This window comes from Triturus cristatus, chromosome 5_1, assembly GCF_964204655.1.
Source record: "Triturus cristatus chromosome 5_1, aTriCri1.1, whole genome shotgun sequence".
NCBI classification, from domain to species: domain Eukaryota; kingdom Metazoa; phylum Chordata; class Amphibia; order Caudata; family Salamandridae; genus Triturus; species Triturus cristatus.
The window spans coordinates 524,415,776-524,487,864 of record NC_140587.1 but is presented as its reverse complement, the minus strand read 5'-3'; positions in this window follow the sequence as shown (position 1 = coordinate 524,487,864).

The following is a 72,089-nucleotide window of genomic DNA, read 5'->3' as shown; positions in this document are numbered from 1 at the left end:
TGTAGTTCCTGACACCAGGAGGTTCTGTCTCCTCATCTGTTGCTCTGATCCGTCTCTGGCCCTTTATAAACAAGATGCATGTGAACTGCATGGAAGCCCTGCCCGTTTGGCACCGCCCCACACACCAGTGATGTGCAACGTCTTCCTCGCCTTTCCCCCACTATGATGGACAGCTCACTCGAGGGACCACGGCGCCCGTTGACGCGGTGGCAACGTTACAGACACACATGGTTGCTGTAGACAACTCTTCTGGCCCTTTATGCAGCTGTAGTGTAGGAAAAGCACATACATTTATTTACCCAACGCGGTAGCACTTACTGATTAGCCAGTAGAAAGTACTGCAGTTGAGTAGAGGTATTGCACAAAACAGTGGCATCTTCTTGGGCGCCCATTGGCACGGTGGCAACGTTGCAGACACACATGGTCTCTGTAGACAACTCTTCTGGCCCTTTACGCAGCTGTAGTGTAGGAAAAGCACATACATTTACCCAACGAGGTAGCACTTACGAATTAGCCAGTAGAAAGTACTCCAGTTGAGTAGAGGTATTGCACAAAACGGTGGCATCTTCTTGGGTAAATATGCAGGGCAGGATTCATTCTGGCACGATGCTCCTGTCACAAAAATTAAACCCCAACAGGAAGCACTTTTATTTGACCTTCAACTCGGACACCTGCTTTATTTATATCTGTAAGTCTTACAGATATAATGATAAATAAAGCAGGTGCCCGAGTTGAAGGTCAAATTCGCATTAATCAGCTCACCAAAATCTCTGCGATCACGCAAAATTTCACGTGATCGCTGAGATTTTTTGCCATTTTGCGATATTTTGTGAAAGGCACTTTCACTAATTTCACCAACCCTTAGCGTAAACAGTGGATAGAAAGAAAAAGTGGTAAAAAATCTGAACAACAAAAGGTGAGACTGAGGCCCCATTTTCCATTACACAATGGTTACCGGCTGGTGAAAAACTGAATACAAATAAGGAGGTTGAAACCTAACTCAAAGAGACTGAGCTCCTATTTTGTTCTGTGTCCTTAGGAGAACCTGGCAAGTAATCTTAGTGGGTTTGAAACGTGTCGACTGGTTTATTTTTCACCAAATAGGTGCTCATGTGGATGAGATAACACTCCTGCTCACCAAACACCTGTGCTTATTTGGTTAAAAGCACAAAGTGAGCAGAGTAGGGTCACCATTTGGCCTTGATCTCTGAAATAATTTGAAAAACAATCAATATAGATATTTTCCAGAGGCATTGTGGGTTTATGTAATTGTGGATATAAAGAACTATACAGAACCAGAGCGAACAATGTGTTCTAGATGTTTTTTATGTGATGTGATTTGTTTGTATACTGACAATATTTTTTGTTATATAATGGTCTATGTTGTTGTGTTCACAGTGTATTTTTTATTTGTATTAAGATCCATGTTGGAAAATTCAAAAAAATAATCTCTCTTTTAAAAAACAAAACAATCTAAATAGAACAAAATTAACTAAAAGTAATCATAATAAAAAAGTTTTTTCAGATCAGATAAATTAGGCCTTTTGGATCTTGGGACGAAAGGATGAATGAATGAGTATCAGTATTGGCATTCCTTGTGGTACATTCTTGTATTATTGGTCCAGCCTTACTGATTAAGGGCCAAACCCTTTTTGTGATTAGCAGTTTTGTAGAAACAAGTTTCAGGATCGGTTTGTCCAACCCCCCAGTCCACGCAGCAGCAGATCTGCACATGATCAAAAAGTGATTGTTCCAGAATATTATAGTCTGCTATACATGCATTTAGTTGATGGAAGGTGAGGAAGTAGTCCAGCCTAGAATTGTGTGCCATGCACCAAGGATAGGTAAATATAATGGCAATGTGTGCATCTTGATCAATAAACAATTAGCATGAGGACCCATGTGCGTGATGGATGACAAGTGGAAAGCTGTCATGTTAAAGATTAATAGAACAAGACAGTTAATTTTACAAGACACTTCATTTACTATATTCATTCACTTACATCAGAAATTTGAATGGTGGCAATGATGCATTAAGTCTCCACACCATCACAAAAAACACGAGCGGGTTTCAGCAGTGATTTGAACTTATCTCGGCATGTGTCTTGTATGATAGCCTCTACAGTTTTTATAAGGTTCTCGCTCTCAAGCTGTTGCTTGTATAATTGGTCTTGGGATCTTCGAAGAGGGGCATGCAATTTCCTTTCTCTTTGATAAAGGGGGGCCACGATGGGTTGACCCAATGCAGTGTCCATCTCCAAACTCTCCAGATCTGTGGGGTTGTGAAAGTCCTTAGAATTCCCATCTTTCATTATTCGCATTGTAGTTTGATACTCCAAGACGGAGAAGTAGAGCTAAAAAGACTTTACGTTTACTATTGATTTCCCTGGAAAAATCCGCCAAGATGAGGGCTTTGAAAAGTTCAAAGTCAAAAGCTTCATTGTTCAGTGCCACCAGCAGGATTTGTCTAGTATGCTTATGATGGAGGAGGCAAGCTATAATCAGTCACGCCCGATCCCTGGTTGTCAGCTTGTAGGCTTGGATCCTGTGCGCCCATTGGAGCTCCAAGGGTGGTGTGAAAGTTAGGCCCATAAGACGTGGAATGAGTTCTGCCAAAAAACCCTTGACATAATTTTTCTGCAAAGACTCAGGGAGTCCATAGAGGTTGATTTTATCTCTCAGGGATCTATGCTCCAAGTCAATTACTTTGTTCCAGAGGTGCTAGATCTCCCTGTCCCAGGTCTGAGCATGTTCCAGCATTACGTTTGTGTTTCGGCACTCTCCAGAAAAAACGGTCCACCTTCTTATTGAAGGCTTCAAGTTTCACCAGAAAGAGTGCACTTCAGTTGTGAGATCCGACATTTTGGAATCCATTATGCCTAGAGTTGATCAAATTGCAGCTATCTCCCTAAGGATCGCCTCCTTGGCAGTCTCCTGTGATGCTTGGGCAGCTGGCACTGGTTTGCTCCCCCAACCACCTCCATCAAGAGTAGTTGTCTAGAGGTTTTACCAGGGGCCATCATGACGGTGGGGGTGGAGGCAGGTAGAATGTGCAGCTAGCAATAGCAAGGATGCGTTTATCTAAAACAGAAACATAGGGATATTGCTGGGCAGCTCTAGACTACCCCTGATATTTTTGTGTCTGAGGAATAGGGGTTGCACCGGGCACACCACAGGCAGACAAGGAATCCTCAACCTACTAAATTTGCGTTGGACACCGACGGCAGCACGTGGTGTGCAAATTCAGGCCCAGATGGGCTTCGATGTAGGTTGGCAGTCCAAGGAGGGTACTTGCCAAAGTGTAAGGAGGAGGAAGAATGAATTCTGAAGGGTCCAGCAAAGGCAGTTCCACTGGGATCGTGGATTACGCTCCTGACCACTGCCACACTACGCCATCCACATCTCCTTGGGTTGTTCTGCTCTCCAAAAGGCAGATGAAGTAGGCTTATGGAGGGGGGCCACACACCTTGCCCCCATCTGATTGTGAGGCACTCTCAGGGCCCAAGGTACCCCAGGGTCTACACAAAACCAGGGGTAGGAGGCAAAGTGTCAGACAGCAGGGCAGAAGGGGAGTGAACAGCCACAGCGGTATTGGGCAGCCAGGTAAGCAGGCCACATAAACAAAAAGGGGTGCGCCAGCCCAAGTTGGGCACATTTCATGGGCTCAGGTCTAAGGAAGGTGCAGGCTTACCAGACAGTTCTGTAGATGTGCACTGTCCCAGGGGTCCCCCATGAATGCGCGATTTTCCCAACTGCAGATGTGGTCTTTACATCGCCTATCCTGCTACAAGGCCACGTCCTTCCCCTTGTCCCACCAGAGCATCAAATTGAGGCAGTAATCGTGAACCATGAGCAGACTCCACCCCTCAAATTAGGTTATTAAAATATTTTATAATTAATTAATTAATATATACTGTATTTATATATTTTTTACATTAAATTATATTTAGTAATATAGTTATTAATTTTAAATAGCCTAATTTAATTTAACATTATTACCAATGGGGTTTTGTTTTAATTCCCTAGCTCTAATATTTTTAAAAGGGGGGTTTGCAGGTACCATTGAGTGGTCATGTGTGATGTGTGGTGCTGGATTACTACTGTTTTATTTTGTTGTTTTTCAGTCGTAACTCACACTCTGATTTTGAGAATAGCCAAAAGTAGTAAACTTACTCAAAAAGTGTATGTTAGGTCCATCATTTTCAAGTAAGCATTTTACCTTTTTCTGTTGGTGGAAATTATGTCAAGAATGGTCTTTTCTTTCAATAACTTGTACTCAATCGTATTTATCTATTTTTTCATTTCTCTGAAGCATTGTTGAAAGATGGTATACTAATGCTCTATTTTTACAGGAAGGCACCTTGAGGAAACAGCATCTTCTTTTCCAAATACAATAAAAATACCATGTGATTGATAGTCTCAACTACAGAACTAAAGCCTCACAATACATTTGGTTAAACCATCTTAAGTAAGCCTGGGCGGTTAACTACGCTCCGCTCGAGTGTGTGAAGTTTCGGTAACTTCGCGGTTCGCGTAGAGCGCGAAGTTGCCAAATACTACGCAATCTACAGCGTAGCGTAGTTGTTTTTCTTCCTCGCGCGCTCAATATGCGTTCTCGCGTGCGCTGTAACGTCTTACCATGATTCTGCATTTGCCGATTCGATTTTCTATCCGTTCGCATGCGCTACGAGATTTGTAATATGGCCGCCCGATCCTGCGAGAGTGTGTGAACACGTCATTTGGACACGCGAGCTGACTTCCGGCGGCAGTCTTGGTAAGATCGTGATCCCGAACATGCAAAAACTACAATCTGGAGAAGAATATCTCTCGAGCATCATAAAACCTTCTCGAAAATGATAATTTTGCTCAGACAAACTCCTCAGATTGTGATTTGGCTGTAGTCTTTTGTGCAAGGAGTCCTTTTTTTTAACTTTTTTTTTCAAGAGGAAGGAAGTGCCCCTGAGTCTCCAACTTCCTGTTCCTGTCCAGCAGGCTCCTACCAGTGCTTTGTCCATGTGCTGTTCACTTTCAGTTGGATTTGGAGCTGGAAGGATCACTTTTTGTGTCTGTCTGCTGCATCATATCATTGGATTGGATTTATTTGAGGACTTTTGGATTTGAGATTGAATTTTACAAGTAAGTTGGAGAATTGGTGTACATGTTTGCTTGATTGGGTCTTGTTAGTACCTATATTTTTCTGGGATTTTCATTGTTTTTAAAAATTATTGTTGTGGGTGGCCTGTACTTTCAATAGGGGCCTAGTTGTTTTTCTTTGAAATTTCAGCCAGTAGGCCCAGAGGTACCCATGGGTCAATGTTTCTGTTGTGTCTGTTGAATTTAAACATCATGTAGGGCATGGATGGCATAGAATTGAATTGCTAAATGTGGTTGTGGTGTATTTCACTGTTTGGGTGTGTGTGTTAAATACCTTTGTTGGATGTGTGTGTGTGCTTGATTTGTAACTTTCCAATCCTTTCGTAGCCCTGTTGATTTTTGTTTTTGCATTTTTGTATGAAAGCTGTGTTGTTTAGCAGGCCTCCTTTGTCTGGTCATATATAGGCCTGCTTCAGTTCATTGTTTTCCATGGCCTGTTGTGACTGTGATTGACCTTGTGGTTTGGGGCCATTTTGTGGTGGTAGTTTAGTAGTGTGCTTCTTTTTCCATGTAGGCCTGCATGTCTTTTCTTTGTTCCCCTTGGCTTCTGCTTGTTGTTGTTGTGGACTGGCATGTGGGTGGCGGCCATTTTGTGAAGACAGGCAGTGTGCTTTTGGCAATGGCTTGCATTGTCTGTCTTCCATTTCTTTTTGTTGTGGGTGGCTAGTGGCCATTTTGTGGAGCCATCCGGGCAGTGTGCTTGCTTTTGCCATTCAGTTCCAAGCTTGTGGCCTAGTCTGCCAGTAGGCCCAGAGGTAGTCATCATCAAATCATGGGTGCATAAAAACTGTTTGTGTTGTGTGTTGAATTTTAACACCATGGATGGCATTGGATTGAATTGCAAAATGTGGTTTTTGTAGTGGAATTTCAGTTTTTGGGAGTGTGTTAAGTGAATAGGGTTTTTCAGCCAGTAGGTAACCCTAGGAGTTCAGCTCGCGTACTTTTTGCAACTCTGCACAGCGCGACAATGCGGACTTACAGTTTTTGTCTTCTTCGCGCATTCAATATGCGTGTTCGCGCACACAATAACGACTTTTTGTACAGTTCGCGATGTCGAACACGCAGAATTTGCAATCGAGCAAACAATATCTCGCGAGCAACATAAAACCTTCTCGAAAATGATGATTTTGTGCATTTTGCTAAAAAAACTCCTCAGGTTGTCATTTTGACTGTAGTTTGGAGCATGGAGTCACTTTTATTTTTTTTACAATTTTTTAAAAGAGGAAGTAAGTTCCACAGAGACTCCAACTTCCTGTTCCTGTCCTTTGTATTCACTTTCTTGTTATTGTGGTGGGTGGCCTGACCATGCGGGTGGCGGCCATTTTGTGAAGCCAGGCATTGTGCTTTTGCCATAGGCCTGCATTGTCTGTCTTGTATTCCTTTTCTTGTTTTTGTGAGTGGCCTGGCCATGTGGTGGTGGCTATTTTGTGGGACCAGCCACTGTGCTTTTGCCAATGGCCTCCAAGCTTGTGGCCTAGTCTGCCAGTAGGCCCAGGGGTACTACTCATCAATCATCATGAGTGCATGAAAGTTAAACAACTGTTTTTGTGTTGTCTGTTGAATTTTAACATCATGTATGGCTTTGGATTGAATTGCAAAATGTGGGTTTTACTTTTTTCCTGGAGTATATTTCACTTTTTGTGTGTGTTAAATAAATGCCTTTTTTGTGTATGTGTTCATTGTTGTTGCTCCCAGATGCTGCATCCATCCCATATGATGCACAAATTTAGGGCAAACAGGCTCCACTACATTTATGTTTTTGTTCTTTGCTATTCTTATTCTTCCTACACAGTACAGCACACCAGGAGCCCTGGCCTTGTTGTCTAAGTCTCATAAATGGCTACACTGTCGTTGTTCACTGACTTACTAAAAAATGTAATAATTTTGACCACCCACCACACACTAAGAAGTTATATATTATATTAGTTTGATTGTACTTTTTTTTGACTGATGTTCTTCTGTCTTCTTTGCTTTTAGGTACACAAAAGCCTGAGGAGGAGGTGTGTCATCATTGCCCGTTATGGTGCCAGACAGACGTTCTGCTGCTGTACAGGACGTGACGTGTGAGTGACCTGACCAGCCATCTCTGCAACTTGTGCAACTGAGTGCTACTGATATCTGAAGATGATGCCCCCAAAGAAAGCAGGTAGCAGGTCCTCCAGTACCAAGAAAGTTGCCATTGAGAAGAAGGAACAAAAGAAGAAGGAAGTGTCACTTAAGTCTGGTATGCCGCCCAAAACCTTTTTTGGGACACCAAAAATGACGCCTCCAGCAGCAGTGTCCGGGGGCCAAGCTGGGGGCAGCACCTCCGCATCAGTGGGACCAACTCACCAACCCAGGCCCAAGCAGATGAGTGTGGAAGAGGTAGCCAGCCTAATGGTGGAAAGCAGTGATGCTGAGCCTGACCTAAACTTATCACTATCTCAAAGTAGTACACAATCAACACAGGAGGGAACACAGCAGATAAGTGGTCAACAACAACAGCCGCAACCACCGCCTGCAATAGTAGTTGTTGTTCCTCCCGAAGTAGGGGCAGTTCAGGAAACTGAGCCTCATGCAGAGGAAGAAGAGGAAGCCACTCATTCAGAAGTTCCATTGTCTTCTAAAATCCCCAGCAAGGAAAAGGAGGGTTAGTCCATCAAGTTCTTCGCCAAGCCCCCCTTCTGATGATCTAGATGCCACTTGGAAGCCACAAACTGAGTCTGAGAGGGAGACACGTCCCAAGACCAGGCTAGGGAAAAGGAAGGTTCCAGAAAGCCTTACACTTATGGAGGTTGATGTAGAACAGCAGGATGCTGATGATGATGAGCCAGTCATCACGAACATCACTCCCGGCCCAGAGGAGATGGAGACCAACATTATTACCCTATCCAAAATGGCTGCGAGGGATGTAGCACACATACCTCCAACACAGGTAACACCAACACGACCTCCAGCTTCCATATTTACATTAGCAAAGGGCCGGCAGCGTCTTACATCCAGCACACGCACCACCTCAGCAGAAGTAGGTAGTGGTAATGCACAGAGGCAAATTCAACGCACACCCTCCAGTTCATCCAGCATTGTAAGTGGCACCTCCAGCAGGAGACAAAAAGTAAGCTCTCCAGTATGGGACTTCTTCACGGTTAGCGAAAAGGAAGAGAACATTGCTATATGCTCCATTTGTCATACCTTTGTTAGTCGGGGTAAGCTTGGTACAAACTATGGTACCCGGAGGCCAAATGACCCATCTGAAAAAACACCACGCAATCAACTGGGAGAACCACCTTCGTCGCATAAAACTGGAACCATTGCTGTTGGTGGGGATAAACGAGTAGAAGGTCGCTCAAGGTGGAACAGCAAGAAGAAGAAGAAGAGGGAGACATTCTCTGTGGTAGTGGTACACAAAGTGCCACCCACATCCTCAGCAACATCTCAGTGGCACAAGAATAAGCGTCAGCCTGAGACACCAAGGAGTACTGCATTGAAAAAAAGTGCGACGTTGAGCATAACGGAAAGGAATACCATGCAGCCTACCATTCTTAGCATGTTTACTAGGGTGGAGGGGGAGTACGAACGCAACCACCAATAGCAGGTTTGTACAATGCGAAGCTGGCTAAAATGTTAGCACTGGACCTTGTATCTGCGTCTGATGTTGTTCTGCTACTGACTGACACTGCTAAGCCTACCACTCACTAAACAAACTACAAAAGGTTCTACGGAGGACTGGGGTAAGCAGCACTCAGTGACAGAGGAGGCGTCACGCAGACCGTAAAAAAATTATGAACTAATACTAACTAAACCTAGTATCCATCCACCACTATTTCACAGGAGGACAATGGAAGGACTAGAGTCTCTCTGCAATAGCATTACCTAACTTCAGTTCTCTAAAGTAAACTCTTACATTAATCAGCCCAAGCTAGCGCAAAGTTGCAAACAAGAGTAGCGCCGAGCACCTGTGTCCTACAATCACAGAAGATTTTGAAACGTAATTTACCTCCAATGTAAGTAGCAGTAATCCTGTTATTCGACAAAAAATTACACACAATACTTATACTACTCTATATATTAGCTACTCACCAAGCCCCATGACCTCGACACCTGGCATGTCCAACAGGTCCTGCTCCCGGTCCAGGATGTCTGACCACCGGTGAGCCAGCTGGTTATCAGTGTGCCGGACCCCTGAGCAGCGAAACACTGCCCGGTGCACCTTCACCCACCGACGGTGAAACTCCTGGGTAGGGTACCCGGAGCCTGGCCTGCCGCCTGCTGCCAAGGTCAAGGGGAGTGGCGCTGGATAAAAAAAAAGGGTGGCCACCTCCGCCTCGTCAAAAAGCTGCCGGGCCTGCACCCCTGCAGGGCGCATTCTGCCGCAAGGCAGCCGGCACTTGGGCACAGGCGCCTTGCCCTTGGAGCTGGTAGTGCTGCTACCCTTGGCCATTGTTCCGGGGTGTGTGGGAGGCGGAAAAGAAAAGTTAGAAGGAAAAAAAGTAATATAAACCAGTAGAAAAGTAAAAAAAACACAGTAAAAATAGAAATAAAATGCAAAATATAAACTTAGGGACAGAGAGAGATAGATGATAAATAAAAAAAAGTCCAAAAAACTGTAAAAAACTAAGGATTGCAAAGATTGAGGGAGGATAGAAAAGTAGGCCCAGAACCATAGCATAGAGAGAAAAACAAGATGGCCGCGCCCATAGCAACCGCATGGATAAGTTTGCGCTATATTTCCCCGCGAACACACAATAATTGTCGCAAACAAGTAAAATGTGCTCCCGAACATGACATGCGCATCGCGAACACGCTATACGCGACCCGGAACAGGAAATAAGGCATCACGAGCGGGCGGGACAATTGAAAAACAAGATGGCCACGCCCATAGGTGACCGCATGGGTAAGTTCGCGAGATACTATCCCCCGAGCACGCAAACAGCACCCCAACACGCACAATGCGCTCCCGAACAAGGAAAACGCATCGCCAATGGGCATCCCAAGCAACTACGCACGCTTGCGAAGCTACGCGTAGCTCAAGTAGTGCAATGACATCTTCCTGTAGCTTCGCGTAGTACAGGGTTAATCTTAAGTAAGTTACTCAGATGCTTTCATTTGCCAGTTTCCTCCCATCCATACATTACAAATATGCAAATATTTTACATCTCAGCGTTATTTTGTAGAAGTTATCCGAAATAAAAGCCTTCTGTCTTGTGACATTTGGCTAATCCCAACATAGGGGCCTATTAGGATGGTGGTCGGAAAAGCACCCTGGCTGCCATGGAAGCGGAAAACAACCGCCCGCCGGCACCGTGGAAAAACCGGCAGCCAAATTAGGATTAACTGCCAAAAAACACCGACTGCGGTGGAACGGGGCCAATAAAAACTGCCCAGAGCGGGCGGTGATGCCAAAATCCGTCCGCGGCGGTCAGATACGCAGCGAAAAACACCAACCTGTCCCAAGTACAGCGGAGACACCGCACGGGAAATTAGGATATCCCAGATGGTCCCGCTGTATGTACTGCTGTTTCTGACCGCCGCGGTCGCACTATGGGATGAATGGGAGAGCCAGCGGAAGAGCTGCAGCATAGCCACCGCTGCGGACGATCCGTGAAAAATATGGCGGACAAAACAAGAAACCAACAATAAGGCCAAAAAGTTCACACAGAAAACTAGCCATGGCCCCCAAATACACAAGACACACCCCAATAACACAACCACATGGCAAAAAGAAAAATACATTTCCCAGGACAACACACCTGACAGCATTACCCCATTTGGACACACCCACATAGCTGAGTATAAAACCAACCCCTTCCCTGACCACAATCCTTTGCAATACTCCAGGAGAGAAGGGACACACACCCCAGCTCAAAGGAGAGTCAAACAACACAACATCACTAGCCACACCACACACAGCACCACCACCACCTCCACACCTGCACAACTAACCCCCTGCACATCACACACCATACACATCACAACCACACCCACCAGTCACACTCCTGCACCCACAACCACTTTGCACACCACACACCATGGCCACATAGAAAATGCCCAAATTCACAGAGAGTGAGTTGACAGTCATGGTAGAAGAGATAGTCAGAGTGGAACCACAGCTGTTTGGTAGCCTTGTCCAACAGACACCATTAGCCACAAGGACACAAATGTGGGCAAGGATGGTCCAAAGGGTCAATGCAGTAGGGACCACCCCAAGATCAAAAAAGGAGACCATGAAGCGGTGGCATGATCTGAAGAGAGTTGTCAAGGAGAGGAGAAGCAAGGTGGCCCTTCCATTCCCAAAAACCATTCACACCATGGGAGGAGAAGGTGCTTGCCATTAGGCCTGTGCCAAAATTCCGTTCCGCTCGCGGAAATTGCAATAATTTGGTATTTTCGCATTCCGCAGAAAGCGCGAAAATGTCAAAATTTCCGCAATCTGCTTCTTAGCGGTAATTTGTTACTTGCTCGCGCTGTAAAAAAATACATTCTCGCGTGCGCGCGATCGCCTTTCCTGAATCCCCGCGCTCGCTGCCAAGTTTTCCCGACCCGGTCGCGTTCTCCATGAGATATTGGATTGTTGGTAGCCATTTTGCGCTGTCTCGCAACAGTTCGCACTCGCATTATTGTCACTTCTCGCACGATCACGTCATTTATCGCGCGATCACGTCATTCTTCTCGCGATCATGCACCGCGCGAGTATGAGAAGATTGAGATCTCGAACACGTCATTCTCCACCGCGAACGGGAGAGTGAGGACGCGGGCACATCTAATCAAACGCGAAAAGGAGAAAGAGACCCCGAACACGTCATATCCAACGCGACAGGGAGCGAGAGAACGCGATAAAGTCATTTTGGACACGCCATCGACATCCGGCGGAAGTATTGTGAAGCTCGAGAACTCGAACATGTAAAATTTTCAATTTGGAGAAGAATATCAGGTCTAGCAGCATGAAACCTTCTGCAAATGATGATTTTGGATGAAAACAACTCCTCAGATTGACATTTGGCTGTCCTTTTTTGTGCAAGGAGTCCTTTTTTAAAAAGGTGGGGAGAGGGAAGAAGTGACACAGAATCTCCAACTTCCTGTTCCTGTCCAGCAGGCTCCTCCCAGTGCTTTGTCCATCTCCTGCTCATTCTGCCTTTGGATTTTGAGCTGGAAAGATCACTCTTTTTGTCTGCTGCATCATTGCAATTGGATTTGATAATTTTTTGATTTGGATATTTTACAAGTAGGTGGTTGTTGTGTCTGTTTGATTGTGGGCATTGCAGTTGTTCTAACTACTATTTATTTTTGGTAACTATCATCATTCCTTTTTTTTTAAAATGTTGTGGGTAGTAGTAGTCAGTAGTAGGCCCGAGCTGGTCATGGACATGGCCTCATCATGGGTGTGTGCATGATAAAGCAACTGTTCCTTTGGTGTTTTTTAAATGTATTTCATTTTCAAGCATCAATTAGGGCATGGATGGCATTGGATTGAGTTGGGACAGTGTGTGTTTTTGGGGTTGCCTTTCTGATGTTGGTGGGCCTGGCCATGTGGCTGGTGGCAACTTTAAAGCCTAGGCCTGCAAGCTTGCCTGGCCTTGTCTGCCAACAGGCCTGCTTTCATCCACTGGGATCAGAGCAGGTAGTCACAGCTTTATTAATCAAGTGTTTTCTGGTGGTCTGTTGAATTTTTAGACTTCATTTAGGGCATGGATGGCATTGGATTGAGTTGGGGAAGTGTGTTTTTTGGGGGTGGCCTTTCTGATGTTGTTGGGCCTGGCCATGTGGCTGGTGGCCATTTTGAAGCCTAGGCCTGCAAGCTTGCCTGGCCTTGTCTGCCAACAGGCCTGCTTTTTCATCCACTAGGATCAGAGCAGGTAGCCACCGCTTTATTAAACAAGTGTTTTCTGTGTGGTCTGTTGAATTTTTAGACATCATTTAGGGCATGGATGGCATTGGATTGAGTTGGGGAAGTGTGTTTTTTTAGGGTGGCCTTTCTGATGTTGGTTGTTTTAAAGACATGCTTTTGTTGTATGTGTCTGGTGTGCTGGTGTGCAATGCATGCACCCTGCAGATCATTTTGGGGCCTGTGAATGCTCGTATTTCCATTTTGTTGCATTAAAAAGGCAGAGCAGTGTGCTTTAGCATGCATCCTTTACCTGGCTTTTATAGGCCTTTTGTCAGCTCCTGGTGTTTCCCAGGCCCCCTGCTTGTTTGTGATTTGTGAGTGTCCATGTGGCTGGTGGCCTTTTTTTGTGTTTGGACTAGGAGTTATTAGTGTCCTGCTTTTGCCATAGGCCTGCATGGTTTTCCTATTGGCTATTTGGCATACTGCTTCCACCCATCCACCCCCTTTGCCAGCAGCAGCTCCATGGATGCTGAGATGCTCAAATAATTTAATGGCAAATAGGGTCCACCCCACTTCCATTACATTTTTATTTTGGTGGTTATTATTAACTTTCCTATCCTTCCTGAGAGTGTAGTGTGTGACTGTACACAGTAGTATAACATAATGTAATACAAAATGTAATAATGTATACAAATAATGTATTACAAATACATGTATTTGTAATGTATTACAAAATGTAATAATTTTGACCACCCACCACACACTAAGAAGTTATATATTATATTAGTTTGATTGTACTTTTTTTTGACTGATGTTCTTCTGTCTTCTTTGCTTTTAGGTACACAAAAGCCTGAGGAGGAGGTGTGTCATCATTGCCCGTTATGGTGCCAGACAGACGTTCTGCTGCTGTACACGACGTGACGTGTGAGTGACCTGACCAGCCATCTCTGCAACTTGTGCAACTGAGTGCTACTGATATCTGAAGATGATGCCCCCAAAGAAAGCAGGTAGCAGGTCCTCCAGTACCAAGAAAGTTGCCATTGAGAAGAAGGAACAAAAGAAGAAGGAAGTGTCACTTAAGTCTGGTATGCCGCCCAAAACCTTTTTTGGGACACCAAAAATGACGCCTCCAGCAGCAGTGTCCGGGGGCCAAGCTGGGGGCAGCACCTCCGCATCAGTGGGACCAACTCACCAACCCAGGCCCAAGCAGATGAGTGTGGAAGAGGTAGCCAGCCTAATGGTGGAAAGCAGTGATGCTGAGCCTGACCTAAACTTATCACTATCTCAAAGTAGTACACAATCAACACAGGAGGGAACACAGCAGATAAGTGGTCAACAACAACAGCCGCAACCACCGCCTGCAATAGTAGTTGTTGTTCCTCCCGAAGTAGGGGCAGTTCAGGAAACTGAGCCTCATGCAGAGGAAGAAGAGGAAGCCACTCATTCAGAAGTTCCATTGTCTTCTAAAATCCCCAGCAAGGAAAAGGAGGGTTAGTCCATCAAGTTCTTCGCCAAGCCCCCCTTCTGATGATCTAGATGCCACTTGGAAGCCACAAACTGAGTCTGAGAGGGAGACACGTCCCAAGACCAGGCTAGGGAAAAGGAAGGTTCCAGAAAGCCTTACACTTATGGAGGTTGATGTAGAACAGCAGGATGCTGATGATGATGAGCCAGTCATCACGAACATCACTCCCGGCCCAGAGGAGATGGAGACCAACATTATTACCCTATCCAAAATGGCTGCGAGGGATGTAGCACACATACCTCCAACACAGGTAACACCAACACGACCTCCAGCTTCCATATTTACATTAGCAAAGGGCCGGCAGCGTCTTACATCCAGCACACGCACCACCTCAGCAGAAGTAGGTAGTGGTAATGCACAGAGGCAAATTCAACGCACACCCTCCAGTTCATCCAGCATTGTAAGTGGCACCTCCAGCAGGAGACAAAAAGTAAGCTCTCCAGTATGGGACTTCTTCACGGTTAGCGAAAAGGAAGAGAACATTGCTATATGCTCCATTTGTCATACCTTTGTTAGTCGGGGTAAGCTTGGTACAAACTATGGTACCCGGAGGCCAAATGACCCATCTGAAAAAACACCACGCAATCAACTGGGAGAACCACCTTCGTCGCATAAAACTGGAACCATTGCTGTTGGTGGGGATAAACGAGTAGAAGGTCGCTCAAGGTGGAACAGCAAGAAGAAGAAGAAGAGGGAGACATTCTCTGTGGTAGTGGTACACAAAGTGCCACCCACATCCTCAGCAACATCTCAGTGGCACAAGAATAAGCGTCAGCCTGAGACACCAAGGAGTACTGCATTGAAAAAAAGTGCGACGTTGAGCATAACGGAAAGGAATACCATGCAGCCTACCATTCTTAGCATGTTTACTAGGGTGGAGGGGGAGTACGAACGCAACCACCAATAGCAGGTTTGTACAATGCGAAGCTGGCTAAAATGTTAGCACTGGACCTTGTATCTGCGTCTGATGTTGTTCTGCTACTGACTGACACTGCTAAGCCTACCACTCACTAAACAAACTACAAAAGGTTCTACGGAGGACTGGGGTAAGCAGCACTCAGTGACAGAGGAGGCGTCACGCAGACCGTAAAAAAATTATGAACTAATACTAACTAAACCTAGTATCCATCCACCACTATTTCACAGGAGGACAATGGAAGGACTAGAGTCTCTCTGCAATAGCATTACCTAACTTCAGTTCTCTAAAGTAAACTCTTACATTAATCAGCCCAAGCTAGCGCAAAGTTGCAAACAAGAGTAGCGCCGAGCACCTGTGTCCTACAATCACAGAAGATTTTGAAACGTAATTTACCTCCAATGTAAGTAGCAGTAATCCTGTTATTCGACAAAAAATTACACACAATACTTATACTACTCTATATATTAGCTACTCACCAAGCCCCATGACCTCGACACCTGGCAGGTCCAACAGGTCCTGCTCCCGGTCCAGGATGTCTGACCACCGGTGAGCCAGCTGGTTATCAGTGTGCCGGACCCCTGAGCAGCGAAACACTGCCCGGTGCACCTTCACCCACCGACGGTGAAACTCCTGGGTAGGGTACCCGGAGCCTGGCCTGCCGCCTGCTGCCAAGGTCAAGGGGAGTGGCGCTGGATAAAAAAAAAGGGTGGCCACCTCCGCCTCGTCAAAAAGCTGCCGGGCCTGCACCCCTGCAGGGCGCATTCTGCCGCAAGGCAGCCGGCACTTGGGCACAGGCGCCTTGCCCTTGGAGCTGGTAGTGCTGCTACCCTTGGCCATTGTTCCGGGGTGTGTGGGAGGCGGAAAAGAAAAGTTAGAAGGAAAAAAAGTAATATAAACCAGTAGAAAAGTAAAAAAAACACAGTAAAAATAGAAATAAAATGCAAAATATAAACTTAGGGACAGAGAGAGATAGATGATAAATAAAAAAAAGTCCAAAAAACTGTAAAAAACTAAGGATTGCAAAGATTGAGGGAGGATAGAAAAGTAGGCCCAGAACCATAGCATAGAGAGAAAAACAAGATGGCCGCGCCCATAGCAACCGCATGGATAAGTTTGCGCTATATTTCCCCGCGAACACACAATAATTGTCGCAAATAAGTAAAATGTGCTCCCGAACATGACATGCGCATCGCGAACACGCTATACGCGACCCGGAACAGGAAATAAGGCATCACGAGCGGGCGGGACAATTGAAAAACAAGATGGCCACGCCCATAGGTGACCGCATGGGTAAGTTCGCGAGATACTATCCCCCGAGCACGCAAACAGCACCCCAACACGCACAATGCGCTCCCGAACAAGGAAAACGCATCGCGAATGGGCACCCCAAGCAACTACGCACGCTTGCGAAGCTACGCGTAGCTCAAGTAGTGCAATGACATCTTCCTGTAGCTTCGCGTAGTACAGGGTTAATCTTAAGTAAGTTACTCAGATGCTTTCATTTGCCAGTTTCCTCCCATCCATACATTACAAATATGCAAATATTTTACATCTCAGCGTTATTTTGTAGAAGTTATCCGAAATAAAAGCCTTCTGTCTTGTGACATTTGGCTAATCCCAACATAGGGGCCTATTAGGATGGTGGTCGGAAAAGCACCCTGGCTGCCATGGAAGCGGAAAACAACCGCCCGCCGGCACCGTGGAAAAACCGGCAGCCAAATTAGGATTAACTGCCAAAAAACACCGACTGCGGTGGAACGGGGCCAATAAAAACTGCCCAGAGCGGGCGGTGATGCCAAAATCCGTCCGCGGCGGTCAGATACGCAGCGAAAAACACCAACCTGTCCCAAGTACAGCGGAGACACCGCACGGGAAATTAGGATATCCCAGATGGTCCCGCTGTATGTACTGCTGTTTCTGACCGCCGCGGTCGCACTATGGGATGAATGGGAGAGCCAGCGGAAGAGCTGCAGCATAGCCACCGCTGCGGACGATCCGTGAAAAATATGGCGGACAAAACAAGAAACCAACAATAAGGCCAAAAAGTTCACACAGAAAACTAGCCATGGCCCCCAAATACACAAGACACACCCCAATAACACAACCACATGGCAAAAAGAAAAATACATTTCCCAGGACAACACACCTGACAGCATTACCCCATTTGGACACACCCACATAGCTGAGTATAAAACCAACCCCTTCCCTGACCACAATCCTTTGCAATACTCCAGGAGAGAAGGGACACACACCCCAGCTCAAAGGAGAGTCAAACAACACAACATCACTAGCCACACCACACACCACACACAGCACCACCACCACCTCCACACCTGCACAACTAACCCCCTGCACATCACACACCATACACATCACAACCACACCCACCAGTCACACTCCTGCACCCACAACCACTTTGCACACCACACACCATGGCCACATAGAAAATGCCCAAATTCACAGAGAGTGAGTTGACAGTCATGGTAGAAGAGATAGTCAGAGTGGAACCACAGCTGTTTGGTAGCCTTGTCCAACAGACACCATTAGCCACAAGGACACAAATGTGGGCAAGGATGGTCCAAAGGGTCAATGCAGTAGGGACCACCCCAAGATCAAAAAAGGAGACCATGAAGCGGTGGCATGATCTGAAGAGAGTTGTCAAGGAGAGGAGAAGCAAGGTGGCCCTTCCATTCCCAAAAACCATTCACACCATGGGAGGAGAAGGTGCTTGCCATTAGGCCTGTGCCAAAATTCCGTTCCGCTCGCGGAAATTGCAATAATTTGGTATTTTCGCATTCCGCAGAAAGCGCGAAAATGTCAAAATTTCCGCAATCTGCTTCTTAGCGGTAATTTGTTACTTGCTCACGCTGTAAAAAAATACATTCTCGCGTGCGCGCGATCGCCTTTCCTGAATCCCCGCGCTCGCTGCCAAGTTTTCCCGACCCGGTCGCGTTCTCCATGAGATATTGGATTGTTGGTAGCCATTTTGCGCTGTCTCGCAACAGTTCGCACTCGCATTATTGTCACTTCTCGCACGATCACGTCATTTATCGCGCGATCACGTCATTCTTCTCGCGATCATGCACCGCGCGAGTATGAGAAGATTGAGATCTCGAACACGTCATTCTCCACCGCGAACGGGAGAGTGAGGACGCGGGCACATCTAATCAAACGCGAAAAGGAGAAAGAGACCCCGAACACGTCATATCCAACGCGACAGGGAGCGAGAGAACGCGATAAAGTCATTTTGGACACGCCATCGACATCCGGCGGAAGTATTATGAAGCTCGAGAACTCGAACATGTAAAATTTTCAATTTGGAGAAGAATATCAGGTCTAGCAGCATGAAACCTTCTGCAAATGATGATTTTGGATGAAAACAACTCCTCAGATTGACATTTGGCTGTCCTTTTTTGTGCAAGGAGTCCTTTTTTAAAAAGGTGGGGAGAGGGAAGAAGTGACACAGAATCTCCAACTTCCTGTTCCTGTCCAGCAGGCTCCTCCCAGTGCTTTGTCCATCTCCTGCTCATTCTGCCTTTGGATTTTGAGCTGGAAAGATCACTCTTTTTGTCTGCTGCATCATTGCAATTGGATTTGATAATTTTTTGATTTGGATATTTTACAAGTAGGTGGTTGTTGTGTCTGTTTGATTGTGGGCATTGCAGTTGTTCTAACTACTATTTATTTTTGGTAACTATCATCATTCCTTTTTTTTTAAAATGTTGTGGGTAGTAGTAGTCAGTAGTAGGCCCGAGCTGGTCATGGACATGGCCTCATCATGGGTGTGTGCATGATAAAGCAACTGTTCCTTTGGTGTTTTTTAAATGTATTTCATTTTCAAGCATCAATTAGGGCATGGATGGCATTGGATTGAGTTGGGACAGTGTGTGTTTTTGGGGTTGCCTTTCTGATGTTGGTGGGCCTGGCCATGTGGCTGGTGGCAACTTTAAAGCCTAGGCCTGCAAGCTTGCCTGGCCTTGTCTGCCAACAGGCCTGCTTTCATCCACTGGGATCAGAGCAGGTAGTCACAGCTTTATTAATCAAGTGTTTTCTGGTGGTCTGTTGAATTTTTAGACTTCATTTAGGGCATGGATGGCATTGGATTGAGTTGGGGAAGTGTGTTTTTTGGGGGTGGCCTTTCTGATGTTGTTGGGCCTGGCCATGTGGCTGGTGGCCATTTTGAAGCCTAGGCCTGCAAGCTTGCCTGGCCTTGTCTGCCAACAGGCCTGCTTTTTCATCCACTAGGATCAGAGCAGGTAGCCACCGCTTTATTAAACAAGTGTTTTCTGTGTGGTCTGTTGAATTTTTAGACATCATTTAGGGCATGGATGGCATTGGATTGAGTTGGGGAAGTGTGTTTTTTTAGGGTGGCCTTTCTGATGTTGGTTGTTTTAAAGACATGCTTTTGTTGTATGTGTCTGGTGTGTTGGTGTGCAATGCATGCACCCTGCAGATCATTTTGGGGCCTGTGAATGCTCGTATTTCCATTTTGTTGCATTAAAAAGGCAGAGCAGTGTGCTTTAGCATGCATCCTTTACCTGGCTTTTATAGGCCTTTTGTCAGCTCCTGGTGTTTCCCAGGCCCCCTGCTTGTTTGTGATTTGTGAGTGTCCATGTGGCTGGTGGCCTTTTTTTGTGTTTGGACTAGGAGTTATTAGTGTCCTGCTTTTGCCATAGGCCTGCATGGTTTTCCTATTGGCTATTTGGCATACTGCTTCCACCCATCCACCCCCTTTGCCAGCAGCAGCTCCATGGATGCTGAGATGCTCAAATAATTTAATGGCAAATAGGGTCCACCCCACTTCCATTACATTTTTATTTTGGTGGTTATTATTAACTTTCCTATCCTTCCTGAGAGTGTAGTGTGTGACTGTACACAGTAGTATAACATAGCCCTTGTTAAAAAAAAATCATAAATGGCTAGACTATATCTTTTGTTTGCACTAGTACAGTACTAAGTAACTGAACCACAACAACAAATGCAACATTTCACTGATGTCCTTCTGGCTTATTTGCTTTTAGGTGCACAAAAGACAGAGGAGGAGGTGTCATCAGCATCACCCGGCTACCCGTTGTACTGCCAGCCAGACAGAAGTCCTGCTGCGCATCACGTTCACGTGTGACCAGAACTTGTTGTGCAACTGCATCCTGCCTGACATCTGAAGAAGATGGCCCCAAAGAAAGGTACCAGGTCCAGTACCAAGAAAGTTGCCGGTGAGAAGAAGAAACAGAAAAAGGAAGTGCCATTAACCACGACTGGTGGTGTGCCGGCCAATGTTTTTTTTGGCACCAAAAAAGTTACGCCTGCAGCAGCGTTGTCCGGGAACCAAGCTGGGAGCAGCACAGCAGTCTAACCCCACCAACCTAGGCCCAAGGGCTTTAGTGTCGCAGAGGTAGCCAGTCTACGAACGAGCAGCGATGTTGAAGAAATGTAATTACCGCAAAGTAGTACACAATCAAGTTCAACGCAGGTGCAAACTCAGCAGATAAGTGTGCAGCCGCAACAAGAACAGCAGCAGCCGCAACAAGAACAGCAGCAGCCACAACAAGAACAGCAGCAGCCAAAACAAGAACAGCAGCGGCTGCAACAAGAACATCAGCGGCCGCAACAAGAACAGCAGCGGCCGCAACAAGAACAGCAGCGGCCGCAACAAGAACAGCAGCGGCCGCAACAAGAACAGCAGCAGCCACAACAAGAACAGCAGCGGTCGCAACAAGAACAGCAGCGGCCGCAACAAGAACAGCAGCGGCCGCAACAGCCCACCATAGTAGTTGTTGCTCCTGATGTAGGGGCATTTCAGGAAATCGAGCTTCCTGCAGACAAAGTGGAGCAAAGTCAAACCACTGTTTCAGAAGATCTATTGTCTTCCAGACCACCAGCAAGGAAAAGGAGGCTCAGTCCATCATCTTCTTCTTCAAGCCCCGCTTCTGATGATCGTGATGCCACTTGGCTCCCACCTGCTCAGTCTGAGAGTGATATACGCCGCAAGACAATGCTTCTGAAAAGGAAGGTCCAGAAAAACTTAGAGTTATAGAGGTAGATGTAGAAGAGGGGGCTGATGATGTTGATGAAGAAGAGCCAGTCATGACGCACATTACTCCCGCCCCAAAGGGATTGGAGACCAACATTCTCACCCTATCCAGAAAGGCTGCTACTGAGCGGGATGTAGCACGGATATCACCAACACAGGTTACACCACCACTACCTCCAGCTGCCATATTTTCCAAGGCCCGGCAGGGACCTATATCCAGCTCAACCATCTCAGTAGGTAGTGGTAGCAAAAGTCACAGTCTAGGTGCACAGGGTCACATTTCAAGCACACTCTCCAGTTCATCTGGTATTGAGAGTGGCACATCCAGCAGTGCCAGAAAGTTCTCCTCCCCAGTTTGGGACTTCTTTTCTGTTAGTGCCAAGGAGGAGAACGTTGCTGTTTGCTCAATTTGTCGGCAAGGTGTTCGGTGTGGTAAGCTTGGTACAAACTATGGTACCGGAGGACAAGCAAGTCATCTCAGAATACACCACACTATCGTATGGGAGGATCACCTACTTAAGTTAAAAGAAAGTAGAAAAACTCAACCCATTGAAGTTGGTTAGGATGAATCAGGGAGCGATATTATTGCGGTATAAGGTAAAGAAGAGGGAGGCATTTCTAGCCCTGTCCCCAGTAGTGCAGTGGTAACACCCCATCCTCCTCAGTAACATCAGAGTGGCACCGCAGTAAGAGCCATACTCTGAGTCAGGCTGAGAGTGAGACACCAAGGCGACCGAGTACCGCAATGAGACAATCTGTGTCGTTGAGCCTTAGTGGGTTAATGAAAACAGCACCACAAAGGAAAGTAGTCCAGCCTACCATTGAGAGCATGTTTAGGTTGGAGGGGCAGTTCCTACGCAACCACCCAACGGCACGATTGTACAATGCGAAGGGGTGGGTTTCCTTGAATTTGTGTCTGCCATCTGCCCTAAATGGAAGGTTCCCAGCCGGTCCTATTTCGCAAGAATTGCTGTTCCGACACTACATCATGATGTGCTGGAATTGGTTGGACAAGCTTTGCAGCAGAGTGCTGTTCACAATATCCACCTGACAACAGATATGTGGACCAGTTGCCAAGCCACAGATTACATGTTCATCACTGCACACTGGATCTCTTTTGTGGGGGTTAGAGATAAGCTATCTGCACGAGGTGCTGTTGACACAGCTGCGATTTTTGAAGGTACTCGGAAACATGCAACTGTAGCCATGTTCGCCATGGAGAAATCTCATACGGCTGAAAACTTTTTACATGAGTTTCGCAGCAAGGTTTTGGAATGGCTGCGGCCAAGAGGGTTTGGTATTGGTTTTGGTGCCACAGACAATGGCAGTAATGTACTTAAGGCCATGGAACTTGGTTCCTATTTCAGGGTTTCGTGTTTGGCGCACTGCATAAACATTATAGTTCAAGACTTTCTGAAAAAAGAACCCATATTCAGCAATTTACTGGCCATCTGCCGAAGAATATGCACTCATTTCAGCCATTCTTTTAAAGCTCGGAAGCAGCTGAGGATCATCCAACGTGAACATAGAATGCCAGTCAAGGCACTCATCCCCGAGGTGGCAACACGTTGGAACTCAACGTTTTACCTGCTTGATCGTCTGTGTGAGCAGTACAGGTCACTCCATGAATATGTCTGGCACAGAAAAGGGGATGCTACTGTTAAAGGCATGAACCTTGACATGGAGCAATGGAGCCTAATTAAATGCCTGACTGAGATGCTTTGTCCTTGCACACGTGAAGTCAGCAAGGAGGACTGTACAATGGGCCAAGCTATACCATTAATGCAAATACGAGAGCATCAGCTGAATAATGTGTCTGAATCACACAAAGGTGTAGAGGACAAAAGGCAAGCCCATGACTTGGTTGAGAGCTTATCCCGTCGCTTAGCTGAAAATGTAAGGATACAAAATAACATTTTGTCACAAGAACATTACATTTGTGCCACAATTCTGGATCCACGTGCAAAACTTGGACTGAAGACATTTTTTGCTTTTTCCGACATTGATGTTGCCCGCTACAAAACTTGTCTAGCTGAAGCAGCCAGTAAGTTGGAAAAAGAACGGCTGCTAATTAAAAGCCCGCAAGATCAACCCACAAGAAGTACTGCAGCAGGCCATGCAGGATCAAGTGCAACTTCGTCGGCTGAGGGCAGTGCGTTTGGATCACAACACTCACCATCACTATCGACCACAGAAACAGTAACTGGATCATTAGGCCGAGTACACAATTGGTATGTAAAGTTAGGCATTAATAAGCACAGTGCTGATGCACAAAGAAAAGAGCACGAAAGCTTACCAGCAGCAACCCTGAACATTGAACGGATGGTCCAGGGCTATCTGGACGACCCAACAGAGGTGTACATTGATCAAAACCCATTGCAGTATTGGTATAGGAAAAGGTCTGAATGGCAGGCTGGCGATAAACTATCTGGCTTGTCCTATCGCAAGTGTCTCTTCCGAATGGTTCCATTGTAACATTGAGAAGGACCAGTCTCTCGCCCAAAAACGTGGAGAGGTTAACAATGATCAAAATGAATCGGCACTTCATACCACCGAATTACACAATACATGAAGCAATGGAGGAAGATGAGGACAGCGGCTCAGGTGACGGAAGTAGCGTGTCACATGATGATTACCTACTACTGGCTGACCCCCTAGAGTTTGGGGACGAGCTATACTTCCCTGACAATTAGGCTTGCACTTACTGTCTTCCTCCCTTTTTTCCCACCGTTATTTGTGTGTCTGTCGTTCCGGTTACAAACTTGTGAATCACAACAAATCCATTACCACCATCTTCTACTCTTCTTATTTAATATACAATTTTCAGTTGTCTGCAATTTGACAGTACAGTCCTCCGAATCCAGCTCCTCCACTCCATCATACTGAATCTTCCGCCCAAATTCATTGCCCTCATGAATGATGATTGGATGATGGTAAAATACTACAAGAAAAAATTCAAACTTTCCTAGTCCTGCCAAAAGAAGTGGAGCATGAATCAGATGACTACTATAGCTATCCTCCTTTCAGAGCCGAGAGAGACTGGCCATTAACTGAAAATAAGATGGAACAGGTAATGATTGATGCCATGCATTGGACGCAGAGTCGCAGACTGAATGATTTTGTTGTGTTTGTTGTGCATTAATTTATGTAATTGTGCACTGCCACTAATCAACTTTCTACAGAACACACTAAACTTAACTCAAGGTGAATTCAATTTTCCACTTCTTGCAAATAAGAAATTTGTACGTCTCCTGCAGCTTGGTGATACATTGCTTTTAATTCAATACAGGAAGGGGACTCACTCTATCTGCGCAATGAGTATGATTGACACAACAGCACCGTCCATCATGATGATGGCGAAATAGATGGCCCGTTAACTTAAGATGAGAAGGAACAGGTAATGTGTCAGAACCACTGGACCTTTGACACGAGTGGTTAATGCGGTTTACACATATTTGAAACCAAGCTGGAACAGGAGAAGTGGAAAATCCACAAAAGATCGCACTTGGAGTGCTTTGCTGCAAAGGAGAAGTTCCAAGATGGCCGCCGGGGTACAATCGCGGTAGCAGTCTAGTCTTTATCTTCACACCTGTGTGGAGCTTTGGTGGAATGCGCTCTCCCTAACGAATGTGCACTTCACCGAAGCGTCGCCCGAGTTCGGAGCTGAACTTACGCGTTCCAGGAAAATCTTAGAATTTCAATAATAATAATTCCTAGTCTACAGTTAATGTATTAGAGTGTTATAACATAGTTACCTTCCCTCCTGCCCGATATTCTTCCCCAGTCTGGAGATTGCAAGACTCGTGTGAGGAACTCTTCATGACGTAACTCCTCCGCCTCAGCGACTCTTGACAGGAGTTAACTCTAGCGGTCAAAGGAAGAAGAACCCGGAGTCAACCTTGAAAGCTAAGTTACATATTGTTTATTTGTAGAAAGAATAATACAGGAAATATATCGCTAAAAGAAAAAATAAATAAAAACATACTCGCAGAAAATAAGAAGAAAGGCTTACCTGAATATAGAGAAATCTCTGCTAAAGTACCAAGCTAAAAGAAAGAAAGAAAACAAGATTTAATAATTGAATAAATGCAATAACTAGGAGGCTAATACTCATTGAGAAAACAACAACGCCATTAAATTAACCCTAGTGAAGAAAAGGACGGCAAAATCATACCACAAGTTACCACCATAATTTAGAGAAGAAATAGAGGACACTTCATTAAATATACTGGTAGGTGAGCTGATGAATAGAATAATAATTAGATTAGGCTAATCTGATTAATTCATTGAATGCTCATATACCTTAGGTAGAACTGCGCAGAACAAGTAAGAAAGAGGATTCCAGGCAGTCAACCACCAACCACACGAAGAGAGGCTAGTTCAAAAGGATCTAGGGGTACGTTCCTTCCCAAGGGTACAAACTAAATACTTATAGAGTTATTAGAAAAGTATAGAGTAGACTTAGGTGCTAAGTAATTGTGCTCTGTTAGTTTCCTCAGGTATCATTCAAGTGATAGTCTATAGAACGGACTGATGAGAAAAGGGTGCTGTGGAGGAGATCCGAAAAATCCTGAACCAGTCTCTTCTTTCTTTGTCATTTTGTCCATTCCCCCTTCCCCCTTTGGGGTTGTTTGGAGACGTGATCTTATTTGGTCTCTGGAGAATCCTGGAGGGGGCATTGGGAACTAGCATCTCTGTTCCTGTGCAAGTATACAGTAAGGATCCTCTGTTTCATAGCTCCCTGACATAATGACAATTAATGGCATGCATTGGACACCTGACTCTGAGCGATTGGTATTTGTGTTTTCGTTGTTTGTTTGTTGTGCACAAAGTGAAGTCAAAGTGTACTAGTAATCTATCTTTCTGTACACACTAAAGACTGACTCAAGTCAATAATATTTCTACTCTTGTTGTGTAATAACAATTTTACTTCTACTGCAGGCCGATCTTCACAGTCAGTAAAAGTATCGGAGATGATGATGAAGTCAGGAGGCCGTTTCATGAGTGGCATAAACTTAAAAGGCTAAAGGTAAACACGTCAACAACAACCACAGCAGACCTAAATGTCTGTAGAAGTGGAATAGAGTGTAGCGGTGGGATGACTGCGGTGCATTGATTTACTAACTTAAACTGTAAAATGCTATGTTTGGAATGTATAATGTGATTTGCCTTTGTCCAACCCTTTAAAAAAAAAAAGTACTCGAAAGTCTTAACGTAGGATGTGCTACAGCTAAGCACTGTGGGCCTGCTCTCTCCTGTTATTGTTGAAGGTCAATGCTGGAAACAGACTAGAGTAGAGATGATGCATACATGCCACCTCGGAAAGTGTTCTTGTTGCACTACACCATAACTTGTGCATTTGTTTCAATTTTGTTTCTCAATATCCCCTTTGGTTTTCCATCTACAATTACAGGCCGGGCCTTACCCCATACTTTGGAAAACATCACAATGCTTACTTACCTTACCAATAAATCGACATTTTTTTTCCAGCCGGGCAGTGGCGAGTGGCGAGGCGACACACCCAAGATTGATGGACGAGAGGAGGACCAAGAGGAATGCCGAGATGCAAATCCAGTCCGCATTTTTTACCAGGATAACACAGTAACAGTATCCACTTTTATCTTCTTTTAAATAATTTGATTAATATTTTGTATACAATCTTTACAACAGTGTGTTCTTGGAGTTGTTATTATCATCATTAGGTTTGCTCTCTGTTTACGATTCTTCCCTACCAATATTTAAAATTTCTATTTGCTATCTGTAAAAGTATTAAGGCCGGAACAACAGAACAAGAACTAGAAGTGTATGTAATCCGGGTCTCTCATCATCATGCATGCATTTCCTTTTTCTCCCTTAACATATGGATATGGTAGTCTTCAATGATTGTCGTTTGTTTGTCCATGCATACTGTTTTTCTATGTCAAACCTTTCCCAAAAACCCCCTTCCCATCCATTCAACAAACCGTAACCCTCTTCCCCCGGGCTGTGTGACTTAATGTCGAGGTGTGACTAAATTAAATGTACACCAATACTTAATCACACACTTGCTGGGGCGGATGTGGCAAAAGCAACAGTACTTCAATTTCAAGGCAGAGCTATAATCTTCTTCTGCTTGCCCACCCACCATGAGTAGGATATTGTAGAGGGTATTTTATTTAACAAAGGAACATCTACCTCAGCATTAATTGCCGGCATTGATTGGATTTGTTTGTTGTCATTCCTCATATACAGCACTAACTGTTAGGCTGTAGGCCTAGTCAAGTGACTCGACACAACTGTAGTTTGTAACTCTGTCTAGTAGGCTATCCCAACCACCATTATGTTTTGTTGTAAAATATTTTAGCATATTATTGTTGCTCGGTAAGTTCTGTACTGTACTTCATTCTACTACTCCTCTAACAGTCTCTCAAAGGCGATTGACTGCCTCCTTTTCTTTTTTTGCAAATGCTGCTGCCCTGCCAGTGTCTACTACTACTACTATACTACCACCACCACCACCACCCCAATTATGGCATGTTAGAAAAAGGAAACCATCTTCACCATGAAGCCATTGCTGTGCCAAAGTTAAACATAAACATCAAGCACAGGTAAGAGAGAAGTTTGGGGGAGGCAGAATTAATAATTGACATGTTGTCAATGATTTCAATTTCACACACCAGTCCAGATAAAGAATGCATAGACTAGAGGACTGACTGAAAGTACTAGAAGGACAAGTCAATCAGTGAGGTGTGTCGCATCTATCTGTTTGTGTCTTACACAGTCAGCCAATTATTTAAATCAAACACAGGCTATGGGCGGCCCTGCACCAGCAAGGAAACAGTGTGATGTAAAACAGTTACCCCACCTACAAAACATTAACAACATTGCATGTAACATAGAAAAATATATTTAATTTACCCTAGCAAAAAAAACTAAACCCAAAAGCTGACCCACCCCCTCCCTAACCCCAACCAATGTCCATAGGAAAGTCCAGGAGAAAAAGTCCGTAAAGCAAAAACCCAAACCCAACGCCCAAACCAGTTCCCACCCACCCAAACAAGAATTAAAAAAGGGGCAGAACTTGATGACAAGGACTAAGGTTTGCGGCGGGACTCAAGGAGGACATGCATCTGCTCCTCTAAACAGGCGACGCGGCGTGTGAGGGCGCGGCAGTTGCAGCCACAGTCGGGGGGGTACGAGAGATGGCACTAAGGTGGCGGCGGGCAGCCGCCAGACGGTGGCGCCTTACTGCTGTAGGGCGGTGGCTGGGGCCCGGGGCACTGGAGAAGGCTTCAATTGTTGCCACAGACTCCTCCTCCTCCTCTGCTAAGACCACCAGCCGCCGGTATTCCCGCTGGATTGCTTCCAGCTTCCGGCGCGTGCCTTGGCGGCCAACTCCTTCCGGCTGAGTTTAGGAGTAGCTGTGTATCAAAAAGAAAAAAACAAGACAATTGTAAAATATACTCTAAGAAAAACAGTAAGACAAGTTAATTATTTACACACATAGTGGCATGGTAGAGTAGCACTATAAAGCACAGTAGTACATAACATTTTAAATCTCGCCCGTCCTTCTTCCTTCCACCCGTCTTTCCCTTTTTAGTTGAACAGTGCACCAGGTGCTCTTCTCCATAAAACTTTCAAAGCGGAGTTGAAATCAGATAGATGAGGCCATTGGTTACTCAATACTCCCGCTCCTATGCCAATTAAAGGGATTCTAGTCTTCTAGTTCACTCTTCAAATGTTCCCAACAACTCATACTTACTTACGACTTCGGATGGCGGGCGGACTTTGTCTGCCCGCCATCCTCATGCTAAAAAGGGTGGGTGTCCCGTGGGGACAATTAATTAGGATTATGCGCCCGGCACAGTGGCAGGCGCATCCTGTTTTTTTTACATTCTGGTTGGCGGTGCCGAAAGCACTGCTAAAAATACATGTTGCGCTGCTTTTCCAAGCACAACATGACGGGCCCCGCACGGAGCCTGTCACATTTTGCTTTGAAAGGCAGGGGGGTACCATAGCATAGGTAGGTAGTACCCTCCATGGGGGTCGCCAAGCATACTCTGCAATGTCTGCATGCCATTCCGTGGCGGACGGCAATGCCGCCACGCAAAGGCATTCCAAGATGCAGATTATATGGCTGGCGGTGTGTTCAGAGAGACCACCGCCATATTGAACCCTTTTCCGCCTGGTCGACATGTGGGGGTCTGACTCTTTTCTACAGGGATGGCGGGAGGTTTGCCCCTGCGGTGTCGGCGGGGCCCTAAGTCTCAACAGTACAGTATACATATACATACAGTACACCCTTGCAGTGAGTGTACTGTCAAATTCAACAAATTAAGGATTATGAATCTAACATACCACCGCCCGCCACTGGTGCTGCCACTCCCCCTACCACTCCGTTGGTATCTGCTGCAACTGCCGCATCTTCTCCCTCCGCGTTGCCTTCGCTGGCCCCGGCAATGGTGGTCGGTAGTGCGCCTAGAAAAAATTACACATTTATTAGGCGTCATATACACCTCCACCCTATTGATCAGTAGCAAGGTTGAAAAATTAGTTAATACAGTACAAATCAGGTAGTAGTAGAGTAGACACTAATAGTTATATATGGTCATTCTAGCCTTTGCTTAGTTAGCCCGAGCCATGAAACCATTTTACCTTTGTCTCTTTTATTTTTGCACATGTGACGTTACTTTGCAGCTTTTTATATAAGACACCTTTGAGCCCACATGACCTGCCTCACACTGCTACTGTCTAGTCTACGCGCTGCGTACAAGCGGTCAACAAAAACATTAACAAGCCACTTTTTTAGGAAGTACTGGTGTACTGTCAGTCCACATTGCTTATCAATAAATGCTACACTTTTTGGCACGGCTGAGAAATGCTTGCAAGTTGCAATATACTAACGCGCACCATTTCATTTTTCACATTACAGACGGAAGATTCCCTTCTACGAACCAGAGCTTTGCAGAGCTTCTGAATGATGTAACAACTACCAGTACTAGGTTCTTCTCAGGTTAGGGGTCCCTTCACTCACATCTTCATTTATAAATTTATATAAACTAAATTCCTAGGGGATGGTGGTGCTGCCTTACACCACTGTTCAGTTATCATGATTTAATCCCCAACTGTAAGTAAGTGTAACAATGTTTATTGTTTTAATGTTATTGATTTTCCGGTTGGTGCTGCATTTTATAATATAACAATGTACAGAGCTTCTCAATTCAAAATAAACATTTTGAACGTACATCGACTTGGTGGTATTTGGTGTGGAGTAACTTACACTAGTGAGCAAATTAAAGTAAGGGTGTGCATGTGCATTGCTTCCATGACTGAGAGGTTGGATGTGTTATGTTCTGGGTTGTGTACTTGTTGGGTATCTTGGGGGGAGGGTTCGGAGACCTAATAGTTATGACAAGACAGTACTATAGTCGAGCAGGGGATTGTGGCGGGTTCTGAATTTCTGATTGAGGTGTGTGAGGAAGGTCCAACCTACCATCACCAACATCCTATTTTCTTGTGCAAAGGTCTGTGTATGTGCAAGTTCCCTACAACAGTAGTAGTATGTCCTATAGGCTATCCTATCAAAATAGTAATAAATCTGGTTGGGCTTTTGTTGCTGTGAATTTTCAAAGCCTCAAGATTAACAAAGACTCAAGATCAATAAGACTAGAAGTAGTACAAGAGGACGACCCAGAGGATTGGACTCAATGGCTAGAGCTTCTGGTGAATATGAGTTTTATATTACAATCTTTCACATAAAGAGTGGCACTGGCCAACTGGGCAAGCTTAGCTACTACAGTACAGACAAACTGATAGTAGTAGTAGTACTGACAGTCATCATAGCAGAGGCAGGGATAATATTTTTGAAACCGTACAGATCGAAGGATAATTGTTAGTAAAAAAATAGCATTTGGAAACAAACAATAGTTCGTGAGAAATATGGTGCAGTAAAAGTTATGGAATAAGAAATATTAATAAAAACAAGAAGACTTACTGGGGCCAGCAGAGGAGCCCTCATTGGTGTCCTCCTGGGGGTGCTGTTCGGACTGTTGTTCTGCCGACTCCCCACTCCCTGTCTGTCTGCCCCTGGCTGCTGATGAACAGGAAAGAAATAAGAAAGAGACAAACATTGATGGATGGTTATGCAAACAACAATTGCAATAACTAAATTGACCGATCTCATCTGGTCAACAAGTAGTATCAGGGAATTCGCGGATCGACTACTTAAGTTACTATTTATCAACAGTAATCCAGTCTTCCATTCTGATTCCAGAATACTAAGTTACAAGCAACTAAGCCTAAGTATGACGTACCACCCAACCTAGCCCACCTATTCCAGGCATGCCAATTGTACATTAAGTATGCATTTCCACTTCTTTTATTCCTCATGAATGCATATGGTCAAATGGAGGACACATGACTACATTTTTTGTATACACCAAATTTCGGGTTGACTGATTGATGCTGATGTTCTGCTAGTGCTAAGCCAATTACCACCACTCATTGAACAAACTAGAAAAGGTTCTAAAAAAGACTGCGTACTAGCAGCACGTCACGTAACTGAGTGGGCATCACGCATACCACTAACAAATTAGAAACTCATAGAAAGTACCTAAACCTAAGTATCAATCCGCCCCTATCTATTAGTGACAGGACAAAGTAAGGAGTGGACTAGAGTCACTGTAGCATTACGTAACTTAATTTCTCTAAAATAAACTCGTACAGAATGAATCACGCTAAGCGAGCGCAAACGCAAAGTTGCAAACAAGTAAGATTAGTAGTAGCGCAGAAGAGCACCTCTGTCACATAATCACAGAAGACTTTTAAACGTAATTAACCTGGAATGTAAGCAGCAACATTCTAGCTGGTTGGAAGAAAAAAAAGATATTCGCAATATATAACACAGAGCAGAAGAACAGACACAAAGTAGTAATAATTAAATAGTTACTCACCAAGCCCCGGGACCTCCACTCCTAGCAGGTCCAGCAGGTCCTGCTCACGGTTCAGGATGTCGGACCACCGGTGCGCCAGCTGCGCCTGGGTGCGCCGGACCCCAGAGAAGTGCGACACTGCCCGGTGCACCTTCCCCCACCGCTGCCGACGCTCCCGGAGGCCGTACCCGGACCCAGGCCTGCCACCTGCTGCCAGGGTTGAGGGGAGGTGGCGCTGCACAGAGAAAATCAGTGCAGCCAACTCCACCTCCCCAAATAAGGCCCGTGCCTGCACCCCTTGTGGGCGCCGCCTTCGCGGCTCTGGCTGCGACGGCGACCAGCCCTACCCTTAGACATGGTTCTATGGTAAGAAAAGGTAATAAAATTAAAGAAGTAAAGGAAATAAATAATAGCAGGCAATAGAAAGAGAATAAGTAGCTAAAAAAAACAAAAAAAGGAGACAAAAACAAAAAATATAAAAGCAGGAAAATAGTTAGAGAAATAATAATTAAGAAAGATTAAAAAAAATTGGGTTTAAACAAAGGATTGAAAAGATGTAGGGAGGATTCAAAATCAGGCCCCAGAACCATGCAATAGAGTGAAAAACAAGATGGCCACGCCCATTGCGACCACGTGCGCAAGTTCGCGCGATATTTTCTCTCCGAGCAAGCAAAAAGCAACGCGATCAAGTAAAAGCGGTCGCGAACATGAAATATCTACCGCGAACGGGCGCGAACATGCATTGCGCGACCCGGAACAGGAAGTAAGCATCGCGAGAGGGCGGGACAAATGAAAACAAGATGGCCGCGCCCATGAGCAACCGCATGGGCAAGTTGGCGACCCGCGATCACGCAAAACTTACCGCGAACAGGCGGGAAAAAAACTTCTGTGTCTTCGCGATATTTCCGGCGTATTTGTGGAGATTTTTAGCATTTTCGCGATAATTTGCAAAAGTTAATTTCGCAAATTCCGCCCACCCCTAGCGCTGAGCAGTATTGAGGTAGTACGTGAGTCCTGACATAACCTCATAGAGTGCACGTTGTCTTGGGGTGGATACCGTATAGCAGTATGCTACATATAGGTTAGGACGTCCAAGTGTGCTGAGCAGCATTGAGGTGCTCAGTGAGTCCTGGAATAACCTCATAGAGAGCACGTTGTCTTGAGGTTGAACCACTTAGGTGGGGGGAGGAACAGATAGGGGTCCGATAGCAGTGAGGAGGTAAGTCTTTGAGCTACAATGTCTGGAAGAGATGACGAGCAGGGATTTGCGTTTAGATGGCGGCTTTCCCTTCTGGAGAGAGGGGATTGAGGAAAAGGACTTTTAGGTGTTTTTTGCTTGGGCACGTTTCCAGCGAAAGACTGTGCAGCAGTTTTTTGTTTGCGTGTTTTCAAAGGGATGAGCAATACGGTGCTGGAGCTCCTGAGGTTCCTTGTCTGACCAGCCCTCTTGAGCTTAGCAACCAAATACTCAGGTTTTCCTGTGTGCAGGGCTTTGTGTGTGAGGCAGGCAGTTCTGAAACTGGCACGCAATTCGACTGGGAGCCATTTTAGTTCTCTGAGTGCTGGTGAAATGTGGTCGATATCCTGATTCCAGTGACCATTCTAGCTGCTGCATTGAGAGTAGTTTTGAGGGGAGCTAGATGAGATTTAGTTGTACCAGTGATGGTGGCATTCCCATAGTCGAGTCTGGATAGCACCAGTGATTGGGTGGCTTGTTTGAGGTCGTTGGTTGGTATGAATGGTTTAATTTTGTTAACTAGCTTCAGGTTGACGAAGGCACTCTTTGCGGAGTTATTGATGTGTTTGGCCATGTCGAGTTTTGAGTCTAGGGTGATTCCTAATGATTTGACGGAGTGGGTCAGAGTGTGATTGCCTTTGAGAGCATCCAGAGCTTTTAGCCATTCTGAAATATGAGGGTTCTCTTCTTTGTTGGAGATGAGGAGGATTTCATTTTTTTCTTGGTTGAGTTTTAGGTGGTTAAGCGACAGCCAATGTTGGATTTCTTTTAGAGTAGCATTTAGTTTGTGAATGTCATCTATGGAGGAGGTTTCTAGATAGATCTGGGTCGTCTGCATAGAGGTAGAAGGGGATATTAGCATTTTTTAGTAGGGTGGTGAAGGGTTCCATGTATATGTTGAACAATTGAGGTGAGAGCACTGAACCTTGGGGGACGCCCCTGTTGACGGGGTGTAGGTCGGAGGTAAAGTTTTTTTTTTTATCCTTTATGAACGGCTGTGTAGGAAGGAGAAGAACCAGCGTAGGATCACCTGATCAGCACCTACCCTTTCTTGCAAAGCCTTGATGAGAAGTTGGTGATCAACCATGTAAAAGGCTGCCGATAGGTCTAGGTGAATGAGAAGGCAACATTGGTTGAAATCGAGGGATTTGTGAATGTCGTCTGTGATGTTGAGGATCGTGGTCTCGATGCTATAGCCTTTTCTGAAACCTGATTGGTGGGGGTCAATGAGGTTGATGCTATCCATGTGCTGAGTCAGTTGTTGGAGAACGCATTTTTCAAGGATTTTGGATAGGAGGGGGAGATTGGAGATGGGTCTGAAGCTCTTCATTTCTTTGGAGTCAAGGCCTGTTTTTTTTAGTAGTGGCGTGACTTGGCCAACTTTGAGGCATTCAGGTATGCTGCCTGTTCTCAGGGAGCTGTTTATGATCTTGCACCAGAACAGTGCTATGGAGAGTTTCAGTTTTTTGGGCAGTTGGGTGGGTATCGGGTCAAGGACGTGAGAGGCTGGATTGGAAGTGGAGATCAGTTTGAGGATCTCGGTTTCCGGGATGGTTTTGAAGGACTTCCAGGATTTTTTGGGGTGTTTGTGCGTGCTATCTACTGTCACTGGGGGCAGGCTTTTGCAGATGGGGTTGAAGTTGATGTCCAGTAAGAGCTCAATCTTGGTTATTTTTTCTTCGAAGAAGTTTTCACACAAGTCCCTGGAGGCCTGTAGGGGGGATTCCGGGGGCTTGGAGGTTTGTTGCCTGATTATTTTGAACAGTTCGTTGGGTCTGTTTTTTGCGTTGTCCAGGGCGGCGCAGAAGAAGGTGGATTGTTCGCTGCTGATGTGTTTTTTGTATTTCCTTTGGGCTGCTTTTAGTTGTTTGAGTAGGCTTGGGGAGGGGTTGCTCTTCCGTAGTCTTTCTGTAGCTCTTTACTGTCTTCTTTCATTGTTAATGTCCATGTTGAACCAAGATCTGGATGGTATGTTCCTGGGTTTTTTTAGTTTCAAGGGGGCTACTTGATCTAGAATGGATGTCATGTTTGTGTTGTAGTGGGCGGTGAGTTCTGTGGTGGATAGATCATCCATGGAGGCTTTGAGGAGATAGTTAACCCTTCCCTTTAGGTCAGTCCTGTTGATCTAAGTGAAATTTCTAGTCCATTTCGGAAGTTCTTGGGTGAGGGGTTTAAGTGTGATCGGCTGCGTGAGGTGGAAAAGGATTAAGTGGTGGTCAGACCAGTCCACGGGTAGGGTGCGGTCTATCATGACAGTGTCGTGCTGAGCGATGATGGCATCTAGGATTGCTCCTTTGTTGTGGGTTGCCTCTAAGCAGTGTTGGGTGAGGTTCTTGCTGTAAAGCAACTCTTTCAGGTTCTGGATTTGCAGGTTGTTTTCTTCATTCCAGTGTAGATTGAGGTCGCCCAGAATAAGGTTGTTCATGTCTCGGAGAGAGCAGTGGGCAATCAGGTCTGATAGGTGTTCAGTGAATGTGGTGGTGTTGCCTGGAGGGTGGTAAATAAGGTGGCAGATAAGTGTTTTGTTATTGCTAGTGTTGATGTTGGCGGTTAGGCACTCAAAGGTGTTGTAGTTGAAGGAGTCCATTTCCGTTACGGAAATATTGTTTTTGTGGATGATTGCTATGCCTCCCCCTCTTTGATCTTTTCTATCTTTGTTGGTGATAACAAATCCAGGGGGGACAAGAGTATCCATGAGTGGAGATGAGGAGTCATTTAGCCATGTCTCGGTGAGGAATGCTATGCCTATGTCGTGGATGAGGATGAGGATGAGGGTGGATTCCGCTAGCTCTGTGGCATGCTTGGTGGCTGATCTGCAGTTTATGAGCATGCAGTTTGTGGGGCATGTCTCTGTTGTTGGTTTTTCTGTTTGGGGGGCCGTGTGGATGATAGTGTCTGTGGCCGGGGGTCTAGGAGATTTTGGAGGTGTCTGTTCTCTTCCCAGTCCTGTGATCACCTGTATTTAGGATAGGAGGGTGGAAGAAATATGATGGTCGTACGAGGAAGCGAGAGCTGCTGCTTCACTTGCAGATGTTTCATCTCTAGTTCTTTTTGTTCTCTATGTTTGATTAGAGAGGGGGGTAGAGATCCCTTTTGGTTTGGGAGCCTTGGAAAACCTCTGTTGATAGAGAGAGGGGAAGGAAGGGAAACGGGGAGGCTTTAGGGGTGCGGCGAGGTTGGTAAGGATTTCACCAAGACCCTGGATTATGGTTGTTATCTGGTTTTCAAGCAGGGTGAGCCGCTGCCCAGTCTCTATGTCTGTGTGGGTGTTCTAGGCGGGCAAGTTAAACCTGGGGGGGAGCCTAACGTTCAGTTCCTCATCATATAGAGGGGGGCAGGGGTCAGTTGAGGGTGGTTGCCGAAGGGGGGTAGAGAGGTCTTGTTCTCACTGGTAGTGTTGGGGGCGTTGTTTCATGGCGGGGCCGAGGGTGCGGGGAGGCGAGGGCCATGTTGGGGTGTCGGTGTTAAATTGCATGTGGGTTTGGGGAGGGGGTTGGTAGTCACATGCTGTGTGTTGAGGTCATTCAAAGTGGGTTGGAGGGGTGGGGGGCAGGGGGCAGGGCGTGGGTGAGGGTGGTTGCCAGAGGGCGGTCTTGTTCTTTCTGGTAGTTTTGGGGGAGGAGTCTCAGGGCGGGAGGGGGGTGTTGTTCCTAGGGTGCGCCAGAATAGTGGGTGAGTTCAGTTGGCGGGTCGGGTTCTTCAGGGAGAGGAGGATGGGTGGGCAGGGGAGGAGTGCATAGGAGGGGGAAGTCCAGAGGGATTGGAAGAGGGCGTCAAAGGATTCTAGGTTGACGTTGTTGGCTTGTATCAGGACTGTGCCATTGGAGTAGATGGTCGCAGTGGTGTTACCATTTTGCCTGGTGCAGTTAGGGGCTGAAAAAGTCAGTTTGCAGCTATGGGAGGTGTTAGTCATTTTGGAGATATTGAGTTGTGATCTGAGGATGGAGTTCCATATTTCGGGTCTTTCCGTGTTGAAGATGAGATCCGTTTTTACTTGTTCTTTGGAGGCGCAGTGAAGTTTTTTTCCGCTTTGGGTGAGAGGTTAGGGGGGAAACTGATCGAGAAGGAGTTCGGGCCATGCGGTTTTAAGTGGTTTGCAGCGGCGATGTTGGAGTATGCTGACGTGGCAGATGGCATAATGACTTGTGGGACGGGGGGACAGGCACCCTATTTGGAAGGGTGGGCTAGAGTTTCCAGAGCCGTCCTTTGAGGGCAAAGTGCGAGTGGTGGAGAGAATTGTGCTATTGCTCTAGGGCTGGTCGGAGCATAAGAGTGAGGGTGACTCTTAGGAGGCCATTGAGTGGCGTGGGTAACAGGAGTCAGTGGGCTATGTTAAGTGTTTTGGAGGCATTTTTGGAGGGACTAGGGGGGTACGAGATTCAATATGAATTCCTGTCTTCGGGTTCCAGATGGGGCCCTGTCATGGTTATGATTGATCTAGCTTCCCAGACCACCATTCAGAGTCAAAGTTAGTGAATGTGCCTAATTATAGCTTAAACTTGCTTGTTATATCCTGTGGGCTCATCATCAGGACCTGTGTCCACTTTCCTGATGGAATGCCAAAGTAAAATGCCACGGAATTGTAGTGATCAGGGCACTCCAGCTACAGGACCTTAAGATGAGCGATTGGCCCCTGCTACTGAACAAATGAAGAAGACCATCTGCCAAAACCTTTTTCCATGGAATGACTGCACTATAGACACTGCTATAACCTGAAAGCAACTATCCTCAAGCCACATCCGTTGTTTGATGTAAGCTGTGATAACCATCTGTTGTTCTATTCCTAAGCCAAGCAAATTTGTATCTGTAAGTGATGTTTAAAATATGTTGGGTGAGGAATTAGTGATTATGGTGCTTTAAAAGAGTCTGTTTAAATCTTTACTTGAAGTATGCCCCATAAATGTAGGTGTTTGTTTGAAATGTTAACTGTAGTCTATTAAGTTTTAAGGTCTGCATGGTTCTGTGATTGATGTATGTCTCTACTTGCATATGTATTCTTATATGTATTATGCATCTTTATTTGTATGTTTCTATTATATATGGTAGTAGTAGTAAAAGGCACAGACACATGCATACATGTTTTCAGGAATACAGTGAGATTTATAACAGACTCATGTGAAGGTTTGATACTTTATATTTGGGTAGCCACAACACCTTGAGTAGTTACAGAATGGTGAATCTGCAGTACAAAAGTGTACTCCATTTCATAAACCTCACTTCTGTGCTACAATTTCAGTACTCTGCGACTACTCAGGATATTGGGCCTAGCAGCAGCCCCTTACATGTCTCAGTTGTGAGTCTGCAATCACTCAGTCACTACCCATGCAGTCATCTGTACACTAATGCACTATGTATGCAGTCTTTCAATCAGCCAGGCACTACCCCTGCACTCATTCAATTACTCAGGTGCTACACTTGCAGTCTTTCAATAACCCAGGCACTACCCTGTACTAGGCCTGGGTGGTAACTTCCATTCCGCTCGCGGAATTAGCAGAATTCGGGTAGTATTGCGTTTCACGGAGAACGCAAAATTGCCCAAAAACCCGCGATCCATGCCTTCGTGGAATTTTTTGCTTGTTCGCACTTTCAAAATACGTGTTCGCGATATATTTCCTCCCGAGCACGCAAACAGCGTTCTCGAACAGGAAAAAAGCTTTGCGAACAAGCAATTCCGCGTGTTCGTGGAGCTTTTACGTACTCGCGGAGATTTTTTACCGTTTCGCGGAGCTTCGCGTAGCACGACTATGCAAATGCCGCCCATCCCTACCCTGTACTCATGCAATCACCCAGGCACTATGTATGCACTCCCTCAATCACCCAGGCACTACTTGTGCATTCATACAATCTTCCAGGCAGTACCTATCCACTCCTCAAATCACCCAGATACTACCCATGCATTCCTTGAATTACGTAGGCAGTACCCATGCACTGATATTATCACTCAGGCAGTACTCATGCAGTCATACATTTACTCAGCTACTATCCCTGCACTAATACAATCAGCCAACCACTACCCATGCATCCCTCCAATCATTCAGGCACTACCACTGCACTCATGCAATCACCTAGGTATTACGCATGCACACCTTCAATCACGCAGCACTACCCATATGCTCTTTCATGCACCCATGCACTACCCATGCACTTCTCCAATCACCTAGGCATTACCCTTGAACTCCTTCAATCATTCAGGCAGTACCCATGTGCTCCTTCAATTATCCAGGCACTACTCCTGCACTCATGTACTCACCCTGGCACTATCCATAAACTCATCCATGCATTTAGTTACTACTCCTGCACTCATTCCTGTTACCCATGCACTCATAAAACCCCCAGGTGCTACCTATGCACTCATCCATGCACTCAGTCACTACTCCTGTACTCATTCCATTTACCCATGCACTCATAAAATCATCCAGGCTGTACCTATGCATTCTTTCAAACAGCCAGTCACTATCCATCCTCTCCTCCTATTAGACATGCACTCCTGTAATCACTTAGGCACTTTTCATGCACTCCTGCAATCGCCCAGGCACTACCAATGCATTCCCTCAATCACCTAGACGCTACCCATGCACTCCTCTGTGCACCCAGGTAGTACAAATGTACTGCTCTAATCAGCTAGCCATTATTCCTGCACTCATGCAATCACTCAAGCACTATCCTTGCACTCATCCATGCACTTATTCACTACTCCTGTACTCATTGCATTTATTCATGAAGTCATAAAATCATCTAGGCAGTATCTATGCATTCATGCAAAAAAGGCAGTCACTATTCATCCTCTCCTTCTATAACCCAGGTACTACCCTTGTACTCATACAATCAGCCATGCTCTACTGTTGTACTCATCCATTCACCTAGGCACTAGTCATGCACTCATGCATGCCTTCAGGCCCTAATTATGCACTCAAGCTCTACCTCTGCAACCATGCAATTAACTAGTCACTATCCATCCTTCCCTCCAATCACCCAGGCACTACAGTTGCACTCATCTATTCACATAGGCACTACACTTGCACTCATTCTATTAAAACATGCACTCATAACATCATTCAGGCAGTACCTATGCATTCATGCAATCAGCCAGTCACTATCCACCCTCTTCTCTTGTTACTCAGGCACTACCCTTGCACTCATAAATTCACACAGGCCCTACTGTTTCACTCATCTATTCACCTACATACTACTCATACATTCATCTATGCCTTCAGGCACTATTCATGCACTTATCCATGCACTCAAGCTCTATCTTTGCACTCATGCAATTAACCAGTCACTATCCATCCTCTCGTCCAATCACTATGGTACTACTTTTGCACTCATCTATTAAATTAGGCAGTACTCCTGTACTCATTCCAATCAATCAGGCACACCCATCACAAGTCTCAGTTGTAGGTCTCACCATATTCCTGAAATAATGTATACATATGTCTGTACCTTTTCCTAGCAAATTCATATATTAAAGTAATATACAAATAGATGTATACCTGTGTTTTATATGTCTATCAAGTTCACATGCATGATATGTATCAAAATGCATATGCAAGTAGAGACATACCTCGGCCACAAGACTATAAAGGCTTTAAAACTTGACAGATTGCACTTTACATTTCAAACACACACCTATATTTATGTAGCATACTTCAAGTGAACTTTTCTACAGACTCATACAAAGTAGCATCATTACGAATTTCTCACCCAACTTATCTTAAACATCACTCTTCTACTGCTGCTGCTTCACTATTATACTACTATTGAAGTATTGAGCATAGCTAAAGGCAAAGCAGCAACCTTTCACATGTGTCTGCTGTAAGTCTCACCATCTTCCTCAAACCATGCATGCATGTGTCTGTACCTTTGTTAGTGATATGATATATAAAAGAAGTATAAAAATGGATATATAACTGTGTTTTACACATCTAGCATCTTCAGATGGATAACACATATCAGAATACATGTGTAAACAGGTATATACTTCAGTTAGAATACCATAGATCTTATAACTTGAGAGACTGCGCTTCATATTTTAAACAGACAACTACGTTTATGCGGTGTAGTTTAACAGTACCTTTCCACACACTCATACAAATTAGCTTAATCACTAATCCATTTCCTAAGATGTGTTAAACCTCACTTTTGTGCTGGAGCTTCATCATTCTGTGTCTCATTATGGTTTTGGGCCTAGCCAAATATAAAGCAGAAATGTATCACATATCTCAGCTATAAGTTTCACCATATTCCTGAAAGTATGCATGCATATGTCTGAACCTTTTCCTAGGAGCATCATATATAAAAGAAACATCCAATTTGATGTATACTTGTGTTTTGTACATGTAGCATCTTCGCATGCATAATACATATCAGAATACATGTTGAAGTAGAGACATACCTTAGTCACAACACCATGCAGATCTTAAAAGTTAACATAATGCACTTCACATTTGAAGCAGATGATGAAAATTATGTGGTATATTTGAAGTGTTCCTTTCCACAGACTCATACAAAGTAGTGTAATAACTACTCCATCTCCTAACATGCCTTAAGCCTCACTTTTGTGCTGCTGCTTCACCATTCTAGTAATGCTCAGGGTGTTGGGCATAGGCAAATATAAAGCAAAAACCTATGACATGTCTCAGCTGTAATATTCTGTAAACCATATATGCATATGTCTGTACCTTTTAAATTGAAGGTATTTCTTTATTCATAGATTAGAATATTTGTATTTAATTATTTTAATAGTATTAAATAATTTTTAGAAAGTTTTTAAACTTTTTTTTTTCAGATAGTCTCCATTATTATTTAAAAAAAGATTTAGTATGACAATAAAAGTTCAAAAGAAAAGACAAAAAAAACAGTACTATTTAAAGAGAAAAGCAGAAATTAGATGAAGTACAACATGTGACATTGAAGAAAAAGACTTTTGGTAAGAGAACTAAAGAATTTGTAAAAAAACTTTTAAATAACGTAATACATTTTCAAAATGGGGAAAAGAAAAAGAAATGTTGTACAACCAATCAGAAGGAAACGAAAAAAAGAAAAAATAATGGAAAATCAGGTTTTGGGAAAACAATCTATGTTGAAAGAAGGATGAAAGAATATAAAGACATTAGGAAAGAATGTATAAAAGTAGAGTACTAAAAAATGTATTGAAAGATTGTAAAAAATATAATAGAAGATCAGCATCTTACAAGAAAAAACAACAGATTGAAAGTGCAGTCAAAAAGGCTTTTGAATTGAAAAGAAAATTGTTTATATTGTTATTGAAGAGAATGAAAACATTGAATAAAGAAATGCACTTTATGAAGGAGAAAAGGACTGGTTGATAGAAGTAACGTTTGCAAAAAGAATTCGGGTAAATGGAAGCACACCTCTAGTACTGAACCTTTTCTTAATGAACAAAATACATTAGTTTATGCAGTTGATACCAGTCGTCGTTGTTATGAGGTAAAAAATGGTTGTCCATTTGAAAAAGAAAAGATGGTTCCTAGAAATGTGGAAGAATTAATAGCTGAAGAAGTTCAAGGGAGACGTACACAAGCTCCAGTGTATAAGTGGTATTGTAGTATTTGTAGTATGCAACAGGAATCTGTTGATATAGTTCGAATTTTCCTACGAGATTATGGTAAAAAAAAGTGTTAAACAGAAGATTAAGATGTGGCAAGGACAAGATCCTTTTAAAGTGAGAAACTATACTAACTTGCAGGGTCATTCTCTGGCTTGCCTTTCTGGGAAAGTGTGTCAAAGTACTTTTCATCATTTAAGAATTTTATCAGTACATCATTCGGAAATGTGGAATTTAGTAAGAAGATTGTACTACGTAACAAGTCCTGCATTATCTTTAAGTGAAATAAACACAGCTCTTTTGCATAGTTCAGTATCGGATGAAAAAAAGATTTCTGATGATATACAGTTTTGTTTCTGTAGTTCTCAAGAAGAGTGTAGAGAAAGTGAGAGTTTGATAAGTGTAGGTGTTGAAGAAGAGGTGAAAAATACCACCACTGAGAAGTTTGCAGAAGAAATGTAAATGTTGAAGGTACTTTCTTATGAAAAACCAATCTATGTTTGTATTTGTTGTCAACGTACTCACTATTGAAGTCAAACTAGGAATGCTGATCTATATTTAAAAAGTGAACAGGAAATCAATGATAAGTGAGAGCAATTTGGTGCTTATTTTCTTGGTGGAAGGTCGCTTTGAGTTGGGTAGTAATCAACGTATTTGTAAATATTGCTACAACAAATTAGAAGAGAACAAAATTCCAGCTAGAGCTGTACATAACAACTTAGAGTTGGCAGTTATTCCTCCAGAACTGGTAGATTTAAATACGTACGAGTCCATTCTTATTCAATCTGTGCACCCGTTTCAGGCTATAGTTCGTATGGAGCCTAAAACAGGTAAGCTGCCTCCAACAGATTTACAAAGAGGACTAAATGGAAGAGTTGTGTATTTACCTGTAGATTTTAAGAAAAAAATATTGAAACTGTTGGTATAGAGAGAGAGAGGAAAATCAACCTGTAGTTATCTAGTTAATGGTGTAACAGCAAAGAGTCGGAAAATATGGCATGAGTTAGTAGATGTGACCAAACTTGAAAAGGCTACATTATATCTTGTACAAAACAAAATTTATTATAAAACTGTAAATGTGGAATAACAAGAAATATGTTTAGAAGATCAACAGAAATTTCAACTGATCAAATAGAAAAGTGGACAACTCTAGGAATGAAGAAATTTATGAACATTACAATATACATCCTCTACATTCAAAAGAAGTGATAGGAACCACTATTGAATTATTTCAAATGAAGAAAGCAAAGGGAATTCCCATGAGTGTATGGAAAAGGTGGATCATATAATGAACATCCAGCTTCAGATTATCCTACGACAAGATTGCACACAGAAGATCCAAGATTTCGACAGTGTATTCCATATTTATTTCATCTTCTGTTTGAAAGTGACTTGTCTGGACTTTCATATGCAATGAACCACTTATTAAAAACAGGAGATCATCTTACACATGTTTCTGCAAAGGAATTCTTGGACAAAGGTCAACAAAGAAACGATCATTTAGAATCTTTGTTAATTCATTTGATGGCGTGTCAACGTGGTACTAATGAATATTGGAATTGTCGTCACGCAGAACTTAAATGTATGTTAAGAAACTTAGGTATCCCTACATGGTTTGTTACGCTTAGCTGTGCTGAATACGCATGGGACGATTTACTTGAATTTCTATGACCAGCAATTGAATTGAAGACAGCTGGAGAACTGTGTTCCTTGGATCCTGTAAATGTGTGCAGACATTTTAATCATAGGTTTCAAGCTATTATGTCTTTTATCTGCACTAAAAATAATCAACCTCTTGGAGAAGTTATTGATTTCTTTTGGAGAAAGGAGTGCCAAGTCAGAGGTGCTCCTCATATACAGATGCTATTATGGATCAAGAATGTACCTAAATTTGGAGCCGATTCTGATGAAACTGTTTTGTCTTTCATTGAAGACTATGTTACCAGTGCCATTCCAAAAAAAGGAGGAGAAAGCAGCTTAAGACAACAGGTTCTACGGTTTCAAAGTCATTGATGTGGAAAATATTGTCGATGAATATTTAAGTTTTGACCAGTTGTCTACATAGAACTACTGAATCACATTTATTTTGTGCTGTAACAGCTCCAACCGGATTACCAGCACACAACATTAAAGGGATTACATTACATCAATTACTCATGCTACCAGTTGAACATGAAAATAATTTCTAATATCACAAGCTATCTGGAGAAGCTTGTTATGAAGTTTCAAGAGTACTCAAGAAAATGAAACTTCTAATCATTGATGAGGTGAGCATGGTCTCAAACGTAATGCTTGCCTTTGTACATTTAGGAATGCAACAGATTTTAAAAACAGATTATGATGTTCTATTTGGAGGAAAAGATGTAATTCTATTCGGCGACCTACTACAACTTACTCCTGTAAAAGGACAACCTGATTTTAAAACACTTCTCCATGAAGACACTAAGAAATCTTTGGGAAGTATTGGAAATGTCAACATTTGGTCTAATTTTGAATATAAAGAACTGATTAAGAATATGCGACAAGCAAGAGATGAACATTATGGAAACATTCTTCAAGATATAAGAATTGTTGTTTTGACAAAACTTGCTAAACAAACTTTGCAAAGTCGGCTTTTAACAAACTTGTTTGCAAATGAAAACATGGCACCTGCAATAATATAAAAAAAATTGGAGAAAAGAAGTCTGTAGTTTGCCTAATGCCTACACTGCAAGAGAGTACTACATTCAATCAAGTACTTTTGAAATTGGAAAAACAACCAAAACTGAAAATGGAAGCTATTGATAAAATGGAACACAAAGGAGTTCCTATTATTCTCTCAGAGAAATTACAGTCAAAATTTATTCTTTGGAAAAGTTGGTGTCTAAGACTGCAGGTTTAGAAAATACTTTATATGTATGTGTAAACTGGCTGGTAATTTTACAACGTCATTTTAATGTAGAAGAAGGTTTAGTAAATGGAGCAATGGGAAAAGTTGTTGATTTAGAACATTTTCAGAACAGAGATGGAATTGAATTTATGAAGATTCAATTTAATCAGATTGAAGAGGTAAAACAGATTGAATGTTGTACTGTTCATTTTCTGCTTGTAAAAGACTAGTATTTTCATTGAAAAGTTTCCTCTTTCTTTAGCATATGCAGTAACCATTCATAAATCTCAAGGTTTAAGTGTAGACAGTGCTTTGGTAAATATTGGAAGTACAGTATTTAAAGAAGGCATGGCATACGTTGCATTTTCTCGAGTAAGAACATTATCTTGTTTGTATTTGATTGATTTTGATGAGAAAAAGGTTAGCGCTGATGTAAATTGTATAAGACAGTACAATCAGTTAAGAAGACTTTATGCTCCTAACCTAGGTGAATATCCTGTATATGAGAAATGTGCAGTGTGTCTAAAACAGAAATGTGACAAAAATTCCACTGAGATTAAAAAAAAGAAAACAAGTCCAGAGAATGATGAAACTGCAGAGAATATGAAAATGGACACTGTTGATGATATTGTAGGGATACCAGTTAGAAAATATTTCAGGTATCAACTGATATGCTAATGTAATTGTGAATGTTGTGTTTTAGCTGGAGGATCTTCATCATGAAATTATAGAAAATTGAGAAACAAGATTCTGTTCTTTACTACATTATATTTTTCAAAAGTTGGTAACTGATAGAACTAAAATCCATACTGCTTCTGGCATTTGGCATCTTTTGGATATGTGTACTGGATCATTGAAACCTACATTGAATGTACAACAAGATGCACAAGAACTTCTTTTGCTTAAGCTTGTAGTATTGGAAGATGAAGGAATAGAAATTGAAAATGTGTTTGGACTAAGTTACAGATGGGATCATAAATGTGAAGAGTGTTGATTTTCTTCTACTACTGAAATAGACACTGAACGATTCATATACTTGATGATACCAGATTGCAAATCAGTGTCTTTTAACAAATTAGTAAAAACAGCTAATCAAGATAAGAAATGTTCTCATTGTAAATCAGAAATGTTGTCAACATTATATATGGAAAGATTTCGACAATATGTCATTTTAATGCTACAATGTTGTAGAACAAATGGAACAAAATTGGAAACCAACATTACAAATTTTGTGGCAAGTCAAGTATCAATTTCAGGAAGAACTTAACTTTTAAAGCAGTGGCTATTATTTTCCATGATGGACCTACTACAACATCTGGGCACTATACTGTGTATTTAAAGTCAAATAATGGTTGGACACATTGCAATGATGCCCATTTGGCATTCAAATGTAGGTTGCCTTACGAATTACCAAATTCATCTCTGATATTTTTGATGTCAAAGTTTTGAAAACATCATTCCGCCTATAGGGAAGATCTGAACATGAAATAACGAGTTTATTTAGGATATTATCAATGCAAATGGATTTGGAAACATTATTCAGCCTATTGGGAAGATGTGAACAATTACAGTTTGGATTATAGTTTGTGCTAATTCATATTGCATTTGGAAATTTGTGTTTGAAAGAAGTAGTTTATATATGTGATCTTTATATTATACGCAATGTAAATGAGACTGTATATTTTACAAAATGTACTTGAGAGAAATAAAATACTAAATGTAGTTGAAGAATGTAATTAAGAGACTATAGATAGGTAAACAGATAGTTACAATTGTTCTAAATAATGCTCAATGCTGATTTTTTTGTTTTTACAATCACATTGTTTTCCCCCCACTTGTGTATGATGATCTACATTGAAATAACTGTGTATGGTGAAATTCTGAATCTGAGAATCTGAGAATAGCAAAAAAGGAAAACTGAAAATGTTATTTAATTCTAAAATAATGTTGTGTTCTTAAAACAATAATATTATATTTGATAACAGTTTTTCTTTTCTTTTTTACAGAATGGTAATCGTGAAGTTTTAAAAGATTTTAAATTCAGTTTACAACAAAATTACTGTAAAATATTTCCACTGAGTTTTGTATCTACATTATTAAAAAAGGTAAGATGAAATAATGTAACAAGCTTGATAATGTGAACTAATGTTTACAGCCGCTTTTACTGCACTCATCCATTCATTCAAACACTACCTATGCACTCTTTTATACAGTTAGGCACTATTCCCACACTCTTCCAATCACCCAGGCACTATCCATGAACTTCTCCAATCATCTAGCCACTGTCCATACACTTATAATATCAACCAGACACTACCTATGCACTCCTCCAATCACCCAGGCACTACCCCTACACACATGCAATCAGCTAGACATTACCCGTACACTCTTGCAAATACCCAGGTATTACCTATGCACTTCTCCAATCCCCCAAACATTACCCATGCACTCATGCAATCTCTCAGGCACAAACGCTTGTACTCCTTCAATCACCCAGGCAGTAACTATGCACTCCTCTAATCACTCAGCCAGTACCCATGTACTTATAAAATCACCCAGACCCTACCTATGCACTACTCCAATAATCCAGGCACTACCACTACACTCATGAAACCACCTGGACATTACCCCTGCACTCATGCAATCACCTAGCCATTACACATGCACTTCTTCAATCACTCAGGCAGTACACATGGACTTATAAAATCACCCAGGCACTACCTATGCACTTCTCAATTCACCCAGGCACTACCCCTGTACTCCTCCAATCACTCATCTAGAACCCTTGCACTTATAAAATCACCCAGGCACTACCTACACACTCCTCCAATCACCCAGGCACTACCCCTACAATCATGTAATCAGCAAGCCATTACCCCTACATTCATGCAATTACCCAGGCATTACCTATGCATTGCTCTAAGCCCCCAGACATTACCCTTGCACTCATGCAATCCCTCAGACATTACAAATTCACTCATACAATCACTCAGCCATTACTAATGCACTCCTCCAAACACTGACACTTTATCAATGCACTCATGCAGGCATTACCCAAGCTCTCCTTCAATCAGCCAGCCAGTACCCATACACCTATATATTCAACTAGGTACTACCTTGCACTCCTCCAATCACCCTGGCACTATCCTTGTACTCATGGAATTACCCAGCCAGAACCCATGCACTTATAAAATCACCCAGTAACTATTCCTACACTCATGCAATCAGCTGGACATTACCCATAAACTAATGCAATTACCCAGGCATTACCTATGCACTCCTCTAATCCCCCAGACATTACCCCTGCACTCATGCAATCACCAATGCATTAGCTATGCACTGCTCCAATCACGCAGGCACTACCCCTGCACTCCTCCAATCACCCAGGCACTACTTATGCACTCCTCTAATCACCCAGTAAATACCATTAGATTCATGCAACCACCCAGACATTACTCTTGCAATCACCCAGATATTATCCATGCACTCCTCCAATCACCCAGGCCCTACCCCTGTACTCCTCCAATCACCCAGCCAGTAGCTGTGTGCTTATAAAAATCTCCCAGACACTACTTATGCACTCCTCCAATCACCTAGGCACTACCACTGCACTCATACAACCACCCAGACAATAACCCTGTACCCATGCAAACACCCAAACATTATTCACGCACTCCTTCAATCACCCAGACATTACTCTTGCACTCATACAATCACCTAAACATTACCCATGCACTCCATCAACCATTCAGGCCCTACCCATGCACCTATAAAGCCACCAACACACTACCTATGCACTCCTCTAATCACCCAGGCTCTACCCATGCATCATGCAATCACCCAGGTGTTACCTATGGATTCCTCCAGTCACCCAGGCATTACCCCTGCACTCATGCAATCAGCTATACATTACCCCTACACCCACGCAATCACCCAGGCATTACCTATGCACTCCTCTAATCCCTGGGACATTACCCCTGCAATCATGCAATTACCAAAGCATTAGCTATGCATTGCTCCAATCAGCCAGGCACTACCCTTGCACTGCTCCAATCACCTAGGCACTACCACTGCACTCATACAACCACCCAGAAATTAACCCTGTACACATGCAAACACCCAAACATTATTCAAGCACTCCTTCAATCACCCAGACATTACTCTTGCACTCATGCAATCACCAAAACATTACCCATGCACTCCTTCAACCATTCAGGCACTACCCATGCACCTATAAAATATACCAAAGCATTAGCTATGCATTGCTCCAATCAGCCAGTCACTACCCTTGCACTGCTGCAATCACCCAGGCACTATCCATGCACTCCTCCAATCAACCAGTCACTACCACTATAGTCATGCAACCACCCACGCATTACCCAAGCACTCTTTCAATCACCCAGCCACTACCCATACACTACCCATACACTTACATAATCACTCCAATCACCCAGGCACTAAACGTGAACTCATGCAACCACCCAAATATTACTCCTGCACTCCTGCAATTACCCAGACATTACTCATGCACTCCTCCAATTACCCAGACATTATCCCTGCCCTCATACAATCACCTAGGCATTACCCATGCGCACCTTCAATGACTGAGGCAGTACACATGCACTTATAAAATCATTCACTGCCTATGCACTCATCTAATTACCTAAGCACTACTACTACACTCATCTAACCACCCATACATTACCTATGCATTCCTCAAATCACCCAGCCAGTACTCGTACATTTATAAAATCACACAAGCACTACCTATGCACTCATACAATCACCCGGGCAGTACCCCTGTACTCATGAAATCACCCAGGCACTACCTATGCAATCATGCAATAACCCAAGCACTACCCTTGCACTCCTCCAATCACCTAAGCACTATCCATGCACCCCTCCAATCACCTAGACATTACCCTTACACTCATGCAATCACCCATGCATTCGCTATGCACTTTTGCAATCACCCATGCATTAGCTATGCACTCCTCCAATCAACAGACACTATCCTTGCACTTCTCCAATCACCCAGGCAGTATCCATGCCGTCCTCCAATCACCCAGGCAGTACCTATGCACTTATAAAATCACCCAGACACTACCTATGCACTCATGCAATCACCCAGGCACTATTGATGCACTCCTTCATGCACCAAGGCATTACTCATGCACTCCTACAATCACTCAGGCAGTACCCATGCACTCCTCCAATGACCCAGACATTACCCCTGCATTCATGCAATCACCTAGGTATTACCCATGCACACCTTCAATCACTCAGGCAGCACCCATGCACTTATAAAATCACCCAGGCCCTAGTTCTGCACTCTTCTAATTACCCAGGCAATCCCCATGCACTTATATATTCAACCAGGTACTACCCTTGCACTCCTCCAATCACCCAGGCACTACCCATGTACTCATGCAATTACCCAGTGACTACCTATGCAGTCATGCAATAGCCCAGGCAGTACCCTTGCACTCCTCCAATCACCCACACATTACCCATGCACTCATGCAATCACCTAGCCATTACCCATGCACTCCTTCAATCACTTAGGCAGTACTCTAATCACCCAGGCACTACCCCTGCACTCATGCAATCACTCAGGCGTTATCTATGGATTCCTCCAATCACCCAGTCACTACCCCTACACTCATGTAATCAGGTAGTGATTAGTTACCCTTACACTCATGTATTTACCCAAGCATTACTAATGTACTCCTCTAATCCCCCAGACATTACCCTTACACTAATGCATTAGCTATGCACTGCTCCAATCAACCAGGCACTACCCTTGCTTTCCTTCAATCACCCAGGCAGTATCTATGCACTTCTCCAATCACTCAGCCAGTACCCATGCACTTATTAAATCACCTAGGCACTACCCATGCACTTGTGCAATCACCCAGGCACTACCACTGCACTGCTCCAATCACCCAGTCACTACCCTTGTAATCATACAATCACCCAGGCACTACCCCATGCACTCTTCCAATCATCCACACATTATCTCAAAACTCATGCAATCTCCAAGGCAATACTCATACTTTCCTTCAAACACTCAGGCAGTACCCATGCACTCCTCCAATCACCCACACATTATCCCTGCACTTATACAATCAGACAGGCATTACCCAAGCATTCCTTCAAGCACCCAGCCACTACCTATACAAGTATATAATCACACAGACACTACCCTTGCACTCTACAAATCACCCAAGTACTATCCCTGTACTCCTCTAATCACCCAAGCAGTACCCATGCACTTACAAAATCCCCCAGCCACTACCTTTGCACTCTTCCAATCACCCAGGCATTACAACTATACTCATAGAACCACCCAGACATTACCCCTACACTCATACAATCACCTAGCCATTACCCATGCACTCCTTCTATCACTTAGGCAGTACCCTTTGCACTTATAAAATCACACAAACACTACCTGCACAGTACTTTATTCACCCAGGCACTACCCCTGCAGTCATCCAATCACACAGGCATTACCTATGGATTGCTCCAATCACCCAGACACTACCCCTACACTCATGTAATCAGGTAGAGATTACCCCTTCACTCATGTAGTCACCCAGGCATTACTTATGCACCTCTATAATCCCCCAGACATTACCCCTGCACTCATGCAATCACTAATGCATTAGCTATGTACTGCTTTAATCACCCAGGCACTACCCTTGCACTCCTTCAATCACCCATGCAGTATCTATGCACTTCTCCAACCACTAAGCCAGTGTCCATACACTTATAAAACCAACAAGGCATTACCTATCCACTTATGCAATTACCCAGGCACTACCACTGCACTCCTCCAATCACCCAGGCACCACACTTGTACCCATGCAATCACCCAGGCACTACCCCTGCACTCATGCAATCACCCAGTCACTACCACTGTACTCCTCCAATCACCCAGGCACTACACTTGTACCCATGCAATCACCCAGGCACTACCCCTTCACTCATCCAATCACCCAGGCACTACCCCTGCAATCACCCAGGAATTACCCCTGCACTCATGTCATCACCCAGACATTACTCATGCACCCCTCCAATCTCCCACACATTTTCTCAGCACTCATGCAATCTCCCAGGCAATACTCATACATCCCTTCAAACACTCAGGCAGTATCCATGCACTCCTCCAACCACCCACACATTATCCCCACACTTATGCAATTACACAGGCATTACCCAAGAACTCCTTCAATCACCCAGCCACCACCTTTCCACTTATATAATCACCCAGGCACTACCTATGCAATCACCCAGACATTACTTCTGAACTCCATTCACCCACACATTACCCCTGCATTCATACAAATACCTAGGCATTACCCATGCACTCTTTCAGTCACTTAGGCAGTACCCAGGCACCTTATAAAATCATCCAGGTACTACCTATGCACTCATGCAATCACACAGGCACTACTGATGCACTCTTCCATGCACCTAGGCATTACCCATGCACTCCTCCAATCAGCCATGCACTATCCATGTACTTCTTCAATCACCCGGGCACTACCCTTTCACTCCTCCACCCAGACACTATCCATGAATTTCTCCAGTTACCTAGGCATTACCCTTGCACTCCTCCAATCCCCCAAGCATGGTCCAGGCACTCTTCCAATACCCAGGCACTACCCATGCACTCTTGCAATCATCGAAGCATTACACATGCACTCCTTCAATCACTTAGGAACTATCTATGCACTCCTCTAATCACGCAGGCACTACCCCTGCACTCATGCAATCACCCAGCCAGCACCCATACACTCTTACAATCACACAGGCATTACAACCCATGTACTCAATCACTCAGGTATAGCAGATGCCCTTCTCCAATCACTCGGGCACTACACATGCACTCATGCAATCACACATGCACTACCTACACACTTCTCCATATATTACACTTGCCACAATTCATACAACACATACACATTTGTCTATTTTTAACTTTGTAAACAATATGCAATCAGAAAGGCATTGCAAAAAAAAAAAAAAAAAATTAAGAATGGGGGTTTTTAACAGCAACCACGATGGCATACACTGATTGTTCACCATAGCATAGTACTGCCTACACTTCACACAACGCTGCTCCACTCCAGCATATTCAGGAATTATATTAGTTGAAAAACCAGATGATGGGCTTGGTCTCTTGCGAAATGCCATGGATGCATGGTATGAAGATGTTTCAGCATCGAAAATGTGCCGAACAAATATTTTTTATCCGATCCACGTTACAGGACCTTCTCACAAATTGTGCACATGACCTTGTGCGCATTTACTTTCTTCTCCCCAGCTGGAATAGAGAAGAATGCCCATACAATGCTTTCATACCTTACTTTCACAGGTTTTTCCAACTCTTCTTCTTCTTCTGGTGGAAGCTGTTGCGCTGGATTTGAAGCAGCCATTATTTTTTAATAGAAAAAAAACACCAGGAAAATCCAGAGAAGAAGAGAAAAACACAAGAGCTGTGTCTTTGTAGATGCAGTTGAAAGAATGAAAAAATTGGGTGTGGTCCTGCAAGTTCTAGAATGAAAAGCTTCTTAACCATTGAAATACTTTTTTTTAAGTCACATGGGATTTGTGCACTGAGCGCGCAAGTAGCATGCCCCACGCACAACTGACGCACACCCGACACGCACCAGAGGTGATTCCTGAAAACTATATTTAACAATAATATATCTTTATTGCAGTTACAAATATATGATATTTACAATTATGTTAAATAATCTCTTGGTATAATATATATAATAAAGTTATATACATATACTTTTAAAACAAAAAAAGTATGGTGGGTTCGCACACTTGGCACGACCCCCGGAAATACTTATGTGATGTTGTGCGTGGCCGCACCCATCGCATACTGTTCGCGCATCATACACGACTTAACCAATATGGTGGCAAAATTCTTGGATTTGTGCACCCACTGTGACTGGTAAGATTATGGCCTTTTGGCATGACGTATGGTGCATCATCAGTGACATCACCTCAGACACCCTAGCTCCAGACCCCATGATCTGTCTGTTGGGCTATGTCAAAGATATTCCGGACGCCAGTAGACATTTGTCTGCCATGCTGCTTATACTGGCTCGGCGCCGTGTGGTGATTCATTGGAGTCAGAAACCTGCACCAACTCCTAAGGCCTGGTTGCCAGGCGCAGCATATTGTCAGACTCATTTAACTGAATATTAGAACCTCATGCCCCTAGCCAGCCGACCACATGATATATGGGCCCCCCTGGTAGCGTACCTAGAGTGATCAGACAGTAGCTTTCCCTCCCCAGATCACGGAAGAGCAGACCTGGACATGCCCTTGAGAGTCATGGTTGAAAATGACGATGTGGACCCTTACATTAACATGACACAATGATTTTGTACGCACTAAATTTCGGTTTGCTCTGAAAACTAAAATATGTGTAATGCAATCTCACTGGCTACCGTTGCTTGGCAATGTTCATGTACTCATGCTATAGCTATTCTATACTACTGTGTCTTCCAAATGCATAACCTGTAATGTTTGTTTTACCTGAATAAAGTTTTGGGAAAAAAACAAAAACCTTTGAAATTAACTGAAAAAAACATAGGTTTCAAAGACATTATAGTTAGTAATTAGCATTTAAAAAACCTTTGAAATTCACTTTAAAAAAACATAGATTTCAGGGATGTTATAGTTAGTAATTAGCATTTAAAAAACCTTTGAAATTCATGGAAAAAACCATAGGTTTCAGGGATGGTATAGTTAGTAATTAGCATTTAAAAAACCTTTGAAATTCACTGAAAAACCATAGGTTTCAGGGATGTTATAGTTAGAAATTAGCTTTTAAAAAGCTTTGAAATTCACTGAAAAAAACACAGGTTTCAGGTACGTTTTAGTTAGTTGGACATTTCACTCATACAAAATCAGAGAAATTTGGCCAGTATAGTTAGTTGAGCAAACTATAACGCGCGCTCCGGCGATGCACTGCTGATGACATCACATATTACACATATTACATCACTCATGACATGGTCAGTGATATCCCTGATGACATCACTGATAACATCTCAAATGACATCACTGATGACATCACTGATGACATCATCCACGTGATTATCTAATGCACCCACTCTAAAATACAGATTACCATTCTCAAAACCATAGACACATCTATATCAGTTAACACATACCCGCTCACTGATTCATAGGTATACACACACATCCACTCACTAACCCATACAGTCACTCATGCACGCAGTCACTCATCAATACAGCCACTGATATCTGCACTCATACACCCATGCAGACACTTACATACTGCCACTCATCCATAGAGTTACTCATACACCAAGTCAGTCCCCCAAAGAATCAATCACATTGCCAATTACTCACCTATACAGTTATACACACACACAACCTCAATTATTCATACAGATAGTAACGCATACTTACTCTCTTCTACAATCACTGACACTAGCACACACTCATCCATACAGGCACTCTCACAATTACTCACATATAGTAACTTATATACTCCAACACTCACATATACTGCCTTTCACATTTGTAGTTACTTACATATATACCACTGAGACATCCATTCACTCATCAACACATCCATATGCACACTCACTCACTTGCATCCTCCTGAGGCCTACATTGCTGGACATATCTTGCTTATTTGCACAGTTTCCTTTCATCTTTAGTTTTTTTTACCTGACTGACTGTTTTTAGTGTTTACGTGGTGCTATTCCTGTCGTCTTTTTTTAACCTCGAACACAGCGCAGAAGTGTAGAGACAGTGCCTGCGCTTCGCGCATGCGCACTGACACTGTGGGCTGCAGAGGGGGTGTGTGACGTACGGACCAATCACGCTGCACTAAGGGGCTTTTAACCACAGGCTGCCGCGAGCGCGCACCTCTGCATCCTCCTGAAGCCTGAGCCGGGAGTGACGCTACATTGCTGGACAAATCTTGCTTATTTGCACAGTTTCCTTTCATCTTTAGTATTTTTTACCTGACTGCCTGTTTTTAGTGTTTACGTGGTGCTATTCCTGTCGTCTTTTTTTACCTCGAACACAGCGCAGAAGTGTAGAGACAGTGCCTGCGCTTCGCGCATGCGCACTGACACTGTGGGCTGCAGAGGGGGTGTGTGACGTACGGACCAATCACGCTGCACTAAGGGGCTTTTAACCACAGGCTGGCGCGAGCACGCAGCGGACGCAAGGGCAAGCCCGTCTGCACCCGTCCGCGCTCGTACTGTGCTCAGCGCCGGACATTCTGCTCGTCACCCCTCCCAGGGGAGAAGGATTTGGTCTAGAGACCAACTGCTCGACCTGTCCAACGTAAACTGCAAAAGGCCCACCTGCTTTTCATTGGATAGGTTGCTGACAGTAGGAGGAAGGCCTTCTAAGTCGGAGTGTGGATCCTGCAAGTTCAATCTAAATAGTCCGGCTCTGATAAAAAGCAATGACATTAACACTCAGAAGAAACGGCCGTGTGCTGATTCCCCGTGTAATGTCAACTGTGATCAACCAATTAAGGCAGCTTTGATCATCTGCAGATCACTCCCTAAGCATGCCGCTGAAATCTGGCTGCTTCTAAAAACTTCTAATTGGGATCTGCTATTGTGACTGACACTTGGTTGCGAGAAGGTTCAAACCCTGACATCTGTTTAGCCATCCCCATGGGCTTGTGGTAAATAATTTAATTACCGGGACTTAATTTGATACAGAAAAATAATAAAAATAGCTCAGTAAAATAAGAGGCAAAATCCGTGATATTAGAGGTTCGGAATGGGCTTTATTCCAATGGACGATTCGAAATCGTGGACTCCAAGTTCCATCACCACGGAGGTTCAGGAAGTGAAGTACATACTTTATTGATAAGTAATCACTTTTATACAATAGGCATTACAGTGAAGCAAATACAGGAGGCGTAACAATTGATTAGTAAAGATAAAACATACATGCGTAGCAAAAAGTGGGCGTAACCGGGTGTAACTAAAGAACGTCATCAGGTATGATGTCATAATAGGGTGGTTCCATGAAAGAACTTTGCAATGTCAGCAGAAATACTTGGCAGAAATGCGCGCGTAGCAGCATGACGTATGATTGACGTGCGACTAGGGGGTGAAGGGGATTTGACATTTAACTCTACATGTGGCGACAGATGTCTGGAGGGTCAAGTCAACCTAATCCCAAATCATATCTAACATCCTATGTTTAAAGAACTATGTTATCCAAAAGAGAGGTCTCTTAGAGTAGAATCTTATTCTATACTGACTATACTGACTGTTAGTGCGTGTACAAGCGTCTAAGTGTCTACACTAGATGCGAGGGCAGAAGTCTTCCATAATAATAGGGCTATGAATTACTTGCATAAAGACAGAGAAGCCGGGCCTTTGCTCGGTAGCTGGAAGAATGTTTACTTAAACTACTAGACAGGAATGCATTGGGCAGGGAGCGGAGCAGATAATTTCGAAGGTGAAATACAGTTTTTGGCAGGGAACAAGCTGATGTCAGGCACCGTGAGCCGCGCAGGGAATGAGACAAAGTTCATGGTCACAGATGCAGGCTCAGACTGGAGCTTTCAGAGGCAGAAGGCAGGAAAAGCTTGATGGCAGAATCAGGGCCTACTTGCCTGGACTGTAAAATGGCATAAGTGAACCATATAAAGCCGGTGGCCTTTCATACTTAGGAATGAAATATCCGGCCTATTCATGGCGGATCTAAAAGAGGACGTGTTGACGGTGGACGCACATGTGTTTGCGTCTTCATAACTGGAACTGGAGGGAACATACATGTACTTGTGATTTATACATGAAACCGTTGGGGTCCAAGATAGGGGACATAACTGATCATAAAAATCCATATTTCCACATTCCCTCCTTGTCCCCTACTTGCCCGTCAAGAGATATCAATCTTCATCAATCCATTGATCTGTTCATATAGCATCATTTGTTCTTCTTTTTTCTTCTGGGACGAACGAAATCTTGGTGGTGGAATACACGATGTGGCACACAGACCACAGATCGCTGGTCCACATTGTAGACATAGACAGCAACTGAATAGTATGAGAAAGCCAATACCTAGGAAGGATAGGACCTTCCATCCAAAGGTAGATAATACACTCCAAAACCAACCGGACCAAGTCCAGGTGCCTGGATTCTGGTGTATCTGGCATACAATTTTATGAAGGCGAGTTATGGCTTTATATACAGATGGCGAATTTTCTGGTATGAAAATGCAACAACTTGATCCGATGACCCTACAAGCTCCGCCCCTATCGGCCAGGATGACGTCAAGGACAAGACGATTTTGAAGCACAACAATCCGCATAGCAGACTGCTCTTCTGTTAAATTGCCTAAGGCGGAAATAGTTTCGTTCACTACTGCTTCAAGGGTTCTAGTTAATCTACGTATCAGCTTACTATTAGTAATGGTACCTATATAGGGAAAGAGACCTTTATTGAAATCTGTGTATTTTTCCCATGCTGTTTCAGTGTAATCGACTATTGGGAGATCTCTCCTTTCTCTATTGTGTACTAAATGAGTATTTCTGTGATAATCAGGAGGAGCTAGAAAAACAGGTGGCAAAAGGAATCCGATGTAGCAGGTACCATCCCAATCTAGTGGCAAACGTATGTATGCCGTCTGACCACATATGAAGTAGGAATGGCGGGAAGCTCTAAATGTCGACTTGCCTTGATCACTAAATTCTATTACAGTGGTGCATCTACTATGGCCCATATGTATGGAACCATTCTTTCTTACACATAATTCACCTTTTACTGGAAATACTGACATGGCGGGCAAAATTGGAGTAGCTTCGGATTCGACATTCAAGATCAAGAGATTAAGCGTAAAATTACCTAATCCATATACTTCATTTTCTAGATCAGTTCCTGTTCTTTTGGGAAGTCCCTCCTTGTTGGGGTGGCAGACTTTAAGTAAAACTAAGTTCAGATTTCCCCATACCCCGTTGTCTTGATAAACTCCGGAGTTCGAATCTTGGGAATTAATTAAACTAAACCATGCTCCACAGGAGCCGTTGTGTGTGAACGGGTATGGAAAGAGAGGTAGAATTCCTTTATAATTCTGATAGGGAGGGAGTCGACCACATATCCAACAATTTGTAGCATTGCTAACCTGATGGGAATGATGTAACATACTAATAAAAGTGTTATTGCGCAGCGCAAATCTATATGACAATTCATGCGGAGGTAATTCACTAAAAGAATGTTCAGCAGTAACATTATAAACATGTCTAGAAATAGGATAACATATGTGCAACAATATACTTGCAGTAATTATTAAAAGACTTAGGAAAAACAGAATTAATAACGTCACTGTGCAATGACTACGCAGTGATTTACAGTACGCATGTCGTTTCAGCTTTATCCTTTTGTTTCTTTCTCTGTACAGGTCTAAGGGATACATGTCAGAGACAAATTCGACCGCTTCACCTTGGAGAGGACTTAAACAATCAAATTGCCTGACTGGTTAGACCTGAGTTTCAGTTTATATAGTTCACGACTATTCAATTCAACCAAAGGAAGTTTAGAGTCACTCGGGGAAGACACGCAAGGTGTGTCGTTTACATCTGATGGTAGTCCATGAAATTTCTTGATATGACTTGAATGTATCCAGCCTTTTCGACCTTCGATCTTTACGGCTGTCCTCGTCGTTAGCAATACGAGCTGAGGCGACCTCCACCTAGGATCCAGCTGAGACTTCCGATCAAAGTTCCTCACTAAGACCAAATCTCCTGGAATTACGTCATGGGGTTTCACCTCAGTGTTGTCGGGAAAAGCTGCAGCTACCTGTGAACGACAAGATTGTAGTGCAGACATCAAGGAAGCCAAGTAATCTGTCAGCATATTACAGTCAATATCAGTTATTTTGCGTGGTATAGGCGTCCCCCACATATTTGGTGGTCTACCAAAGACCACCTCATACGGGGATAGCCCTGTTCGAGAGTGTGCTACCATTCTCATGTAAAAGAGTGCAACGGGTAAGGCTACTACCCAGTCGACACCTTTCTCTCTACATATTTTAGACAATCTAATTTTCAGAGTTTGATTATGTCGTTCCACGAGACCTGCTGCCTCGGGGTGTCGGACACAGTGGAATCTCCACTGATAGCCTAACAAGAGTGAAACGTGTTTCATTAGTTCGGAGGAGAACGGCTGGCCGTTATCTGAGTAGACAACACGTGGTAAACCGTACCGTGGGAAGAATTCTCGAACTAACTGTTTGGCAGTAGTCGGGGCAGTGTAATCTGAAACCGGGTATGCCTCTGTCCAACGGGAAAGAGCACAGACAACTACGAGAACATATTTGAATCCTCGACATCGTTCCATCTGGATATAATCCATCTGGAGGACTTCAAAAGGGTGATCAGGAGGCTGAAATCCACCCTGTTCTACGGGAATGCTTTTTCCTGGGTTAAACTGACAACAGATCATACAGGTACGGACTTTTTGTTTGGCTGCTGCTCGTAAATGTTTGTTGAACCAAATGTGTTGGATGCTGTCTAGCATAGCTTTTTCTCCCAGATGTGCTGGACTATGTACAGTGTTAATAACGACTTGGACCATTGAATCAGGAAGGAACCACACAGATTTTTCCTTCGTCATCCATCCTTGATCCGTTTGGATCCCTCCTAACTCAGTCCATTTCCTTATTTCGTCTGGAGTAGCATGTGTCTGTATGTCAATTACGTCAAGAGCGGGATCCTTAACTGTCATGCAATGTGTTGGTGTCGGGACTATTGTCTTTGTCATGTCGGATGTTTGAGTTTGAGCAGTCTGTTTAGCTGTTCTGTCAGCTAGATCATTGCCTTGAGAAATGATATCAGTAACTTTCGTATGAGCTTTACATTTCATAATTGATATTGCAGTGGGTAGATGTATTGCATCTAATAAGGCATGAATGAGGGGTCCGTGCTGAATGTGGGCACCGTGAGAAGTTAAATAACCTCTCTCTCGCCACAGCACGCCGAAGTCATGTACAACTCCGAATGCATAACGTGAATCAGTGTATATGTTGACTTTTTTATTTGTGGCTTGAATACAGGCTTGTGTCAGAGCGATGAGCTCTGCTGCTTGAGCGGACAAGGTATTTATACAATTTGTTTCAATGATTTCAGCGTCTGTTGTGACTGCATAAGCGGCCACTAACTCTCCTGTACCTGTTCTCATACATGAACCATCTACATACAACGTCAGGTCTGGGTCTGACAATGGAACGTCTGTCAAATCTTGTCTGGGTTTCGTCGTGATAGTGATAACTTCAATACAATCATGTGCAAGTGGGTCTGTTCCTTTTACAGGTAACAGCGTGGCAGGATTCAATGTACTACAACGTCTGATTTCTATATGTGGCTGAAACAATGTTAATTCGTAACCAGTGAGTCGTGCTATAGTCAAGTGTTGTGTTTGTGTGCGGTTCAAGAGAACCTCTACTGCATGTGGTACTTGTACTGTCAATGGATGTCCTAATAATATGGCATCGCTTTGTCTGATTGCTAAAGCTGTTGCTGCCACTGATTTTAGGCATGCAGGCAAAGCCTGAGCTACGGGATCTAATGTACTAGAAAAATAAGCACATGGTTTGTGTGATCCTGCTTGTTCCTGTGTGAGTACAGACAAGGCAGTACCTTCGCGTTCTGTAACAAAAAGTGTAAACTGTTTATTGTAACATGGTGTTGCTAAAACAGGTGCTTGGCATAAGGCTTTCTTTAGGCCTTCAAAAGCTTGTGCATGTTCCTGAGTCCAAGGGAGAACAGTCGATGTGGCTGCCTCCTGTGTTGTCAATTGAATGAGTGGTTTTGCTAGAAATGCATACTGAGGGATCCACTGCCTACAATATGAAGTGAGGCCTATGAAAGCCCGCACCTCCTTTTGTGTCTTGGGTATTGGCATATTTGCAATTAGCTGGATGCGATCTGGTGTAAGCTGCCTTCCCTCCTTGGACAGCGAGTGACCAAGGTAAACAACTCGCTGGACACAGAATTGCAGCTTAGAAGGGGACACCTTGTGCCCCTTTTCGGCCAAAAATTGTAATACCGTCAGTGATGCTTTCTCACATTCAGGTTCGTTTCTAGCGGTGATCAGCAGATCATCGACATATTGAAGCAGGGCAGTGTTGACTGGCATGTGGATACTGTCAAGTTCTCGTTTCAGTGCTTGGCTATAGATGCTGGGGCTTTCTGTAAATCCTTGAGGTGCGCGTGTGAATTTAAAGCTACGTCCATTTAAACTAAATCCGAACAAGTATTGGCTTTCCGGATCTATTGGGACGCTGAAAAAGGCATTCTTGAGATCAATTACAGTAAAGAATGTTGCTTCGGAATCAATAGTTGTCAGTAATGACGAGATATCTGGGACCACAGGGAATTGTGGCACAATGCATTTGTTCAATTCGCGCAGATCAATAACCAATCGATATACTGGCGGGGCCTTTGGATCTGTTCGTTTAAGAATCGGAATTATCGGGGAATTACATACATTGGAGTCTGTTTCCACAACCACTCCTTGGACAATGAGCTCGTCAATAATTTGCAGTAAAGCCACTACAGCATCTGGTGGTAACTTGTATTGTCGCATTCGTGGTAGTACCACTCCTGCCTTTAGTGTAACTCGATATGGTGTAATATTCATGCAACCCACATCAGTAGGGCCTTGTGCCCATAAATGTGTAGGTAAAGTCTGCAGTCGGGGATCCATGTCTCGAGACACATAGTGACCTTTGAAATCACGTAAAAACAATCTTACTCCTTCCGGAGAACAACATATTATAGCTCCTAGAGCTTTCAGTGTTTTTATACCTAACAAGTTTTCTGGACATGATTTAGTAAGCAATAAATCTGTAGTTCGGGTCAAGGGTCCTATCGTAAGTGGAAGAGGCTGTGATACTTCATTAACAATAGGTTTTCCTGAAAAACCAAGGGAAATATTCTGTGAGCCTGAGAGGGGTGCCCCTGGAACTTCACTATGTTTTATAGTTGTTCGACTTGCCCCTGTATCAAGTAAAAATGTTCTATCTTGGCCTAATAGTTCACTATGCACATAAGGTCCTTCTTGGTCTACAGGGACCTCGATAAGGGGTAAGTCAACTTCCCTCTCTAGGCTAGTTCATGCGTATCGTTGATAATCAGGATAGTCATACTGTGCGGTCTGGTACAGCTGTCGTGTCGTGGTTTGTGTGGCAGCAACAGGCAGCGCTGGTGCAGCTGGCACAAACTGTATAGACTGTTGTGGAGCTGGCATGGACTGGGCATGCTGCGGTGCTCCTTGTTCATTCTGATCCTGTCTAGGTGGCCGTGGTCTTTCTTGTGTTTTACCTGTGGCGATATTACGCTTCAAGACTGGGCAATCGTGTATGTAATGACCTGGTTGTTTACAATAGTTGCATGTCCCTTTTACAGGTCCTGCTGAATCACCGGACTGTGTCGTACCCTTTTTATGACCTTCAGCTGGAACTGTCTGGGAGACTAGCATTTTCATTTTTGTGTCTTTCATGCGTCTCTGCTCATGTTCTTGTTCCTCTCTAATTCTATTGTAATGGTACTGTAACATTTGTAACATTTGTGATGGGGTATTACCTTGCCAGGTACTCTCGAATTTTAATACTCTATTCTTCACCTGGGGCAAGGAATTTTCAACTAATTTTGTCACAAACAGATGTGGGTATGACTCGCTACTTGCTTTTATACCACTATTTATACCAAAACATTTTTCGAATCGGGCATAGAAATCACTAGTGTCTTCATCTTGCTTTTGTTTACAGGCTGAGATTGCACCCCAGTCTTCCTTTTTCGTGGTTAATAAACGTGGCAGTACCTGTACTAGTAAACCTGGTAGTGCTTTAGTTTTATCCCCAAGCCCTGCTCCTGCAGTTCGGGCCTTTTCTTCTGCTTCTAATGCTGTCCATTCTATCTTTTGGTCTCCCACCTCCCACTCTTTTTCCTTAAGTTTTTCATAAATGCCAGCAGGCATTAATACCTTTAATATTGTCATAATGTCGGGATAGGTATACTCTCCCATGAGTAACATGTCTTTAATTTCTCGGTGAAAACCCGCTGGGTCTTTGTCATGACTGGGTACCACTTTCTTCATTTCTAACAATTCTATTTTCGATATGGGCGTATATACATATACACGTTTAAACTGATTGTCCTCGCCCTTTATTGGGTGTACTTCTCGTAAGGGATTCTGTCTGTCCATGTAATACGTCGTTCTTTCCTTGATGGGCAGTGAGACATGTTCTGGGCATACAAAAAGAATGTACTGCTTTCTTGATTCTAGTATTTCTCTAATTAACTTAGTACCTGAACCTCTCCATCTATTCGTGAGTAATTCAGTCAGTATATCAGGTAACGGACCAGGATCGGAATGTTGGCTTTTATAAAGTATAAGAAGTTGTTGAATCATATAAATCCCAGCTAAACGCTGTTCATCTGGGGTGAGGTTCAAAAATGTGTGTGCTACTGTATCATCACCATATTTTCCGGGACTGTCAACCCAATGAACGGCTGACCTGGCTAATTCTTGTTCATCCATAGAATCGAGTAAATGATAACCCCTTCGTTCTCGGAGTAATTTTTCAGCGGCTTGGAACGAATGCTCGGGGGACCTTATATTTATTATAGGTGTTTGGAAATTCCTGTTATTATCTGGACATATCGGACGTATCGGGTCAGCGAAACATCTAGTACTATTACAAGATCTTCCTCTACCTACATAGGCTATGGTTTCTGACTGTCCTGTGGGCAGTCCTGATCCTTCCTCCTCCTCGTTTTGTTCAAACTGATCTACCGCTAATCTCTCTTCGTGTAGGCGTTCTATTTCTTTACGGATCTTTCGGCACATGGCTATTATACATTTTTGCCTGTCATGTCTCCCTTCTGATATATTCTGGCTCCATCTGGTAAGGGTTTGCATTATTTCCGGATCTACCCCCGGTCGGTCTTGATTTCTGATTACACAATTTATGAGGAAACGTAACAGTTCCCCCTGTATCTCCACTTTCTGGTATTCCATAGCTCTGTTAATACATTCAGAATCTCGCCCTGTTTGGACAAAATGATATATATTGTCTAGATACATAGTCATTCCTGGTAGCTTTCCTAAATACACCGCAGCTCGTCTGATACGTAATGATGCCAGGATCATTTCGTCCTCTTTTCCGGGCACAGGGTCATATCTACAATCTACAAGAAGTTCCTTAAGCGTGCGGGAATTTATGAGTTTGGGGGTACGTGGATGTGCTGATTCTTGAAAAGTAAGTTTATTTATTCTGGGGGGCGTAGAAAAAATGTTGGTAGCACCTCCGGTAGCCCCGTCTGGGGTATCGGGCGTGAAAGGATTCGTTGAACGCGATACAGCAACTATAGGTGTGGACACAGCTGTAGAAGCAGCTGTAGGAACAGATGTGGAAACAGATGTGCTTGCCGGAACTTGTGTCAGGATTTGATGCTGTAGGGATACAGATACAGGATCTTGGCGTTGAACCTCCCCGGCAGACGGTCTATGTGGGGCGGGGTTAGCATACTCGGGAGCTGCGTCATCTAAATATGAGGAAAGAAAAACATCTTCTGCTGTTCTAGGATGCCCCTTAGGATGCGTTTTTATTGGGAACAATGGGGGTGGCAAGTCTTTTGGTATCTCCGGAGTAGCCTTAGGTAATCCCTCGGCCAGAAGGGGATACATACCATTCATAAGGGCATTTCTTTGTCTGTCTACTTGTTCTGATTTCACTCGTGTACCTTCTTCAATTAATAGATTTTCTCGGACTTTATTTGAATTTTCCTTACTCCTCTCTTCCTGTCTACGTGCTTTTTCTGTACGTCTATACGATTCTTTACGCCATAATTCAATGGCGTCTTTCTGTGACTGTCTGGCTTTCCTTTTCCATAATTCTTCCTCTACTTTCACGATGCAATCTGCATCCCAGGTCCCAGCTGCGGGCCACCTCTGACTTTCTGGTAATTCCTTAGTGTAGTCTACCCATAGATCAAGAAATAATATGGCGTCTAGGCCATGTTTATGATACATGAAGTACCCTGGAGTGTCCCTAGGAGGAATGGGAACAGCTTCTTCGAGTACCCCTTTTCTAGTTGTGATCTGTCTTAGTTTCGAAAAGAGCGGCATATTGAGAACTGATCTGATACTTGGTCTTGAACAAACTTAATACAATAAACACAATAATGAACAGTCATTCACACCACAATATGCAGGACGTATTAACACATTTAACATTTAACGTTTAAATGAGCAACAATGATGATGACGATCTAAGAAAACTTAATCACAAAACATAATCCTCGGCATTAACTGAATTATTCTGAATTTATATACTTGATATACTAGATATACTGCTAAACAGTACAGATACACTGCTAAAACAGTGCAGACCGGATTTGTGTACCCAAACCTGTCTGGACCGGCACAACTTATGTGCACGCCAGAACGCCTCCCCAGTAATGGTACTCACCGGGTAGCTCGGAACGGAAGGCCTCGGAACGGAACTGAACTGAACTGGACTGGACTCGACTCGAAAACTTCGGAAACTTCGGAACATCGGAAACCTCGGAACTTCGGAACTTCGGAACTTGGTGGGCCTCTGTATACCTCGGATCTTGCTCTCTCAGCTAGGCTCTGGTCGGGATACTTCGCACTTCTCACCGCCTCGTCTGGGTGTTGATCGCAGCCTCAGTCGCCCCCGCTTGACCGGAGGGAGATACAGGAAATCCTGCTGGTACGCGTTGTTGTCCGTCCAGCTGTGGCAGGAGACCGGGCCTGCAACGCACCGCCGGCGCGTGAGATGAGAAAGTGTCCCTGTTCGGGCGCCATTCATGTGGTAAATAATTTAATTACCGGGACTTAATTTGATACAGAAAAATAATAAAAATAGCTCAGTAAAATAAGAGGCAAAATCCGTGATATTAGAGGTTCGGAATGGGCTTTATTCCAATGGACGATTCGAAATCGTGGACTCCAAGTTCCATCACCACGGAGGTTCAGGAAGTGAAGTACATACTTTATTGATAAGTAATCACTTTTATACAATAGGCATTACAGTGAAGCAAATACAGGAGGCGTAACAATTGATTAGTAAAGATAAAACATACATGCGTAGCAAAAAGTGGGCGTAACCGGGTGTAACTAAAGAACGTCATCAGGTATGATGTCATAATAGGGTGGTTCCATGAAAGAACTTTGCAATGTCAGCAGAAATACTTGGCAGAAATGCGCGCGTAGCAGCATGACGTATGATTGACGTGCGACTAGGGGGTGAAGGGGATTTGACATTTAACTCTACATGTGGCGACAGATGTCTGGAGGGTCAAGTCAACCTAATCCCAAATCATATCTAACATCCTATGTTTAAAGAACTATGTTATCCAAAAGAGAGGTCTCTTAGAGTAGAATCTTATTCTATACTGACTATACTGACTGTTAGTGCGTGTACAAGCGTCTAAGTGTCTACACTAGATGCGAGGGCAGAAGTCTTCCATAATAATAGGGCTATGAATTACTTGCATAAAGACAGAGAAGCCGGGCCTTTGCTCGGTAGCTGGAAGAATGTTTACTTAAACTACTAGACAGGAATGCATTGGGCAGGGAGCGGAGCAGATAATTTCGAAGGTGAAATACAGTTTTTGGCAGGCAACAAGCTGATGTCAGGCACCGTGAGCCGCGCAGGGAATGAGACAAAGTTCATGGTCACAGATGCAGGCTCAGACTGGAGCTTTCAGAGGCAGAAGGCAGGAAAAGCTTGATGGCAGAATCAGGGCCTACTTGCCTGGACTGTAAAATGGCATAAGTGAACCATATAAAGCCGGTGGCCTTTCATACTTAGGAATGAAATATCCGGCCTATTCATGGCGGATCTAAAAGAGGACGTGTTGACGGTGGACGCACATGTGTTTGCGTCTTCATAACTGGAACTGGAGGGAACATACATGTACTTGTGATTTATACATGAAACCGTTGGGGTCCAAGATAGGGGACATAACTGATCATAAAAATCCATATTTCCACAGGCTACAGAATGGTTACAGCTAACAGAGCTGACAATAGACTTGGGGAGGCCTGGCAATAATTCTAAGAGAGGACTGGGAAATTTCCCATAAGAAAATTGGAGAGCTAGTACCTATAGAGGCCATGTCCTTCCAAATTAGATTCTCCAATAATCATTTGATGGCAGGACTACTGATATACAGACCCCCTAACACTGCGGCCTCCTATTGGCCACTACTATTTGACTGCATCGCTAATCTCTCGCTACGTTATTCCAACTTCACCGTGTTAGGAGATTTTAATGTACATATGGACATGGTTAACTGCCCCCTAGCCTCCCTAGTAGGTGATGCTTTAAAAAGCTTAAACCTGCCACAAAAAGTACAATCCCCGACTCATGCTGCTGGACACACCTTAGACCTTGTCTTCACCAATGACATAGCCATCATAGTGGAAAAGCCTATACCAGTAACTTGGTCGGACCACATGCTGGTCACGTTCATGTTGGGACTGAAACGTCCTGTTAATCACAGTAGGCCAACTGTAGAAAATAGAAGAAATTGGAGGAAGGTCACTCTTGATTCAATGAGCAGTGAACTAGTCAATACTTCCCCGGCTCCCTCCGGGAATCCAACTCGGGATGCCTTCCTTTTTAATTCATGGCTGACCACAGCCCTTGTTAAGATAGCCCCGATTAGACCTTGCAAAGTGCCTAGGAGTAGGCCCTCAGCACCTTGGTTTAATACCGAACTCCGGATGGAAAAAAGCCATTGCAAAAGGTTGGAGCGAATCTGGAGAAAAGACTATGAAACTTCAGCTAAAGAGATTTATAAGTTGGCATTGAGGAAATTTCACACTTTAAAACGTAGGAACATGAAAGACTTTATGGCAAAACAAATTGTGGAGGCAGAAAACTCTCCTAGGGAGATCTTTAAGATAGTGGAGAGTTTCATGAAACCTCAGTCTCTAAAAAGTACGATCCCGATGTCTCTCTCGTTGTGTGAGGAACTGGCTTCGTTCTTCCACAATAAGATTATGACCATTTATTCTACTTTTCCCATTACAGATAAGCAGGTCGTGGCGTTAGCCGACATTTCAGGTAAATGGTCAGACTTTCGCCGGTTTGAGAAGGAAGCTTCCTTGATGGAATTAATGAAAATTAAGTCTGGTTGCCCTTCTGATCCCTGCCCGGCCAGAGTTCTTAAACTTCTAGCCCCTGTAGTTAATAACACCTTGAACAATCTCTGGAATACCTCCCTGGATACAGGAATCTTTCCAACTGACTGGAAGAAAGCCTTGGTTCGTCCTATCCTAAAAAAAGAGGATGCAGATCCGACAGAGCTGAAAAATTTCAGACCTATCTCTCTGCTCCCGGCCCCAGCAAAAATTTTGGAAAAAGAGGTCCAGAGGCAGCTCTCGGATTTTTTAGAATCCAATAATCATCTACACGACTCTCAGTCGGGCTTTAGGGAAGGTTACAGCACCGAGACGGCTCTTCTAGAGGTGGCAGAGTCAATACGTGAAACGATGGATACTGGAAACTGCGCCATGCTCGTGCTACTAGATCTTTCGGCGGCATTTGACACGGTCTCCCATAAGATCCTTCTGAATAGGCTCCACCTATTAGGAGTTACAGGGACCATGTTACGCTGGTTTCAGTCGTTTCTGGAAGACAGATCACAACAGGTCTTTCTCCATCCCCATGTCTCCAGTTCTAGATTAATGCTACAAGGGGTCCCACAGGGCTCCGCATTGAGCCCGTCACTTTTTAATGTATATCTGGCCCCTCTGGCATCTATTGTGGAAGGATCGGGTGTCCGGTCGTCTCGTATGCTGACGACACTCAACTTATTTTTTCCTTCAAAGAGCAGAGCAAGAATGCCTTCGCTAATTTCAGGGAGTGTCTTCTGAATATCACATCATGGATGACAGATAACTGCCTGAAACTTAATACTGACAAGACGGAGATACTATTTTTTAATCAGCCTCTCCTCCCTCAATCTGAGCTCTGGTGGCCAGTAGAATTAAACCCTCCCCCAATTCCGGTCAACTCAGCTAGGAATCTGGGTTTTAGGTTTGACACCCAACTGACAGGTAAGGCCCAAATTTCGCACATCTCTTCTCAGTGCTTCTGGAAACTGAAGGCACTGCGCAGATGTCTTCACTTCCTCCCCATGGATTGCAGGAAGACAGTGGAGTATGCTCTCATCACCTCTCAGCTTGACTATGCCAATTGCCTCTTCCTTGGTCTCCCTGAATATCTCATGAGGAGACTTCAACGTATCCAAAATGCGGCTGCCAGGCTAATTAGAAATGTGCCCCTACGATATCACATCACCCCTCATCTGCAAAGCCTGCATTGGCTGCCGGTGAGGAAAAGAGTGATGTTCAAGGTGCTGGTCTTAGCCCACAAAGCTCTAAGAGAGGTGGGCCCGCTTTATTTGAGGTGTAGGCTGCAGAAATACCAGAACGCCAGAACTCTCAGATCCAACAATCTGAACCTCCTGGTTATTCCGCGCTTTAGAAAAGCGAGGACGGGAGGACGTGCTTTCTCCATGAGAACGGCTACTCTGTGGAATAATATGCCCAATTCCCTGCGTCAGATAAGGGCGGAACTACCTTTTAGGAAGGCCCTTAAAACGTGGCTGTTTGGCCTCTCTAGTACTGTTTAACCCTGTTGGCCTCTCTCTTGGACCCCCCTCACTGGATGGATGCTAGCGCCGGGACACCTCCGTTGGAGGTAGCTGTCGCGCTCTACAAATGCTAATAATAATAATAATACAGCTCCTCGCAGACGCACACATGAACCCATACACCTAGTGAACCACTAACTTACACATCCATGCATGGAGTCACACACACCCCCATCCACCTACACACACACTCAGGCACCCGTACAGGTACTCAGACAACCAATAATTTACCCATATAGATACTCATGTAGCTACTCATCAACCCATGCAGCCACTAACACACCAACTGACAGACTGATAGACATTCACACAGTCAGTCATGCACCTACTAAATCATCCATTC